General features: G+C 43.5%; 4 protein-coding genes across 8 annotated transcripts; 3 read left to right on the forward strand and 1 right to left on the reverse strand.

Moving 5' to 3' along the window:
• The first annotated feature begins 23,813 nt into the window (after positions 1–23,813).
• LOC100276691 (uncharacterized) lies at positions 23,814–26,599 on the forward strand. 2 transcript variants are annotated; one of them, NR_176268.1, is made up of 2 exons: positions 23,814–24,682; positions 26,216–26,599. NR_176268.1 is itself a non-coding variant. In NM_001150418.2 (1 exon), the coding sequence occupies exon 1, from the start codon at positions 24,078–24,080 to the stop codon at positions 24,627–24,629; it is 552 nt and encodes a 183-aa protein (NP_001143890.1). In that variant the 5' UTR covers positions 23,815–24,077; the 3' UTR covers positions 24,630–25,004. The 2 variants fall into 2 exon arrangements, 1 of the variants encoding a protein (NP_001143890.1); NM_001150418.2 differs by lacking the exon at positions 26,216–26,599 and having other exon boundaries at positions 23,815–25,004.
• A 15,167-nt stretch (positions 26,600–41,766) lies between these two features.
• On the forward strand, positions 41,767–45,285 carry LOC103647377 (sulfite exporter TauE/SafE family protein 3). 4 transcript variants are annotated; one of them, XR_002267305.2, is made up of 12 exons: positions 41,767–42,101; positions 42,274–42,433; positions 42,551–42,751; positions 42,985–43,049; positions 43,211–43,241; positions 43,379–43,485; positions 43,604–43,693; positions 43,805–43,858; positions 44,013–44,246; positions 44,351–44,464; positions 44,561–44,701; positions 44,839–45,285. XR_002267305.2 is itself a non-coding variant. In XM_008671920.3 (12 exons), the coding sequence occupies exons 1-12, from the start codon at positions 41,904–41,906 to the stop codon at positions 44,916–44,918; spliced, it is 1,455 nt and encodes a 484-aa protein (XP_008670142.2). In that variant the 5' UTR covers positions 41,767–41,903; the 3' UTR covers positions 44,919–45,285. The 4 variants fall into 4 exon arrangements, 2 of the variants coding, with proteins under 2 accessions (XP_008670142.2, XP_020404083.1); XR_004856384.1 differs by having other exon boundaries at positions 43,382–43,485; XM_008671920.3 differs by having other exon boundaries at positions 44,371–44,464.
• A 549-nt stretch (positions 45,286–45,834) lies between these two features.
• LOC103647376 (RING finger protein 165) lies at positions 45,835–46,950 on the forward strand. Its single transcript, NM_001301555.1, has 3 exons — positions 45,835–46,002; positions 46,120–46,184; positions 46,306–46,950. Exons 1-3 carry the CDS (start codon positions 45,856–45,858, stop codon positions 46,793–46,795), a joined length of 702 nt encoding a protein of 233 aa, NP_001288484.1. The 5' UTR covers positions 45,835–45,855; the 3' UTR covers positions 46,796–46,950.
• Positions 46,869–50,518, reverse strand: LOC100286222 (uncharacterized). Its single transcript, NM_001159110.2, has 4 exons — positions 50,359–50,518; positions 47,714–47,845; positions 47,423–47,542; positions 46,869–47,332 (listed from the first exon to the last, which is right to left on the reverse strand). The coding sequence occupies exons 1-4, from the start codon at positions 50,408–50,410 to the stop codon at positions 47,268–47,270; spliced, it is 369 nt and encodes a 122-aa protein (NP_001152582.1). The 5' UTR covers positions 50,411–50,518; the 3' UTR covers positions 46,869–47,267.
• Between the last annotated feature and the right edge of the window lie 21,051 nt (positions 50,519–71,569).

The raw sequence follows: 71,569 nt of genomic DNA on the forward strand, positions 1-71,569 counted from the left end.
GGCACCGAGAACTCATGTTTGATTCCCTCTTCTCCTAAGAATTCTTCGACACCTGTGTTCTTGAATTCCATCCCATTATCACTTCTCACTTTCTTGATTTTGAGCTCAAATTCATTTTGAGCTCTCCTCATGAATTTCTTCAATATTTCTTGAGTTTCACCTTTATCACTCAAAAATAAAACCCAGGTGAATCGAGAAAAATCATCAACAATGACTAAACCATACTTACTACCACCAATGCTAATGTAGGCCACAGGTCCGAAGAGGTCCATGTGAAGAAGCTCCAATGGCCTCTTTGTTGTGACCACATTCTTTGATTGATGTGGGACTCCATGTTGCTTTCCTGCTTGGCATGCGCCACAAACCCTATCTTTCTCAAATACAACATTTGTTAGTCCAATGATGTGATTATCCTTTTGAAGTTTCGCCAAATTCCTCATACCGACATGGGCTAGCCGGCGATGCCATAGCCAACCCTTGTCGGACTTTGCCACTAAACAAGTCTCAGGCGTCACTTTACTTGTTGTGAAATCAACAAGATAAAGCTTGCCCTTCAAGCGACCGGTAAAGGCAACTGAGGAGTCTTCCCTTCTAAGGATCTTCACATCCACATCAGAAAATAAACAATTATAACCCATTCCACAAAGTTGTGAAACGGACAACAAATTATAGCTTAAAGAATCTACCAATAAAACATTTGAAAGTGATTGTTGGTCAGAGATAGGAATTTTACCAATACCAATCACCTTACTTTTGCCACTATCTCCAAACACAATTTCTTGTGCTTCTTGAGTTAGTTGCAATGAATGAAACATGTCTTTCTCCCCGGTCATGTGATTTGTACATCCACTGTCAAGCACCCAACTTGACCCACCAGAGGAGTAGACCAGCAAAACAAGTTTAGGCTATGCTTTTAGGTACCCAAATTGAATTGGGTCCTACAGTGTTAGTTATAGCCTTGGGTACCCACACACTTCTTTTCATGACTTTTCGTTTAGTGTAGGCACCCACATATTTCACAACCAATTTCCCTAAGTCCCAAGTCAACATATAATCACAAAGATATGAGTGGGAAATGGGAGCATTAGATTTTTGTCCACTTGAGGATCCCACTTCCTTCATCTTACTCTTTGTGGAACTCAAGTTAACCTTTACCTGAGGTGACTTGTCATTTGAGGAGTGAATCCTCCCCAAGGCATCATATAGGGTAGTTCCCTCTATGAACTTGGGGGATCTCCACCCCTTATGCACTGTGCTAGGGTTTTCCTTGGATGAGTTGAACCCAAGCCCCCTTCTTCCATTGTTGGGCTTAAGGGACTTGTACTTGGGTTCAACTTTCTTTAACCCATCATTGCTAGAGCATCTTTTCAAAATTTCTTTGACCTTCACCTGTGGGCTAATCTTCCTTGCATGGTTAGTTAGACAACAAGAAGCATGATATTTGGCACAATGTTTGCAAGAATTATCATTTAAGCTAGACTTAGATTCAAATACTAAAGATGAGGCATTGACGTTCTTGCAATTTTCAAGTTGCACTTGAAGTTCTTGATTTTGAACATTCAAGCTTAACATGCTTGATTCAAGTGCATTCTTTTCATTTGCAAGATTAGCTATAGAGTTTTTCATGTTAATTACTTCTTTATCTTTATTCTCTATAGTTATCTTGACTAAAGAGACTTCCTTAGTCAAGACATCTAGCATTTCATCTTTATTGTGAATCAACTCTTGAAGCTCTAGGTTTCTTTCCTTTTCAAGGATAAGCAAGTCTTCTTGAGCATCAAGAGTTGCTTTTCTTTTATCTAGCTTCTCCATTAATTTGGTGATAACATTGTATCCATTCAAGCCAAATTCTTTAATCATTTTATTTTTCATGGCAATTTGATCATCATCATCATTTGAAAAATCATTACTAAATAAGGTTACCTTATCTCCCTTTGCCATGAGGCAAGTTGGAGTGTAGGAGTCGTCTTGTAGGTTGGTGAAGAGTTGCGCGCTTGATGTAGATTGGATGGCCACATTTGCCACCACTTCCTCTTCCTCGGAGCTAGAACTCTCTTCATCGGAGTTCCATTCTTCACCAATATGGGCTTGACCATACTTCTTCTTCTTGAAGTATCCCTTGGTCTTGCCTCCCTTTTTAAACTTGTCCTTCTTGTATTCCTTCTTGGCTTCTTGTTCCTTCTTGTTAGGACAATCTGCTATGAAATGATCGGTTTGGCCACATTCATAGCATGCCATCTTCTTTCCTTTCCTTTGGAACTTGTCATTCTTCCTTACAAATTTCTTGAATGTTTTGATGAACATAGCTGTGTCTTCATCACTTGAGCTATCTTCATCACTTGAGGTCTCGACCACTTTCTTTGCTTTGTGGTCTTTGTTCTTCTTGAGGTTGTCTTGTTCATTTGTGATCAAGGCATGAGAGTCTCTTGTCTTGATGGGGGCTTCTTCGGACTCGTGTTGTTGAATTTTTGCAAATAATTGATGAGGCGTCATATCCTCATAGTCATCACGATCCCTTATCATCCTTGCAAGACTCTTATCCTTTTCTTTATAAGCTCTCATGAACAATCTTGTGACCTTGGAGTCACTCCAATCTTCACTCCCAAGTACTCTTATTTTGTTGACCAACACCATCAACCGATCAAAGAGTGATTGAAGCGACTCACCCTTTGTCCAATCATATCTTGCAAGCTCACTTTCCAAAGCTTCAACTCTATGTCTTTTGGCTTTAGGATCTCCTTCATGTGACATTTTAAGAATATTCCAAATGTCATGGGCATCTTCTCTTCCTTGAACTTTCCGGTATTCTTCCGGACAAAGACTTCCTTTAATTATGCTCACTGCTTGAGCATTTCGATGAACCTCTTGCATCATTTCCGGAGTCATCTCTTCTCCTTGGGCGGGCTTATACATACCTACATTAACAATCTCCCAAAGACTAGGATGCACACCGATTAAATGCGACTTCATCTTGTCCGCCCACTCATCATAATTCAACTCACTAAGAGTTGGTAACTTTCCAAGTGGGGCGGAAGAGAAGTTGGGAATATAATTTCTAGAGTAATCCAATTGAACTTTGCTAAATTCGTTACCTTTGCTTTTGGTAGATGATCCTTCGGTGTTGTAAGGCCCAAAATCTGTATATATATATATAATTAATAATAATAAAATAAATATATGAGTAATTAAAATAGTAAACTCAGATATCTCAAAATATACTTGAGTGTTGAAAATTGAGAACTGAATTTTGGAAATCAAGAATTATTTTAGAAAAGAAGTAATAGAAAGGTTTTCCGTTCAACTAAATGATTAGTCATTTCATTAAATGATGCACTATAGGTATTTTATACCTAAGAATGAGTGGGGATATATCTTAATAAAGAGTCATAATTTGAACTTGGGACCTCAAAATATATAAAAATAATAATAATAAGAAGGGGGGGGGGATTTAATGGAATTACTTATTTCTTCCATAAATAAATAACAAGGAAAATAGCAAATAATAATATTGTAAACCATAGATGTTATAATCACACTAGTGATAAACTTTGACACTTGGGAATTTGAAGTTCAAAATGAGAGTTTGGAATTTGGAATGTGATTTGAAGGGAGAAAAGAGAATAAAGAGAGAGAAACATTATAAAATACAAGTTAAATTTGTAAATAAATAAATTTATTCCATGATGGTATGACTCAAAATATATATTCAAATTTAGCGCAAATTTGCCACAAAACTTGAATTCAAATCTGGAATAGAAATGAAATAAAAAAATGAATTAGAAAAGAAAAAGAAAAGGTTACCTGCGCACCTGGCCTGAAACCCCAGCTTTTCGGCCCATTAACATTTCATCTCCCGTCGGCCCACTACCCTGCCGTTCCTTTCCATTTTCGGATCACAGGTTTGGGTCACCGCCTGGTGGGGCCCGCTCGCCAGGAGCTTCTTCCTCACCGTGGTGTGCGCGCAGGGGAAATCGGACCTCCGTAACAAAACTCTCGAGATTTCCGGGCTCGGTTCTGTCTTCGTTCCACCGTGAAGCTCGGCCCACTCAGCATCGCGCGCGCAGCGCCAACCTCACCCATGGCCTCTGCTGGTGGGACCCTGTTGTCTGCTGACCCAGTCCGAGTTTGCGGAATGCGGTAGCTGTTGCGAATCGATCGCGGTAGTTGGGATTTGGTAGCCTCGACCTGCCTCTACGTGCCTATATTTACGTCAGTGGAGGTACCGTCGACCTGAGTGTCCCAGAATCTTTCGCGACGGTGGACAATAGAGTGAAATTGAGCGTCCGCAGAGGAAGAAGGTGGGAGTGCGAGCAATCGGTGGTTGCGCCATCAATTGAGCTAAGGAAAAGGGACCTTGGGCTTCGGTTGTTGACGTGGGGCGTGTCCTCGGGCGGATGCGTGAGGGTTTGTGGCGGAATCGGAGTGAATTGCTCGCCGGACCCCCTTCATCGCCTCTGTGTCGCTGCTCGTCGCGGGCAGTGCTGTTAAGCACACAGAATCACGGTAAGAAACCTCTGTTGTCTTCGCTCCCTTCCTTGATACGTTTAGGACCGTATTAATCGGGAGTTCGTGTGCCGGGTCACCACTGATTTCTCGTCGAAGATCATCTCCGCCGCGGATCCGCATTCCGCCGTGGCCAACGATCTGTGCTACGTAACCACCAGTGAGTTCTAGACGATCGCGTTCGCCTCTTCCTCCTCTTTCGATCGCGCTAGGTAACTGCTCGCATCCTTCGTTGTTCCGTGATTTGGTTGATCACCGGCGAGGGCACCGCCGTCTGTGTAGGGCGCGCCGCCGGGTGTGTCTCTCGGCTGGGGAAGAGGGCCATCGATCTAGAAACGAGGGGCCAGGATTGAATGTGAGTACTCTTCGGGCGAGATGTAACCCAGGCGGTTGGATGGAGATCGTGTGGTCGGATCTACATACTGGTTCAGTGATCGATTTAGGGCCGTAGATCGCTGATCCTGTGGCTCTGGTGCCTACCGGGGCTCGGATCTAATCTGAGCCACAGAACCGGAATCCAACGGCTGAGATCCAAGAATACCCCTTCGCGACGCATTTTTATTAAAGAGCCCTTATATTTCCCCGAAAACAACCCGCAGTCCACGTAGTAGTAGTCTGTGTCTTAGGATTAATTGCGCCGAGCCCCCTGGCTTTTGATTAAATTCTGTGCGCAGTACAGAGTGAAATAAAAATAAAGGAATAATTAGGGAAATTGATTTTTAGTATATAAATAATTGCATAAACTTGTTTAAACCCTAGAAAATTCATATGAACTCCAAATTGATCCATTCCAATTCCTATAATTTTGTAATAATGTTGTTTATCACCCCGTGTCTCTGTTTTAACATGAAAATGGTATTAAAAATTTATCTCTTAATTAATCTCGTACCAAATACATAAACCCTAGGAAATTCGTATCTCCTCCGTTTTAACTCCGATTTGATCCGTTCAAGTTTCGTTAGTCTCGTAGCAACGCATAGATTATTTTTACGCAGTGTATTATTATGTTTGTTGTGATGTTAATTTATGCTATACTATGTATATATTGTGTTGATGCGAGTAGACGAGCAAACCACTGTGGAATCTGAGGATCAGCAAGTAGAGATAGCTGAGCAGGAGCTCATTGAAGGCAAGTTGTGCCCTTGATCACTTCTTTTACCTATTCATGTTCTTATTAATCATAATGATCTGCATAGGTTAATTTTGCTGGGACCCAATAGGATACCCTAGATTTTGTCTATCTTTATACCTTGTATCACCACTGGTTTTACTACAAACTTTTTGGGTAGTATATGCTATTGCTTTATGTGGCTTTGGGTATAAAGATATTCATCACTCATTGTTATACTTTTTATTATCTGTTTATTATTATTATTCATGATAAGATCATTATGTTAATGGGAACATGGAGAACCACCCGGGAAAACAGTGCTACCACAAGGGTTTAATGGGACGCCCTTGGCTGATTAACTAGGAAAGCTAGTGGAGGGCTACCTTACCCGAAAGGGGCAAGGGCAGTAGGGGAGTGGTCAGTGTAGGGAGGTCCTTGGGTTGATTTTGCTGCGATGGCGGTCAGGCAAGAACCCTGCACTGGAGCTTCCTATAAACTGTAGCGGGTAGTCTGAAGCTAGTGGAACTTTGTAAAGGCCTCGTAGTGGTACCCTGCCTCGCTTCCTTGGTAGAGGTGTATGGAGTCTGATCAACTCCGTGGCAAATGGGTAACACGACTTGTGGGTAAAGATGCGCAACCTCTGCAGAGTGTAAAACTGGTATACTAGTCGTGCTCACGGTCATGAGCGGCTCGGACACTCACATGATTAATTTATGGAACTTAAACTCAATTTGTCATATGCATTGCATCGCAGGTGAGGTTGTTACTTTTATTCTACTACTTAATTGGGTTGGTATTTACTTATACTTAGTAATTGCTAATAAAATTTTGACCAACTTTAAAAGCAATGCTCAGCTCTAACCATCCTCTTTGGTAAGCCTTACACTTCACGTGAGCTCCCACCTTTGGCGAGTTCATGCACATTATTCCCCACAACTTGTTGAGCAATGAACATATGTGAGCTCACTCTTGCTGTCTCACACCCCCCCCCCCCCCACAGGTCAAGAACAGGTACCACCGGATGAGGCGCGTGGAGGATGCTGCGATGTGTTCGTGAGAGGTCTAGGTCGTCGTCTCCCAGTCAACTTTGGGTGCTGGACCGTTGTCTCCTTATAATGTAATTATTTATTTTACAAAACTCCTATTATATAGTAAAGATGTGACATTCGATCCTGTGCCATGATTCATCATATGTGTGAGACTTGGTCCCAGCACACCTGGTGATTATGTTCGCGCCCGGGTCTTGGTGCCCCGAAATCCGGGTGTGACAGAAGTGGTATCAGAGGAATGTTGACTGTAGGACGAAACCTAGATAGAACTGGACAACCAATACTTACTTACCTTTGCTACTCTGATTCTTTCTAAACTTCTCTTAATCTTTTCTCATCTATTTCCGCTTTACTCTGATTACTCTTATTTTTTTCCTTCTAAATACAAATGTGGATTTCACACTTTGAAATCCTGTGCCTAAAGTGACCTTTAGGAATAGGAGACCTATTCCTAGGAACAAAAACAAAACTATTTTTATAGGTATCTATAGGCTTGAGTGTTTGTTCTTATGATATTTGTCTGATTTGGATCTTTGATTGAGTGTGATGAGTTGTGGAGTAATGTCCACAATTACATCTGCATATACGTATAGGCATAAATAGAATTCATAAGATAACTAAACAACTTAGATTATCCTCCATTACAATTTATCTATTTCATAGAGATCCCTCTAATCTTCACAGACTCTCTCTTATCTTAATAGATCTATCTTATCTTATAAGATTCTCTCTTATCTTACTAGATCCACCTCATCTTAAAAAGATTCTTCTTACCTTAATAAATTCATCTTATCTTGAAAAGATTATATTTTATCCTAACAGATCTAACTAATCTCAAAAGATTATATCTTATTCTTCATGACTCGTCTTGACCTAACAAGCATGCTTATCCCCACCACTTTGCTTATCTCATAACAACATAACAAACATGATCTATTCTAAAATAAAATAAGTAGATCTTATCTGATTACACCAATTTAATTCTGATCCCATCTAATTTGATCAGACCTAACCTAATGGACAAAAATGTTAGATAATACTGGTAAAATAAGATTGGATCCTACTCTTATAAATATGTTTTAATCCAAGTTAAACTAAGGTTCCAATTAAGACTAGACCACATACAACAACCTGACCTTATGCAACCACCTTAACCATTCGATGGTTGCATAACCCCTCCATTTAACTCATCAGAGATTTTGATCTACCTACACCATATAGTTACCCAAAGCTTGATATAAAACAACAGATTAAGCTATGTCAAAGAATCTTCAGATCATAACCAGTTACTGGCCTATGTATTCTTCTTACCAAATACGTTTCCTTGCAAAACTATATTCCCATATGCTTCTAACTTTCATGGTCAATACCAGGAAAGGAAAGATTATCACGCAACAGCAAACAGAAATGAATCCTCCAAATCCTCCACCTGTTGAAATCGATCAAGTGATTGCTACCCAAAGACTGGTAATACAACAATTAACAGACCTGGTGACAGAGATGCAAAATCAGATAAGACAAGAACGCGAGGAAATACGTCAGGTCCGCCAAGAAATAAGGCAAGCGCGGTTGGAGAGACAACAACAACAACCTCCACCACCACCACTAGCTCCACCAAGTTATATAAACATATATATAAATTACTACTATTTGTAAGATCTAAATGTTACTTTAGTTAGTGGTTGGTATGATACTATTTTAGGAGGAATAATAAGGTCTAATTGACCGCATGTGTTGCTAATAAAATTATGCATCATACTGAGATTTTGTCTGTGCATATGTTTGAGATAACATGATTATGCACCCTCTTACAAATCTCGAGGACGAGATTTCTGTTAAGGGGGTAGGATTTGTATGGCCCAAAATCTGTATATATATATATATAATTAATAATAATAAAATAAATATATGAGTAATTAAAATAGTAAACTCAGATATCTCAAAATATACTTGAGTGTTGAAAATTGAGAACTGAATTTTGGAAATCAAGAATTATTTTAGAAAAGAAGTAATAGAAAGGTTTTCCGTTCAACTAAATGATTAGTCATTTCATTAAACGATGCACTATAGGTATTTTATACCTAAGAATGAGTGGGGATATATCTTAATAAAGAGTCATAATTTGAACTTGGGACCTCAAAATATATAAAAAAATAATAATAAGAAGGGGGGGATTTAATGGAATTACTTATTTCTTCCATAAATAAATAACAAGGAAAATAGCAAATAATAATATTGTAAACCATAGATGTTATAATCACACTAGTGATAAACTTTGACACTTGGGAATTTGAAGTTCAAAATGAGAGTTTGGAATTTGGAATGTGATTTGAAGGGAGAAAAGAGAATAAAGAGAGAGAAACATTATAAAATACAAGTTAAATTTGTAAATAAATAAATTTATTCCATGATGGTATGACTCAAAATATATATTCAAATTTAGCGCAAATTTGCCACAAAACTTGAATTCAAATCTGGAATAGAAATGAAATAAAAAAATGAATTAGAAAAGAAAAAGAAAAGGTTACCTGCGCACCTGGCCTGAAACCCCAGCTTTTCGGCCCATTAACATTTCATCTCCCGCCGGCCCACTACCCTGCCGTTCCTTTCCATTTTCGGATCACAGGTTTGGGTCACCGCCTGGTGGGGCCCGCTCGCCAGGAGCTTCTTCCTCACCGTGGTGTGCGCGCAGGGGAAATCGGACCTCCGTAACAAAACTCTCGAGATTTCCGGGCTCGGTTCCGTCTTCGTTCCACCGTGAAGCTCGGCCCACTCAGCATCGCGCGCGCAGCGCCAACCTCACCCATGGCCTCTGCTGGTGGGACCCTGTTGTCTGCTGACCCAGTCCGAGTTTGCGCGAAACGCGGTAGCTGTTGCGAATCGATCGCGGTAGTTGGGATTTGGTAGCCTCGACCTGCCTCTACGTGCCTATATTTACGTCAGTGGAGGTACCGTCGACCTGAGTGTCCCAGAATCTTTCGCGACGGTGGACAATAGAGTGAAATTGAGCATCCGCGAAGGAAGAAGGTGGGAGTGCGAGCAATCGGTGGTTGCGCCATCAATTGAGCTAAGGAAAAGGGACCTGGGGCTTCGGTTGTTGACGTGGGGCGTGTCCTCGGGCGGCTGCGTGGGGGTTTGTGGCGGAATCGGAGTGAATTGCTCGCCGGACCCCCTTCATCGCCTCTGTGTCGCTGCTCGTCGCGGGCAGTGCTGTTAAGCACACGGAATCACGGTAAGAAACCTCTGTTGTCTTCGCTCCCTTCCTTGATACGTTTAGGACCGTATTAATCGGGAGTTCGTGTGCCGGGTCACCACTGATTTCTCGCCGAAGATCATCTCCGCCACGGATCCGCATTCCGCCGTGGCCAACGATCTGTGCTACGTAACCACCAGTGAGTTCTAGACGATCGCGTTCACCTCTTCCTCCTCTTTCGATCGCGCTAGGTAACTACTCGCATCCTTCGTTGTTCCGTGATTTGGTTGATCACCGGCGAGGGCACCGCCGTCTGTGTAGGGCGCGCCGCCGGGTGTGTCTCTCGGCTGGGGAAGAGGGCCATCGATCTAGAAACGAGGGGCCAGGATTGAATGTGAGTACTCTTCGGGCGAGATGTAACCCAGGCGGTTGGATGGAGATCGTGTGGTCGGATCTACATACCGGTTCAGTGATCGATTTAGGGCCGTAGATCGCTGATCCTGTGGCTCTGGTGCCTACCGGGGCTCGGATCTAATCTGGGCCACAGAACCGGAATCCAACGGCTGAGATCCAAGAATACCCCTTCGCGACGCATTTTTATTAAAGAGCCCTTATGTTTCCCCGAAAACAACCCGCAGTCCACGTAGTAGTAGTCTGTGTCTTAGGATTAATTGCGCCGAGCCCCCTGGCTTTTGATTAAATTCTGTGCGCAGTACAGAGTGAAATAAAAATAAAGGAATAATTAGGGAAATTGATTTTTAGTATATAAATAATTGCAGAAACTTGTTTAAACCCTAGAAAATTCATATGAACTCCAAATTGATCCATTCCAATTCCTATAATTTTGCAATAATGTTGTTTATCACCCTGTGTCTCTGTTTTAACATGAAAATGGTATTAAAAATTTATCTCTTAATTAATCTCGTACCAAATACATAAACCCTAGGAAATTCGTATCTCCTCCGTTTTAACTCCGATTTGATCCGTTCAAGTTTCGTTAGTCTCGTAGCAACACATAGATTATTTTTACGCAGTGTATTATTATGTTTGTTGTGATGTTAATTTATGCTATACTATGTATATATTGTGTTAATGTGAGTAGACGAGCAAACCACTGTGGAATCTGAGGATCAGCAAGTAGAGATAGCTGAGCAGGAGCTCATTGAAGGCAAGTTGTGCCCTTGATCACTTCTTTTACCTATTCATGTTCTTATTAATCATAATGATCTGCATAGGTTAATTTTGCTGGGACCCAATAGGATACCCTAGATTTTGACTATCTTTATACCTTGTATCACCACTGGTTTTACTACAAACTTTTTGGGTAGTATATGCTATTGCTTTATGTGGCTTTGGGTATAAAGATATTCATCACTCATTGTTATACTTTTTATTATCTGTTTATTATTATTATTCATGATAAGGTCATTATGTTAATGGGAACATGGAGAACCACCCGGGAAAACAGTGCTACCACAAGGGTTTAATGGGACGCCCTTGGCTGATTAACTAGGAAAGCTAGTGGAGGGCTACCTTACCCGAAAGGGGCAAGGGCAGTAGGGGAGTGGTCAGTGTAGGGAGGTCCTTGGGTTGATTTTGCTGCGATGGCGGTCAGGCAAGAACCCTGCACTGGAGCTTCCTATAAACTGTAGCGGGTAGTCTGAAGCTAGTGGAACTTTGTAAAGGCCTCGTAGTGGTATCCTGCCTCGCTTCCTTGGTAGAGGTGTATGGAGTCTGATCAACTCCGTGGCAAATGGGTAACACGACTTGTGGGTAAAGATGCGCAACCTCTGCAGAGTGTAAAACTGGTATACTAGCCGTGCTCACGGTCATGACTCATGAGCGGCTCGGACACTCACATGATTAATTTATGGAACTTAAACTCAATTTGTCATATGCATTGCATCGCAGGTGAGGTTGTTACTTTTATTCTACTACTTAATTGGGTTGGTATTTACTTATACTTAGTAATTGCTAATAAAATTTTGACCAACTTTAAAAGCAATGCTCAGCTCTAACCATCCTCTTTGGTAAGTGAGAGCACCTAGAGGGGGGGGGTGAATAGGTGATCCTGTGAAACTTAAACTTATAGCCACAAAAACTTGTTAAGTGTTAGCACAATAATCGCCAAGTGGCTAGAGAGGAGTCTCAACAAAATACAATACCACAAGAGATCAAACACAGAGATGACACAGTGGTTTATCCCGTGGTTCGGCCAAGACCAACGCTTGCCTACTCCACGTTGTGGTGTCCCAACGGACGAGGGTTGCAATCAACCCCTCTCAAGCGGTCCAAAGACCAACTTGAATACCACGGTGTTTTGCTTTGCCTTTCAATATCCCGTTTGCGAGGAATCTCCACAACTTGGAGCCTCTCGCCCTTACACTTGAGATTCACAAAGAAATACGGAGTAAGGGAGGAACTAGCAACGCACACAAGACTCAAAATCAGAGCAACAGCACGCACACAAGTCGCAACAAGAGCTCGCAACACCACTCAGTGAGTTCACAACTCAACAAGAGCTCTAGATGCTATCACAAAGAACCAAATGCGCGGAATCGATGTCTTGGTGCTTAGGAATGTTGTAGGAATACTTGGTGTACTCCTCCATGCGCCTAGGGGTCCCTTTTATAGCCCCAAGGCAGCTAGGAGCCGTTGAGAGCAATCTAGGAAGGCTGATCTTGCCTTCTGTCGACTGGTGCACCGGACAGTCCGGTGCACACCGGACACTGTCCGGTGCCCGATTTCTTTCCTTAAACGACACAGCCGACCGTTGGTCGCCAGAGAGCCGTTGGCGCACCGGACATGTCCGGTGCACACCGGACAGTCCGGTGCCCCTTTCTAGCCGTTGGCTCGGCCACGTGTCCCGCGCAGATCGCGCGGCCGACCGTTGGCCCGGCCGACCGTTGGCCCGGCCGACCGTTGGCCCGGCCGACCGTTGGCTCACCGGACAGTCCGGTGCACACCGGACAGTCCGGTGAATTATAGCCGTACGTCGCCGGTAAATTCCCGAGAGCGGCCAGTTCGCCCGAGTCAGTCTGGCGCACCGGACACTGTCCGGTGCACCACCGGACAGTCCGGTGCTCCAGACCGAACAGCCTTTTGGCTGTACACAGCCAACTTTTCTCTGACTCGATTTCTCCTGTTTCAAGCACTTAGACACAATACATTAGTCTTCAAAACAATGTACTAAGGCTTAGAAACATACCTTTACTCTTGATTTGCACTTTTTCCATCCATGGGTATAGATTCACATTTAAGCACTTGTGTTGGCACCCAATCACCAAAATACTTAGAAATGGCCCAAGGGCACATTTCCCTTTCAATCTCCCCCTTTTTGGTGATTTATGCCAACACAACATAAAGCAACTAGAACAAGTGCAATATCACTTCAAATAAAACTCAAATTTATTTTGATTCAATTTTGGCATATATGGATCATCCTTTGTCACCACTTGGTTTGTTTTTGCAAATCAAAACTCAAATTTCTATCTCTAAGTCAAACACACATGTTAAGTCATAAAGAGAGTCATTTCAGGAGTATTTGTTTCAGGATTCCAAAAACTCCCCCTTTTTCCCATAATCAACATTTCTCCCCACAAGAAACCAACTTTTGACAAGAGAGACAATAAAAGAGTTTTGACAAAACAAAAAACTCTATTCTACTATTTTCAAAATCTCTCAAGTGGTAGCTGATCCATTTATCACTCTGGCCTTTATTCTTTATTTTCTCCCCCTTTGGCATCAAGCACCAAAACGGGATCAATCTTGGCCCTTTAACCCCATTGCCTCACCAAAATCTTCAATTAAGAGCAAATAGGCAATAAGAGTTAAAAGATGAACCTGGAAAAGTTACTCTTTTCATCGGAGTGCAGTGGAAGTCTTGCATGGTCCAAGTCCACCTTTTCCCTTTTAATTCTCCTTCGAGACTAAAACAAGCAAACTCAAGCATATGGTTAGTCTCAAAGGGTCAAGTTGTAACACATCTCCCCCTAAAACTGTGCATCACTTTGCAACGGACTTGTGAGGTCCAGGGAGTGTTTGTACAACTTGAGCACCATACTAAACAACAAAATGCAAAAAGGAACATGATCAAAAGCATAAATACATGTATGCTACAATTCAATCCAAGTTCCGCGAATCTAAGACATTTAGCTCACTACGCAGCCTGCAAAAGGTCTTCTCATCTAGAGGCTTGGTAAAGATATCGGCTAGCTGGTTCTCGGTGCTAACATGAAACACTTCGATATCTTCCTTTTGCTGGTGGTCTCTCAAAAAGTGATGCCGGATGTCAATGTGCTTTGTGCGGCTGTGTTCAACAGGATTTTCCGCCATGCGGATAGCACTCTCATTATCACATAGGAGTGGGACTTTGCTCAGATTGTAGCCAAAGTCCCGAAGGGTTTGCCTCATCCAAAGTAGTTGCACGCAACACTGCCCTGCGGCAACATACTCGGCCTCAGCGGTGGATAGGGCAACGGAGGTTTGTTTCTTAGAGTTCCACGACACCAGGGACCTTCCTAAGAATTGGCACGTCCCTGATGTACTCTTCCTATCGACCTTACATCCAGCATAGTCGGAATCTGAGTATCCAACCAAGTCAAAGGTAGACCCCTTTGGATACCAGAGCCCGAAGCAAGACGTAGCAACCAAATATCTAAGAATTCGCTTCACCGCCACTAAGTGACACTCCTTAGGATCGGATTGAAATCTAGCACACATGTATACGCTAAGCATAATATCCGGTCTACTAGCACATAAATAAAGTAAAGACCCTATCATTGACCGGTATGCTTTTTGATCAACGGACTTACCTCCTTTGTTGAGGTCGGTGTGTCCGTCGGTCCCCATCGGAGTCTTTGCGGGCTTGGCGTCCTTCATCCCAAACCGCTTCAGCAAGTCTTGTGTGTACTTTGTTTGGGAGATGAAGGTGCCGTCCTTGAGTTGCTTCACTTGAAACCCAAGGAAGTAGTTCAACTCGCCCATCATCGACATCTCGAATTTCTGCATCATAGCCCTGCTAAACTCTTCACAAGACTTTTGGTTAGTAGAACCAAATATTATGTCATCGACATAAATTTGGCACACAAAAAGATCACCGTCGCAAGTCTTAGTAAAAAGAGTTGGATCGGCTTTCCCAACCTTGAAAGCATTAGCAATTAAGAAGTCTCTAAGGCATTCATACCATGCTCTTGGGGCTTGCTTAAGTCCATAGAGCGCCTTAGAGAGCTTACACACGTGGTCGGGGTACCGTTCATCCTCGAAGCCAGGGGGTTGCTCCACGTACACCTCCTCCTTGATTGGCCCATTGAGGAAAGCGCTCTTCACATCCATTTGGTACAACCTGAAAGAATGGTGAGCGGCATATGCTAGCAAGATACGAATTGATTCTAGCCTAGCCACAGGAGCAAACGTCTCCTCAAAGTCCAAACCTGCGACTTGGGCATAACCTTTTGCCACAAGTCGAGCCTTGTTCCTTGTCACCACCCCGTGCTCGTCCTGTTTGTTGCGGAACACCCACTTGGTTCCCACAACATTTTGCTTGGGACGAGGCACCAGTGTCCAAACTTCATTGCGCTTGAAGTTGTTGAGTTCCTCCTGCATGGCCAATACCCAATCCGGATCTAGCAAGGCCTCCTCTACCCTGAAAGGCTCAATAGAAGAGACAAAGGAGTAATACTCACAAAAATTAACTAATCGAGATCGAGTAGTTACTCCCTTGCTAATGTCACCCAAAATTTGGTCGACGGGATGATCCCTTTGAATCACCGCTCGAACTTGGGTTGGAGGTGCCGGTTGCGCTTCTTCCTCCATCACGTGATCATCTTGTGCTCCCCCTTGATCACACGCCTCCTTTTGATGAACCTGTTCATTGTCTTGAGTTGGGGGATGCACCGTTGTTGAGGAAGAAGGTTGATCTCGTTCATCTTGTTCCTGTGGCCGCACTTCTCCAATCGCCATGGTTCGTATAGCGGCCGTCGGAACATCTTCTTCATCTACATCATCACAATCAACAACTTGCTCTCTTGGAGAGCCATTAGTCTCATCAAATACAACGTTGCTAGAGACTTCAACCAAACCCGATGATTTGTTGAAGACTCTATACGCCTTTGTATTTGAGTCATAACCTAACAAAAACCCTTCTACAGCTTTGGGAGCAAATTTAGAATTTCTACCCTTCTTCACTAGAATGTAGCACCTGCTCCCAAATACACGAAAGTAAGATACATTGGGTTTGTTACCGGTTAGTAGCTCATACGAAGTCTTCTTGAGGAGGCGATGAAGGTAGACCCTGTTGATGGCGTGGCAAGCCGTGTTCACGGCTTCCGACCAAAAACGCTCGGGGGTCTTGAATTCTTCAAGCATCGTCCTCGCCATATCGATTAGCGTCCTGTTCTTCCTCTCTACCACACCATTTTGCTGTGGTGTGTAGGGAGCGGAGAACTCGTGCTTGATCCCTTCCTCCTCAAGGAACTCCTCCACTTGAAGGTTCTTGAACTCGGACCCGTTGTCGCTCCTTATCTTCTTCACCTTGAGCTCAAACTCATTTTGAGCTCTCCTGAGGAAGCGCTTGAGGGTCCCTTGGGTTTCAGACTTATCCTGCAAAAAGAACACCCAAGTGAAGCGGGAAAAGTCATCAACAATAACTAAACCATACTTACTTCCTCCTATGCTTAGATAGGCGACGGGTCCGAAGAGGTCCATATGTAGCAGCTCGAGGGGTCTTGATGTGGTCATCACATTCTTGCTGTGATGCGCTCCTCCCACCTGTTTACCTGCCTGACAAGCTGCACAAGGTCTATCTTTTTCGACTTGTACGTTAGTCAAACCTATCACGTGTTCTCCCTTTAGAAGCTTGTGAAGGTTCTTCATCCCCACATGTGCTAAGCGGCGATGCCACAACCAGCCCATGCTAGTCTTAGCAATTAAGCATGCATCTAGACCGGCCTCTTCTTTTGCAAAATCAACTAAGTAAAGCTTGCCGTCTAATACACCCTTAAAGGCTAGTGAACCATCACTTCTTCTAAAGACAGACACATCTACATTTGTAAAAAGACAATTATATCCCATATTGCATAGTTGACTAACAGATAGCAAATTGTAACCAAGAGACTCAACTAAAAACACATTGGAGATAGAGTGCTCATTAGAAATTGCAATTTTACCTAACCCTTTTACCTTGCCCTGATTCCCATCATCGAATATAATTGAATCTTGGGAATCCTTATTCTTGACGTAGGAGGTGAACATCTTCTTCTCCCCCGTCATATGGTTTGTGCATCCGCTGTCGATAATCCAGCTTGAACCCCCGGATGCATAAACCTGCAAGGCAAATTTAGGCTTGGGTCTTAGGTACCCAACTCATGTTGGGTCCTACAAGGTTAGTGCAAATATCCTTAGGGACCCAAATGCAAGTTTTATCTCCCTTGCATTTTGCCCCTAACTTCCTAGCAACTATTTTCCTATCTTTTCTACAAATAGCAAAGGAAGCATTTAAAGCATGATAAATTGTAGAGGGTTCATTCATTACCTTCCTAGGAACATTAACAACATTTCTCCTAGGCATATTATGAACAACATTTCTCCTACCAACATTTCTATCATGCACATAAGAAGAACTAGAAGCAAACATGTCATGAGAATCAAAAGCATCATATGCGTTACATCTCCTATAAGCATTTCTAGATTGTCTCCTATCATGGTACATAAAGGCATGGTTCTTTTGCACACTACTAGCCATAGGGGCCTTCCCTTTCTCCTTGGCGGAGATGGGAGCCTTATGGCTTGTCAAGTTCTTGGCTTCCTTCTTGTAGCCAAGTCCATCCTTAATTGAGGGGTGTCTACCAATTGTGTAGGCATCCCTTGCAAATTTTAGCTTATCAAAATTACTCTTGCTAGTCTTAAGTTGAGCATTAAGACTAGCCAATTCATCATTAAGTTTGGAAATTGAAACTAGGTGTTCACTACAAGCATCAATGTCAAAATCTTTACACCTATTGCAAGTTTCAACAATTTCTACACAAGATGTTGATTTACTAGCTATTTCTAACTTAGCATTCAAATCATCATTAACACTTTTTAATTTAGAGATGGATTTATGACAAGTAGATAATTCACTAGAGAGCATTTCATTCCTTTTAATTTCTAGAGCAAGAGAATTTTGTGCACTAACAAATTTATCATGCTCCTCATATAAAAGATCCTCTTGTTTTTCTAGTAATCTATTCTTGTCATTCAAAGCATTAATCAACTCATTAATCTTATTAATTTTAGATCTATCTAATCCCTTGAATAAGCATGAGTAATCTATCTCATCATCATCACTAGACTCATCCTCACTAGAAGAAGCATAAGTACTAGTATCATGAGTGCTTACTTTCTTCTCCCTTGCCATGAGGCAAGTGTGACGCTCGTTGGGGAAGAGGGATGACTTGTTGAAGGCGGTGGCGGCGAGTCCTTCATTGTCGGAGTCGGAGGAGGAGCAATCCGAATCCCACTCCTTTCCGATATGTGCCTCGCCCTTGGCCTTCTTGTAATGCTTCTTCTTCTCCCTTTTGTTCCCCTTTTCCTGGTCACTTTCATTATCGGGACAGTTAGCAATGAAATGACCAATCTTACCACATTTGAAGCACGAGCGCTTCTCCTTTGTCTTGGTCTTGCTTGGTTGTCCCTTGCGACCTTTAAGCGCCGTCTTGAAGCGCTTAATGATGAGGGCCATCTCCTCATTATTTAGCCCGGCCGCCTCAACTTGCGCCACCTTGCTCGGTAGCGCCTCCTTGCTCCTCGTTGCCTTGAGAGCAATGGGTTGAGGCTCATGAATAGGACCGTTCAACGCGTCGTCCACATATCTTGCCTCCTTGATCATCATTCGCCCGCTTACGAACTTCCCCAGAACTTCTTCGGGCGACATCTTGGTGTACCTAGGATTTTCACGAATATTGTTCACCAAATGAGGATCAAGAACGGTAAAGGACCTTAGCATTAGGCGGACGACGTCGTGATCCGTCCATCGCGTGCTTCCGTAGCTCCTTATTTTGTTGATAAGGGTCTTGAGCCGGTTGTATGTTTGAGTTGGCTCCTCGCCCCTTATCATTGCGAACCGTCCAAGCTCGCCCTCCACCAACTCCATCTTGGTGAGCAAGGTGACATCATTCCCCTCATGAGAGATCTTGAGGGTGTCCCAGATCTGCTTGGCATTGTCCAAGCCGCTCACCTTATGGTACTCGTCCCTGCACAAAGAGGCTAGCAACACAGTAGTAGCTTGTGCATTTTTATGAATCTGTTCATTAATAAACATGGGACTATCCGTACTATCAAAGTGCATTCCACTTTCTACAATCTCCCATATGCTAGGATGGAGAGAGAACAAGTGACTACGCATTTTGTGACTCCAAAATCCGTAGTCCTCTCCATCAAAATGAGGAGGTTTACCAAGTGGAATAGATAATAAATGAGCATTAGTACTTTGAGGAATACGAGAGTAATCAAAAGAAAAGTTCGAATTGACCGGTTTCTTTCTCTCGTATTCGTTGTGGTCGTCGTCCTTTTGGGAGGAAGTCGACTCATCGCTGTCGTAGTAGACGATCTCCTTGATGCGTCTTGTCTTCTTCTTCTTCCCATCTTTGCGTCTGTGGCCCGAGCCCGAGTCGTTTGACTTGTCATCCCTTGGCTCGTTGACGAAGGACTCCTTCTCCTTGTCGTTGATCACGATTCCCTTCCCTTTAGGATCCATCTCTTCGGGCGGTTAGTCCCTTTGTGAAGAGAACGGCTCCGATACCAATTGAGAGCACCTAGAGGGGGGTGAATAGGTGATCCTGTGAAACTTAAACTTATAGCCACAAAAACTTGTTAAGTGTTAGCACAATAATCGCCAAGTGGCTAGAGAGGAGTCTCAACAAAACACAATACCACAAGAGATCAAACACAGAGATGACACAGTGGTTTATCCCGTGGTTCGGCCAAGACCAACGCTTGCCTACTCCACGTTGTGGCGTCCCAACGGACGAGGGTTGCAATCAACCCCTCTCAAGCGGTCCAAAGACCAACTTGAATACCACGGTGTTTTGCTTTGCCTTTCAATATCCCGTTTGTGAGGAATCTCCACAACTTGGAGCCTCTCGCCCTTACACTTGAGATTCACAAAGAAATACGGAGTAAGGGAGGAACTAGCAACGCACACAAGACTCAAAATCAGAGCAACAGCACGCACACAAGTCGCAACAAGAGCTCGCAACACCACTCAATGAGTTCACAACTCAACAAGAGCTCTAGATGCTATCACAAAGAACCAAATGCGCGGAATCGATGTCTTGGTGCTTAGGAATGTTGTAGGAATACTTGGTGTACTCCTCCATGCGCCTAGGGGTCCCTTTTATAGCCCCAAGGCAGCTAGGAGCCGTTGAGAGCAATCTAGGAAGGCTGATCTTGCCTTCTGTCGACTGGTGCACCGGACAGTCCGGTGCACACCGGACACTGTCCGGTGCACACCGGACACTGTCCGGTGCCCGATTTCTTTCCTTAAACGGCACAGCCGACCGTTGGTCGCCAGAGAGCCGTTGGCGCACCGGACATGTCTGGTGCACACCGGACAGTCCGGTGCCCCTTTCTAGCCGTTGGCTCGGCCACGTGTCCCGCGCAGATCGCGCGGCCGACCGTTGGCCCGGCCGACCGTTGGCTCACCGGACAGTCCGGTGCACACCGGACAGTCCGGTGAATTATAGCCGTACGTCGCCGGTAAATTCCCGAGAGCGGCCAGTTCGCCCGAGTCAGTCTGGCGCACCGGACACTGTCCGGTGCACCACCGGACAGTCCAGTGCTCCAGACCGAACAGCCTTTTGGCTGTACACAGCCAACTTTTCTCTGACTCGATTTCTCCTGTTTCAAGCACTTAGACACAATACATTAGTCTTCAAAACAATGTACTAAGGCTTAGAAACATACCTTTACTCTTGATTTGCACTTTGTCCATCCATGGGTATAGATTCACATTTAAGCACTTGTGTTGGCACCCAATCACCAAAATACTTAGAAATGGCCCAAGGGCACATTTCCCTTTCAGTAAGCCTTACACTTCACGTGAGCTCCCACCTTTGGCGAGTTCATGCACATTATTCCCCACAACTTGTTGAGCGATGAACGTATGTGAGCTCACTCTTGCTGTCTCACACCCCCCCACAGGTCAAGAACAGGTACCACCGGATGAGGCGCGTGGAGGATGCTGCGATGTGTTCGTGAGAGGTCTAGGTCGTCGTCTCCCAGTCAACTTTGGGTGCTGGACCGTTGTCTCCTTATAATGTAATTATTTATTTTACAAAACTCCTATTATATAGTAAAGATGTGACATTCGATCCTGTGCCATGATTCATCATATGTGTGAGACTTGGTCCCATCACACCTGGTGATTATGTTCGCGCCCGGGTCTTGGTGCCCCAAAATCCGGGTGTGACAGGTGTTGAGACTTACCTTGCTCAATACCTTAGACACCAAAAGATCCACTAGATCGTCATTATAATCAAATGTTCCCTTACCTTTATCTTCTTCGGCCTTTCTTCTTGATTCTTCTTCTTCGGCCTTTTTCTTAGCATCTTCCTCTTTCATTTTGAGGAACATTCTCTCGGCAATCTTCATGGCGAGGTCGAGGACCTTGGGGTCCACTTCCTCACCGGAAGATGTGACAGGGATTTCCTCGAGGAGAGGATCCACATGGTCCCATTGTGTAGACATGATCGTTTCCTCATGCGGTTAAGCGTAAAACAAGGTACGATGCTTTGATACCAATTGAAAGTAGCCTAGAGGGGGGTGAATAGGCTACACCTGAAAATTTTCACTAAAAACTTCGAGATAGGTTAAATTAAAGTTGCACTGGTGCAAACCGGTTCAGTCGATTTTAATTACAACTGAACAAGTTTGAACCTGCTCAACTTAAATTAGATAATCTGTTGAACAAATACGAAGTAGTGAAGAATATAGCTAAAGACTTGCCCTACACAAAATCTACTCGAATGAATAATATGAACCAACACCCGAATATAAAGCGCTTGACAAGAACACACAAGAACACGCGATATAACCCGAGGTTCGGCAACCACCACAAAGGTGTCCTACTCCTCGTTGAGGAGCCCACAAAGGGCCGGGTCTTTTCCAACCCTAATCCTCCACAAGCCGACCACAAAGGTCAAGGCAATCTCTTCTTAAATCAGCTCAAAGAGCGGGTGATACAAACTTCTTGAGGTCGTCCACAAATTTGGAGACTCCCAAGCAACCTCTAACCATCAAGGAACACGAGGTTCCAAGAGTAACAAATCTGCACACGGTTAAGTTTGCAACGAGCTCAAGAACAAAGAGAATGGGAGAATCGAGATGAAATTGACAGCGAGTTCGATCGAGTTCACCTCACACCAAGGGTCCTTCAAATGATTGAAGGAGATGCGATTGCGGGTGTGAAAGGTGAAATGAATGCGCTTGTTTGAAGGTTGGTCAGCCAAGAATTCGTGGGAGAGGCAGGAGTAAATGAGAGAGAGAGTGTGTGAGAGGGTATATAAAGGATCCCCCAAAAGCTGGCAGCCGTTGGGAGAAAAAGAGCAAAAACCGGTTGAACCGGTTTTCAGACTGGTTGAACCGGTTTCCACCAGGGGGATCCCGGTCCACTGAGCTACTCAGCCGGAGACTCGACCAGTTTCAAAACCGGCTGAGTAAGGAAAAAATTTGGCTCAACCGGTTTTAGAAAAATATCTGCTGCGACTTTTCTGACAGCTCTGACTGTCAGACAGGTCAGAGCAGAGGTGGCAGGTGAACAGTACCGAAACCGGTTGAACCGGTTTCAGGACCGGTTGAACCGGTTTTGGGGACTGAAACCAAATTTTGAGTATTTTGAAGAGAACAAAAGCGGAATCTTTGTGGGAAGTAAAAATTTGTTTTTCTCAAGGGCATTCATGATCTAGAAAAATGATCTCCAAGATGTTTTCAAAAGATTTTGAACTTGGGCTCATTGCACAACTTACTTAACCGTTGCGGATCCCTCTTAATTGTACGGCGATTCCTATGACTCAAGAATTATAAATTTAGCACCGCCGTTGTTTCTTAGCACTTGGAGCACGCCATTTGATGTGGAATTTTAAATCCGCTGTGCTTTATACTTTTATGCTCGTAAGATCTGTGCTTCTTCTGTCTGTAGAATTTCTGTGTACATGCTAGGAGCAAACTTATTAGAATCTCAATTTGTTTTGTCATTAATCACCAAAACCCTCAATTAGGGTTGATTGCACTTACAATTAGTTGGTAACTAATGTATTTAGTAATCGTAGTAAGTAATATAGTTAGTTAGATTAGTAGTGAGTATTGTAGTTAGTAAGATTATTAGTGAGTATTGTAGTTAGTAAGATTATTAGTGAGTAATGTAGTTAGTAAGATTACTATTGATTTTGTTATTGTGAAATGACGACGTTGAATCGTGATTAACGTGATGTGAAAGTGATGTGAATTTGTTGGTTTTAGTAAACTCCTTGTGCAGGGTAGCTGCTACCGAATTTTTTTACTAGTATTATGTTTCATTCTTTGCAGAGAGGAGGCACCGACAACATCAGCCTTAGGATGGCTGCAGCGGTGGCCGGCTGGCCGCTGGGCAGCCCTCTCCCTTTGCATGGCGCCTGCAGGAGGCACTCCACGCCCGCAGCGCTGCCCCTGCAGGCCCCTTTCTCTCTCTTTCTAGATATAGCGTGTCACTGTTCACACCATATATCACTGTTCATTTCTGTAGCAGTGAGTCTACGAGTAATTGTTAGTAGATGAAAAATTGATAGTAGATGGAAATTAGGTATAGTAAATGATATTTTATAGTTGTAGTGGGTATATGAGGAAAATATAGAGGTAACCGCTGTTGAAGATGAAAAAATAGGGGTGAAATGTTAATGATGTGACATAAAAAATGATATAAAGAGAGATGAAACCGTTGCCTACTTGCCTATAGCCATCTCCACCGTAACATCAGGGTCCTCCTTTACACGACGGTCGTTCAGCAACACGCCTCATCCGTGGCAGCGGGCAGCGGCTCGGACAGCGCTCATTCAGTTCGTCACGGCCTCGCAGTCTTGCAGATCTGAGGACGGGCCGTAAGGGTACTAGAGCCGGCGCCGGCGGTTACCTGGGGCGGCCGCCCCACCTCGCTGTTACGGTAGGTCCGTCCCTAACCTCGAAGATTCGACGCAAGCGGGCGGTGAATCCAATGGCGGGCGAGGAAGAGCTCACTGTAGGCGGCGGCGTGCCCATCCGGCCGCCGCGGCTGGAAGACGCGGGGCTCGAGGACTGCGCGCTCCCGCCGGAGTCTATCGCTGAGGCATTCTCCCTCGCTGCCGCGGCCGTCTCCTCCCGCCTCGCCCGGCTGCCCTTCTCCGAAGACTCCGACGAGGAGGACTGCGTCTCGGCACCACGCGGAGGAGGCTGCGTGGATGACGCCGGACTCGACTGCGGGGCCGCCCCCGTCTCCCTTGTCGGCGGCGGCGTTGCGGGCGTCGGCAGCGTCGACGAAGTCGTGGTCGTCGGCGGAGGACGCGGAGGCGGATACGAGGACGCGGTAGTGGTCGGTGGGCGCGCAGAAGAGGAGGATACAGTCGTGGTGGTCGGGGAACAGCCTAGGGACAGGGAGAAGAAGCTGGGGAAGGATGATGGATGTGTCGAGGGGGTGCGAGAAGGGGTCAGTGAACCCAGACGGGCGCAAGGCGATGAAGACGGCGAGGAGGCGGCAGAGAAGGCGATCTTGGTGCCAGATTTCGACTGAACAGCTCAATTTCTGATCGCTGAATCTGGCATCTCGCTGTAGCTTGGGCCAAGGTGTGAATTTCAGTTTAGCTCTTTGTTCTTACTAGAGGTAACTCCGAGGGTGAGCAGATCTTTCGGTGCATGTTTTCTTGGCAGTAATGTAGTGTTGTTTTAAGACAAGATGATATTTTCTCATATGTTTAAACTTAGAGGACAGTTTCTCAGATGTTTAAGCTCAGGCGAGAGTGGATCATAGTTTTCCTGACTTCTATGTGCCTTCTTGACCTTGATGTGGTAAACTGGTAATGACTGGTGATTGATATGGAATGATGAAACAGCTACTGAGCTGGCACCTGTGTTGAAATAGATCTAAATAATTATAATGTTAAAAAGAGAAATGTCGGACTTTTTATTTCTATAGAAAGGAGAATTCCTGCAATTTACTCCTAAACTACTGTGCATCCTGAAACCATTTGTCACATTGTTTGCTATAGATGGGCAAAATGTCAGAAAAGTTACTGTATATTTGCTGGGTGAACTGATGGGAAGGCGAAATAGGATTAGCAGGGAATGTATTTGCTTGTGAACTCTAAACATATATCCGCAAGAAGGGAACTTGATTGAAATGACGCACCCCTTGCAGACAAGCAAACATCTTCGCCAACTCATTGTGTGTGGCACCATAAATGCCAGTGGAAATTTCTGGTCAAAGCCATACAATTTTCTAAACTTGATAGTGTTGCTGAATGCTGATAACCAAAAAAATCGTGGAACTGGATGAGATGGGAAAGATAACTTTCTTATCAAACAGGAGGTTGTCCATAATTCTAGTGTAACTTTAGACCCAAATGAGTATTCTTTAGGTATGGCATGGATCGTATAATTTATTTATTGCTTGGATGGCTCGTGTCACTGATGAATTTTTCAGACCACCGTGTCTGTTCCAAGCATAGAGCAATACTGAAACTTGGGCGGTTCTTGTGTTGTAAGATGATTATCGTAACCAGCTAGTTTAACCGGTAACTTGCGACCTGCTGAAAATTGCCAATGATAAGAGAAATGGTAGCAACGGCTCATTCAGCCTGGTGATCTGAACACTTGTGAGACTTTGTTCACTACTGAGTACCGACATATTATGCGTTTGCTGCAGTAGATCCAGGTAACCATGCTTGCTGGCACCTGGCAGAATTACTGCAAAAGAGGCCGTCACAGTAGTGTTATCAGTGTCGAGAAATCGTTTTTGGAGAACATGCGCAAGTCGTGTGTTTTTTATTTTATTTTGTTAAGATAAGCTTTTAGTAAATAAGCTATTTGGATGAGAAATCTACATAATTGTCAGTTTTGTATATATGAAAAGTTGGCATCAATCATCCGCTTCATCTTTTGCCTCTTTGCTAGGTTCAGCTCTGCATTTGTGAAACCTGATCCATTCTCATGTTATTTGACGTACCAGAAATACTAGAGTTCATTCTGTATATTTTTGGTTTTGGCTGTTTATACAGGATCAAATTAATAATGTTAAATTACTTGTCACCACAATTGAATGTTAGTAACTGCAAACCTGTCACTGGCCGTGAAACAGTTGCTAACCTTTTTACATAGCAGGTTGCTGGCATTGGACATTGGTAAAGTGCAGAGATGGCAATGGACGTTGATCCCCGATTTCCCGCGGAAAATTACTCCATTAGAGCATGGTGATGTAGAATTTTCTTCTCCCATGCAGATATAAGAGCGGAAAATTCTTTCCCCTACGGGTAAACAGGGATTAGGACGGGGAAGTATCCCCTCATTCTCGTGGGGACCTGTTAAACCTGCGTGTGACGATGTTTTCATGTACTAGTTAATTATAAAAATAAATAATTAGCTTGTCAAAAGATCAATCATTACAAATGTGTTCATTTTGATGAGCACATAATGATTTCTTACATCTAACAATATGTATAAGTGAAATTGTTTTGTATTAATAATAAAGGATGTATATTCTAATTATAATTTAAACGGAGACGGGGATCTCCTTTGGAATTTATCACCGTGAGGAACGGGGATAGGGAAGAAGTGTCCCCTGCAAGCGTTTATGAAGATTTTCGTCGCGGGGAATTTTTTGTTGTTGTGGAAATGGGTAGGAGGAGTTATTCAGCGACGAGGAATTCTCCATTGTCATCTATAATAAAGTGCAGGGGCTAATGAGAGTCATCAGCCACCACAGAAGTACAGTAGTAAAGTACAATATGTGATCGATGACCCACTGTGGCGCTGTGTTGGCACGCACCGTATCTGTTAGTTTTAAGAGGTTTTTTATCAACCATTTCACAAAAGAAGGATGTATAATAACGGACCTTTTTTTGTTAGTGCTAACACCAGGGGTAAAAAATATGGGCTGAGAATCTGAAAGCATTTGCAGTTTTGTAAAGTTCTATTCTTTCTTTAAACGGTACAGCGATCAATACCTAAGGAGTCGTCGTGTGTGTTTGTTAACTGTTGTGGACTCCAAACGTTCAGTTTTTTTTGCCTGTTTCTAAAAGAATCTTTGATGAAAACCACTTAAAATCAACGCAAACATATAATTGGCTGAGTCGTCGTAACGTCACTTAAATCCTATGGACTATTTGTGTGTCTTCCGTATGTAATTCTCACGATACTTAGATTCTCTCCGTTTTCGGAAAATCCTGCCAGCCCAATCAAACAGGTCCGTTGTTCTCGAGCTGAAGCAATAAATTTGAAGAGCTAACAGGAGTATTGTCCGAATTTCCAACAATATGGTGGAATGCGTTATGTGTGTGCCTCCTGATGCAAGAGCGAGCGGATCTCTGATGGGAGTGCGCAGCCACCTTGCCCCAGAAAGCGTCCGCCATTATCACGATCAGGCGGTGTCGCTGAACTCGGTCGGCTGCCACCGAAGCTCGCAGAATAAAAAGCATGCAAATGACACCCCTCATCCGTACCACCATTCCGGCTCTCTTGAGTCTCTTCGTCGCGTGCGCAGGGGATCGGGGTACACAGAACCCATGGTTTTGCCAGTCGCCGCCGCCCGTGCAGGAACCAAACCATTTCCTGCTCAGGTCCGATCTTTTTTTTTCGAACCGAGATCACTCCATTTCTATTACTTTTCATAACAGAAATACAATTGTTTTTATCCACATCTAGATAACCACCAAGGGCTAGGCCTAGAAGGGATACATCACCAGAAACTGACCTGATTCAGGTCACACCAACAAACAGCACATTGTTTTTAAACTGAAACAAACCAGAAACACACATAACAGCTAAGTTCCCAACCACTCCTCACTCAACTTCAGCAATAGAAAACACTAGACATCAGAAACCCCAAAAGAGATTCAAAGACCATCCAACTCGACAGCAACTCAGTGTCCACCTTCCTCGCTCGGCATATGTGGATTGATCTTTGCATTGGCAGCCTTCAACAGGAGCTTCGCGCCATCATGCAGCAAGTCCTGGAGTTCCCTCTTGCTTAAACCTGTCCATTTCATAATCAACGTACAAGCATGACAAACAATTTCCACAGATGAATTGATCACAATGTTTTCAAAGCAAACTTTATTCCTTGCTTTCCATAAGGCCCAGCAAATGGCGGCAGCCCCGACAATTCTAATTTCTTTGACATCATAGAGATTACAATTAAGCCACATCCAGCACTGCTCAATATTATTTGGAACATAATCAGAATTGAAACATTTAGCTACGCACCCCCACAAATCTAGCAGTGTGACATGTAAAAAATAAATGATTAGTCGACTCGAAATCTAGATAAAAACTGCAAGAATTATCACCTATCCAATTTCTACTAATCAACTTCTCTTTAGTCAACAACACATTGTTTTCAAGAAACCACATGAAAACTTTGATTTTTGGAGGGATTTTCCCTTTCCAAATATGATTGAAACAAGAACCATAGCAGTTACTATCAATGTTATCATAAAGATTTTTCACAGTAAATTCTTTCTTATTGCCCCATTTCCATTTAACATCATCACCCAACTCCTGGAATTCAAACATCTGAAATTTTTCAAGAATTTCAGCCCATTTTTCCTGTCATCATCACTTAACCATCTTCTGAAATCAAGTTGGGCATTTTTCTCAATGACATCAATCACAAGAATATTTTTGTCATTACAAATATCAAACAAGTATGGTTCAGATATAGCAAGAGTAGTTTCAAGAAGCCAAGAATCTTCCCAAAATCTAGTCTTATCACTAGACTGCGTAATAATGTGTCTCCCCTGCATGTAATAATCTCTAACTTTAAGCATATCTCCACACCTGAGATTCACCCACCCTGGGGCCAATATTAAGGATACTATTACCATGGATATATTTATTATTCACAATTTCTTGTCAAATCCCCTTCTCCTTTTCAAGTTTCCACCACCACTTGCACATTAAACATATATTTAGCAGTCTTAAGTTCTTAATTCCAAGCCCACCTTTTTTTGCTAGTACAGACTTTATCCCATCTAACAAGATGATATTTCTTTTTATCCCCTCCACCTTGCCAAAGGAACTTCTTCCTTTTTTATCCAGATTATCAATAGTTGTCTTTGGAAGCAAATACATTGACATATGGTAAATTGGGGAGTTGGATAAACATGCATTAATCAAGGTAATTCTCCCAGCAACAGATAAAGGACTACCCTTCCAACTAGCAAGTCTTTTTTCCAACTTTTCCTCAAGTTTCCTCCAATCAGCAATGCGCAAACAATTCGGACTGATAGGAACTCCAAGGTACATCATTGGAAAAGTTCCAATTTGACAGTTAAAGAGATTAGCATATTGCATAGCAATATCATCATCTCCATTAATCACAAAAATTTCGCTCTTCATAAAATTAATTTTCAGACCAGCCATCATTTCATAGATATACAATAACGTTTTCAAGTTTCTGGCTTTATTAACGTCATTTTCCAAACAGATGATGGTGTCATCAGCATACTGCAACAGAGAAACCCCATCGGGGATTAGGTGATTGCCCAAACCTTTTAAAACACCATTATCAATCGCATTATCCATCATTCTAGCAAGGCTATCAGCCACAAAATTGAAAAGAAGAGGGGGTCTCCCTGTCTCACACCTTTAGCACTTCTAATGTATTTCCCAGTTTGGTTATTGATTCTAGCACTGACAGTGCCACCCTCAACCACCATGTGCATCCACACTAACCATTTCTTACAAAAACCTCTATTATGGAGGCAAAGAAACAGAAAATCCCAATTAACTTTATCATACGCTTTTTTCAAAATCCAGTTTAAGGATAACCCCAACTTCTTTCCTTTTTTTAGTCTCACGAAGGATTTCATGAAGGATCATAACTCCAGTCATAATGTTTCTGCCTTTAATAAATGCAATTTGATGCTCACTGATCAACTTCTGAGCATAAGGTTCAATTCTTGAGGTTAAAACCTTAGTAATGAGCTTGTATAAGCCATTCAACAGACAAATGAGTATATATTGCTGAATTTTAGTGGCCTCTTTAATTTTTGGAAGCAGTGTAATAATACCATAATTAATTCTGCTAACATTCAAATTCCCACCATAGAAATCATGGAACATGTTGACAATATCTTTTTTAACAATGTCCCAACAAACTTGATAAAAATCAATTGGAATATTATCTGGACCAGTAGCTTTATTGCGTTCCATCTGAAATAAGGCATCTTTGATCTCTTTCTTACAGAATTGACCACAAAGAACTTGGTTGTCTATATCATCCAACCGTTCAATTCCATTCCATATTTCCATGTCAATTTGAAACAAATTACCCGGAGCAGGGCAAAAAAGCTCAGTATAAAACTGAGTAGCATGTTCCAAAATATTTTTATCCCAAAAAATCCTCTTATCTCCATCTTCCAGGAAGACAATATTATTTTTTCGTCTCCTACTATTAGCATGCGATGGAAATACTCATTATTTCCATCACCATGCATAAGCCAGTTTTCATGCGTCCTCTGTTTCCAAAACAGTTCATCTTCATCAGTCATCAGAAAATTCTCTTTCATAAGATAGCATCTTGCTTCAAGCTGCTGAATATTAAGAGGACCCCGCTCTTCATCCATTTCCAGCCTATTCAGATCATAAATAATTTGATCTATCTTCTTCTTTTTCTCCCCTTTTAAGTTCCAATCCCATCCTTTAAGAAACTGCTTGCATAACTTTAGTTTTTGTTGGATTTTATCCGGTGCACTTTTAGCTCGGCATGGTTTGTTCCAAATATCTTCAACTATTTTTTTAAAATTTGGATGAGATAACCAACCAATCTCAAAAAAGAAGAAAGAGTGGGATCTCTTACACTGTTTTTCAGACTCAATAATGAGAGGATTATGATCAAAAAGAATCTTAGGAAGCTTTTTAACTTTAACAAGAGGAAACATATCCTTCCATTTCTTGCTCATCAGAACTCTATCCAATTTAACTCATGCAACAGAGACGGCCGTCGGAGGTCGACGATGGACGGATGGAGAGGGTCCAAAATATAATAGATGGTAGGGGTAAGATCTAGGACGCCAGACGTCGCATTCGCATCGACCAGACGTCACGGGGCGCCGGCCGTAATCCGCCGCCACCGCCAGTCGTTCGAACTTCCATACTCGGGTCTTCGTCAATGCTCTGCGTCAGCGTCTTAGCGTTCAGCGATCGGGCGTCTCAGTGAGCCACTGTCTCCCGATCGGCAACGGCCAGCCGGCTAGGCCAGCGATCCATCGGCCAGGTGCGGAAGCATCCACCGCCCAGGCCCAGGTGATTTGATGAATCCGTGAATGGTGATTGGATTGGTGCCTGCTACTGCTAGCGTCTTAATCTCTTACATATTTTTTTTTAAAAAAATTAATTTCAGTGATGTGCACTTGATCATAACTATCCGTGTTCCACATCATACATATTGTTTAAAATTTTAACTTCTTTATTTATCTACCGTCTTAAATATTTAGTTGCAGCCGCGGAGACAGACCTATGGCTAGTAGGGTATGGGTATGGGTCCTACTCTTAGACCGAATAGCCTTTAAAGCTTCATATATCGGTCAATATGATTAGCCGTCGAAAGAGCTAGCTTTTGGTGTCTAAAGTTTCATACAATGTTTTTAGTGTTATATCCGGCTCTATATTTAGAGAGATCCTGGCTCCGCCACTGTTTAGTTGTAACATTTCAATTTTAGTGAAACAATTACTTGCTTTTTTGATTAGGTCTTAGATGCTGCCCAAGAAATCATTGTCAGGTTATTAAAAAAAAGAGAAAACATGAAGATCAATTGGTCGAATCCCAAAAGGGTGCTTACATAAATTCTTTGGCGTTTCAACTAATGTTGATGTCAACGAAGTTGAAGGATATCTTGGACACTTTTGATTTTAATATAGTCTTTGATGATCTTGCATCAAAAAATATCCCAAAAAGTATCTTTTTATGAGAAGCAATATATGTTATAGAGTTCAATTCTTCATTAAGTAATTATATTAGCTCCAAGGTAAATATATATAGTTATTTTGATCGATTTTATTTCTCGATAATTATTTGACATGTTACATTAAATATATTATTGTTTTTGTTTTTGTTTTTGTTTTTGTTTTACAACTAAAATTAGAGCATACATATTTACATATATCATAATTTTTTATATATTTTAGAGGGCCATCGAGATGACCGGTGTTGTTCCTGTCGTTCGGATCCCCATCCCACGAAGCCTCTCTCTCCACCTCGCCGACGAGGTCCAGGCACGTCGCCAGTAAAGGAAGTCGCATTGCGTTGTCGATAGCGGTTTGTTTCCTAGCTGCGGGATCCTGGGGCAATGAGGGCTGATTTGGTGACTCGAGGTTATAGAAGGATCGGAGGGGGATTGGAGAGGAAATTAGTTCATTTCCCCCTCAATCCCTTCAATTCCTCATGATTCCTTTTCACCAAATTAACCCGGAGTGGCATTGGCACGCCATTGTCGCCGGCGACATAGGGAAGTGCAAATGTCGTTGTTTTTTTTAGGAATGATTTTCTCTAACATTGTGCTCATTTTGTGAATGGTTTATTTGATTTGTGTTAATATACCCAAATGGAATTTGGTTGGTCGATCGTGCTGCGCTCACTAAAATCAGGTTCTTTGGCACCGCGTTTGGGAGCGTCGGCGGCGTCTGCCTGCCGAGGCTAATGTTGATCATCGGGTTTGATCCCAAGTCATCCGCTGCCATGTTCAAGTAATAATGCACTGTAAAAGGACCTAGTGCTTGTTCTTTTTCAATCTGCCATGATGAATTGCTTGCGACCGTGTACATTTCTCGAGCCGAATCATTCACGTCATCTTCGCTGATCACCATCAAATCATATAAATAATGGCATGATGCTAATCACCAAAAGTAATAAACACAAACTTTCACCTAACTCAGTGACTCTACGAAGACCAATGACAATAATGACTGCATATTAATCGCTCTTATTTGCAATAATGAGGCCTCTAATTTTGTAAAATTTGTCACTCAAGTTCCTCATTATGTAATAGCTTCTTATCTCACACTATATAATTTGTTTTGGCTATTAAATAGGACAAAACTAGTGTGTCGACCGGCCGTGGGGTATTTATAGCCCTCAATAAGCCAACTTATCGTTACTGCCAATTCATGTTGAGTTTGTGACTGTTGAACCGTCCGACAACCACAGCCAAACAATACAATAGGGTATCACTAGACATAATGATAACTCTTAGGTCCCGTTTGTTTCGTTGGAATTGAATTCCATTTTAATAATTATAATTTAGACAAAACTAATTAAGTTTATATATTTATATATATAATATATTTGTATATTATCTTAAATCATATGAGAGAGATAGTTATATACTACATTCATGTTATAACGAAGCAAGTAGAAGAGAGTGCTATAAGTTGTACATCGGAAAAATAACATGTAAATCTATAGAATTAATTTCCATCTATCACCCCATGAATTTGAAATAAGCTTATATGATAACTTTGGAAAGTGGTGGAATGTCACATTCTAAAAAAATAGCCTATTCTAATAGTAAGATTCCAATTCCTCAAAATGAAAGGAAACAAACGGGGCCTTATACTACTATGTCAGAAATAGTCGTTTTAAACTTGTCTTAGGTAGAGATAGCAATGGAGATTCGATCCTCGATTTTCTACAGGGAATTCCCCTATTAGGGCTAGTTTGGTGACCAGAGAGTTGGAGGGGATTATGGGGAGGAAATCACATCTTATTCACACTAGTATACGGAAGCTCTATAGAGACGGTTCTGAACTTATTTGCAATGGCTACACGACGAGTGGGATTTGAACCTGCAACCTCATCCTTGCGTGAAGCCTCCTCTACCACTCCACCTATAACATATCGTTTGTTCAATTGCAATTTCGTTACCCACATATTATAACCAATCAAGAGTAAATTGATTGTCTGGGGCTGTAAACGAATTTAAATAAAAAAATTTGTCAACTACAAAGTTAAATAACTTTTGAAGTTCAACAACTTTTATTTTGATACTTTTTTCATTCGAGATCGTTTGCAAAATTTGAATTTTAAATTTAACAAATTTAGATGCAATTTTTTAAGTCAAAATAATTTCAAATAAAAAAGTTATCAACTACAAAGTTTCATAACTTTTAGATATCTACAACTTTTATTTTGGTGGTTTTTTATACGAGGTCATTTGAAAAACTCAAAAAAGGATAAAAATGATTTCTATTGACGGTTTCTTAAAAAAAACCATATGTAGAAATCGATATCTACATGCAGTTTTATTAAAGAACCATATGTAGAAATATGATTTCTACTAGTGGTTTTCTTAAGGGACCTTCTATAGATATAGCACTGGCGCTTGATAACGGAATCCGCCTGTAAAAATTAGACCCCTCCATAGACTTAGAGTTTTTTCTACGAGTTTTAATATGGTAATTTAGTCCCCATAACCAGGGGATCAAAATAGAGAAATTTTAGTCTCTGTCGGGTTCACGGAGACGCGCATGACGGAGACACGCATGGGGGATCATCCCGCGTTGTCGTTCCCCACATATCCGCCTTACAAACTTCTCTTGATCTAAATTAGTTTATTAATATGTTAAAATTATACTAAAATCTCAAAACATGGGCTATTATAAAATAACAAACTAAACTATAAAATAGTTGTTTCTTGTAATTTTAAGCGTTGTTTGTTCAATTTATATTGATTTGATATAATCAATTTGAATTTGCCTCTAAATATTATATTTTTTAACGGGGTAAATTTCCTGACAAGGACGAGGATGGGAGAAAAAGCTTCATCGTGAGTGTTCACGGCGATGGGGATAGAAAATTTTTCTCCTCATGGGGACGTGGCTAGGGAGCCATTCCATGACAGAGAATTCACCATTGCCATCCAAACCTTACGTGTATGATCCGGTGTACTACTCTGACGCCCGCCAGAATTTTTGTGGTCAATATACACCACTCGTTGGACCCATCCACTGAGTTGATAAGGATACTATGCATAGGGTCTAATGACCGCCCTATAGACGAAACCCCATTCAGATGCACCCCTGAAACTCTTGGATCTAATTACATAGTCCATCAGACCCAACACGTTAGTCTCATGAGATGTTGTTCACAGGATCCAACGATCAAATGGTTTAGGGCTATATATATGTGGAGGCGTCGGACCGATCCACTATGGTTCGACGACCATAAAACATAGGATCCAATGCCTCAAAAAGCCTTCTAACTTGTCCAAATTTGAAATTTTGGAACTGAGTTTTGATCATTACTGGTTTTAGGCCTCTTCTAAACTATCCAGAGCTAAAGATAACTATTATGCACCATACTTATATAGGTCAAGCTATTAGTTCATACCCTCCTTTATAATATGGTTAAAGAAAAAAACAAAATTCTAAATTAGTCTAAGTGTCTCTTAACTCCAATTGATACTTAAAACTAGTCCATCCTTAACATTATCTTTTATCCTTTAAAAAATCACAACAAAATACATAATCAAGGGCAATGGACCATATATATTTCCCAAACCATTATTCATTCTATTATTACTGTGACCAAATTAAATTTACGTCTGCAAAAACACACATTAGTCACAATAATCATATATTGTCATTAATCAGCAAAACAGATGGCCTACATGCTTTCATTGTGGATACCGTGGAGAAATTTATACTGTTGTTGTGGTATTGATTATCAATGAACATGAGAAGCACGGGTACACATATCGTTGCTGGTACAACTATTTTTACTTCATCGTACAACTCTTTTTATTGTTGTTGTTGTGTATCTATTGGTACGTGTCCTATGATTCGCTTCTCACATGTTATCTTGGTTGAATGCGCACATCCATTTTTCATGTATCATTTTTTTTCTTATGTGCAAAACAACATGGATGCTTGTAAAGACCTTTCTATAGTAGTGCATTTAAATAGAAATGCATTTTTAGTGATTACTTCCAATAGCACTAAACCTAAAGAATCTATGGGATCAATGTAGGTTGGTCTTCATAGTGTTTAACATGATTTTTAGGCTATCTTCAGCGATATGTCTACATCGTTCTTTTATATATGTTCTTCACAGTCTTCTCTAAAAAAAGATGCCATATTGGGTTAATTAGTGATGACGATATGCAAACCGATAGATGTTTTACATATGCAAACAGATTAAGATAGATGTTTTATCCAGTAGCGGAGGTCAAAGAAAAAATGTGGTAGAAAAAATGTGGTATGGCTGAAAAAAAATAAAATTTGCAAGAATCATGAATCAAACTTAAGACTTGCTGCTAGAATCAAGGCAACACATCCACCACACCAGGCCTTATTTTGTGGTTATAGTGAAAGATATAAGAGCTTTTAAAAGTAAGGTATGGCTGATGCCACACTTAGCCATAATGGCTCCTCCATCACTGGTTTTATCATACATGATTTGAGCTGTTCATACGGGAACGCCGACAGTACTCTCCATGCTTCGCTCGCTGGCTCTTTCTTTTTGGTTGACACATATGCATGATGGTGCACAGCATGTGACTGTCATGAAACGTTCGTGTGTGGTGCAAGTGGATGCATGAACGTTTTTCTCGCTGTGGGAACTAGAAGGCCGCCTTTATTTGCGGTACATATGAAAACAATGTGCACCACCACTGCACGTTCTACCGTGCCTATACGCCGTCACAGGATCGGGATCAATATAATTAAAACAATTAATTAATATATATATATATGATCTCGGATCTCTGTCGCATCTTTTGCTGACGTGCAGTCAAGACAACGTGAGTGCTGCTGTTATTGTTATATATAATATACTCCGTGACGCGCGTGAGACTAGAGCAAGCAGTACCCGGCCGTTACTGGACTTCACGTTGATCTGCGTGCCTCCTTGATTTCTACTGTATTAAGTAATAACTCGCTCATCAACAGGAGGGCTATATTATGTAGTTGTTACATGATTATATTCGTCAAGATCCGCTGATCTGCTTGAGTTCTCTGGCATTTTACCAGTTTTATTGAACAAATCATTGGTTTCATAAACGAGAACCCAACTGGATCAATAATACTATACTAATAAGTGCCAAGGAGATTAGCTGCAAGCACTTGAATCAAACTCTTGGTAGAATTTCTCTATATGTGAGGTCTTCTACTTCTCATATTTTTTTATGTCAAACTCTTGATGAAATCACTATACAAAATTTGAAAACTCGGATATACTGCACAAAATCAAATGCAAATCCAATATCCACTTATAATGAGGTTCTGGCACAGAATCCAATACAAAATTAAATAGTTGTTTGGCTAGATTCTAAAAATGAGGCATGAGCCAAACGTGACATATAAGAAATTAAGAATCAAGCAACACCGTCATCTTGCTATGCCAAGGTCGTTCCTGAATTTAAGAGGTGCACCCCCTCATAGCATCTCCAACAACGTGATCTATAAAAATATCCTATAATTTAAAAATTAATATATTTTATAGAATTTAGGGCACCAACAAAACACTCCACTCCAACAGTAAAGCCCCAAATCTAGATTATAGGGCAGCCCACTACGGTGTAGTATATTTGAGGCACTTGAGAGAGTGCCCTATAATTTTTTGACAAAATTTTATGAAATAAGACACTGTTAGAGTGATTTTTCATGTGTAGGGCCCTAGTTTGAGCATTGTTGGAGATGCTCCCAGGACGGCCCTGAGCTATGCACTAAGCTAGTAATTAATCACAATTACTTCATCAAGATCCACGAACAATTAGCAACAAGGACAAGATGCCAGGAGTCATTAATGAGCACCTACAATAGAAAAATCAACAGTGTCATCTAGCTATGAACTGAGCTAGTAATTAATCACAATTACATCACATCATGGTCCACGCATAACTATCGATCCCCAAAAAAGATTAGATGCCAGATATCCTTAGTGAGAAGATACACAATATACAATAACTTAATGTGGCTAGAAAATGAGTCGGGGTGGGGCGCGAGCCGTGGCGAGGTGCGAGCCATGTGGGATAGAGCCGCACGGGGCGCGCGCCGTGTGGGAGGGGGTACGAGGTCGGTCGAGCGCGCGCGCACCAGGTGTTCCAGGTGATGGACTATTGGGTCCATCACCCTAGGTGATGAATAGAGTATATATATTGGTGGCATAAATATTGATAGTGGTAAGCATAAAAATATGCAATGTTATTACAATGGTCAGCGTGATATCATGTTTGATATCCATGTAACAAATGTGCGTCAATCCAGGTGGTTATCATAAAACATCGAAGCCACGTGAGAGACGTCGTGTTCATCATCACAAAAATACTTAACAGAATGCATAAATAGTGTAAGTAGTAGACATAAAACATAATCATGGAAGGCATAAACACGGATTGGTGGTAGGACGTCGTTGGAGGACGACCCTAAGGCCACCGGATCAATGAACGCCTCTGAAGCCACCAGATCGGAGGTGGTCTTCGTCGAAGGACGTCCGAGACGCGCCGGATCAGATATCATTGTTTTCGAATGTTGCCGCGGGCGGTCACCGCAACCATCGATGCTCGGTGTCGGGCGATTGCCGCCGCTCGTGCCTCATGCAGTCACGGCCGCCACGACGCTCACGTCTTGGTGTGCCGCTCGCCAACGTCGCCTTGGGCCGCCGCTCGCCGATGTCACTTGGAGCCGCCGTTCGTGCCTCACGCCGCGGCTCGCGGCTCGCGCCGCAGGAAGCCGTCGTCGATGTCCAGCCACCGCTCGCCCTCGCTCGCGCCTCAAGCAGTTGCACCCGCCGCCATGCCCCAAAACCCTAATTCCTAGGGGTCTGTGCTGTTTTTATAGACGCTTTGGCCTTGTTCGGCTCAACCAGATGACACCGTCTGACCTGAGCTTCTTTTAATTATTGGAAGCCTAGAACTTTAGATTTTATATGTATATATATAATATATTATATGTATGTATGTATGTATGTATGTATGTACTCGTTGTTGTTGAAAAACGGAGAAAATCTGACAGTTCACAAATAATTCATGTCTATAGAAAAAGAAACCAGCGTGTATATGCTTCAAGCGGTTGCTTGCCCAAAGCTGTTCAATGACGGCACGGCGCAACTGTGTGGTAGCGTGAACATACCATTGGGTTTTTATATGCATATATAAGCGCAAGAAAGAATGAAATTATGAGCCCATGACTATGAACCGACACTGTATTTTCATTTAAGTCTACGCCAGTAGAGACCATATATTTTCACTGTCAGTTCTCTTAATAAGATACCGTTTAGTTTGAGGTGACTAAACTTTAGTCACTTTTAGATTCTAAAAAAGCAAATATAGTGACTAAAATGGCCAGTGTAACTAAACATAAGTTCTTCAGTCACCAAAGAGGTGACTAAAAGGGAGTAAAGTAGGATTTTTACCTCGTTTGCCCTCTCCTCTTTCTTAATGTAGCCGACATCCACTAATTAATAAGGATAATGCAGTCATTATTTACACCAATTAATGTTTTTTAGTCAGGTTTAGTCACTAGAACCAAACGGGTTACTTTAGTGACTAAACTTTAGTCACTAAAATTTAGTCAGGTGACTAAAGGAACCAAACATGACCTAAGTACATTGTCACTACCAACTTAGGCCCTGTTTGGTTTCTCTAGTCACTAGACTAAATTTTAGTGACTAAAGTTTAGTTGCTAAAGTAACCCATTTGGTTCCAGTGACTAAACCGGACTAAAGAACATTAATTGCTGTGAATAATGACTGTTTTACCCCTATTAATTAATGGATGTTTTCTATAAGAAAAAAGTGGAGAGGGCAAATAAGGTAAAAATACTACTTTAGTCCCTTTTAGTTACCCCTTTGGTGACTAAAGAACTAAAGTTTAGTCACCCCAATTTAGTCACCATGTTTGCTTCTTTAGAGACTAAAAGTGACTAAATATTAGTCACTAAACTTTAGTCACCCCAAACCAAACGGGACCTTAATTTTGAACGACGTTTTTTTAGAACAACAGTCAGTATAAATACATAATTCTTAAAAAAATCGCTAGGAGTGGCGGTTTTCTTTAACCTAGCGCCACTATAAATAATTTAAAATTATTTTTTAAAATTTTCTAAATGGTATATTAATCAACATTTGTCAATAGCATTAATAAAAAGTGCTATTGCATTAAACTAAAAGCTAAGATGCTCTATTAATATTTAATCAACATAAATATTGTAGAAAATATTGGTGTGCGTGAATATCTTTAGCCATTGACTTGTTACCTACGAATGTGTCAAACAAGTACCTGAATTAATATCGTGTCCCAAACCGTACTGAAGGTTCTATATTAGTACCGGTTATTGTCCTGAATCGGTACTAAAGGTCTCTGTACGATCTCCACTATTTATAACTGATATTGATGACTTTGTCAATACTAAGTTTTTTGAGACAACCGATACAAAAGTTGATGGACGGAAGGCTTTCATCAGATGTTTGTACCGGTTTATAGAAAATCGGTATTTGTAACTGAGGGACGGAAGCCCCCCTTCTACTGTAGTGTGAGATCTGGAGCTGGTGGTGTTTGGATCGGCTTTTGGAGCCGATTCTGGTCAGAATAAGCGCTTTGAGCTTCTAAACGCGTCACTTTTGGACCGGCTTCTGTGCGGCGCGATTATGGTGGCCATGGCTGTTACACACGGAAGCGGAAACTAACGGTAGGAAGGCCGTGTTGCCAAGAAGCCTCCGGTTACATGCGACAGTTTCTTTTGCGTGGCCGTTACATTCTTTCGAATACAGTTGGTATAAAAAATCAATACAGAATACAGTAGTACTAAGAGAAAACAATTAATGTTGTTATGTATGACCTTAACCATAATAAATTTGTACATGTGTACATTGTACATTTGTAGCATTCCCCGTTAATGTCGTTATATATGACCTTAACCATAATAAATTTGTGTTGCAGGGAAATATCATGTTTAATTGTAATGAGGTGTTGATTATTGTGCCTTTCCCTGTTTTCTTTTTCACTTATAATCTATAATATCAAAATCTGTGTATCCAAACATTTAGATTCTAACCACTAGTTTCTCCCACAGCATTCCAACTAAACATTCAGATTCTTCTTACTCAGCTTTTATCCACAGCCAGCTTTTATCTACAGTTAGTTTTTCAGAAAAGTTCACAGAAAAAAAAGCCGAATCAAACAGGTCCATCGTCCTACCACCGACAGGCACTTGTGTTAGAGCTGAGGACACAAAGAAAGATACGTGAGCCGACGACCATGGCGCGCGAGAGCGTCCTTACCAGGTAGTTGCCGGGAGTGCCAGATCAGCCTCTCTATGGATACATAAATTATTAGACCTTAGGCGAACAGCTGAGATCGTCGAGATCAACGTGTCGTGCTGCGACATCTGCAATTATAATATACTCTTTTTCTGTCCTTTTCCATTATGCGATCGACGTTCTCTCTCTACTCTACAGCATGTCAAACATATTTAACTTTGATTAAATATATAGAATCATTAAAATTTATAATACATAATCAGTATCATTAGAAAGATCATTAATAAATTTATTTAGAGATGTATTGTATATTTGTATAATAAGTAATTAATAAAGCTGGGGAAGTTAATTCGGTCGTTCCCACGACAACGGCTGAGTGCGGGCGATACCTGGTGTGTGAAATGCCACAGGATGTGACCCACCCGGATGCATATATATCCCGCTCTCTATAAGTTGGGGCAGCACCGAGCTGAGAGCTCCACTCCAGCATCGTGGACGCTACTACTTTCCTGGGAGATTTATATTAAAAAGAGGGCCGGCGGCTAGCTTTCCCTGCATTGCATTGCATTGCATTGCATCTTTTGTTTGCTGGCAGGGATGGCGACGCAGCAGTGGCGCCGGCGGCACGCCGTCGCCACGCTCATCGCCGCGTGCGCCGCGGCGGCCGTCGTTGCTGTTGCTGCCGCCGCCCCCGACGTCCCGACGAGGAACTCGACAGCCTCCGCATCAGCAGGCGGGGCCCCGGCACGCCCCGGCGGGAACGACGACGGCAAGGCGTACCACCACGTTTGGCCGGTAATAACGCGCGCACAGCCCCGGCCCGGCCGATCGAATACACACTCACGCATATATATATATATACTTTGGTTACTGATTCAGTTGCCGTATCGCTCGGTTTCACGTACTGAACAGTTTGGTTATATATATAATAAATCGATGTGGTGTGTCCAATGTTTCTTTTTCCTAGCCAATGGGATTTGGATGGCGAGTGGTGGTGGGGTCGCTGATCGGCTTCTTCGGCGCGGCGTGCGGCAGCGTCGGCGGCGTAGGCGGCGGCGGCATCTTCGTGCCCATGCTGGCACTCATCGTCGGCTTCGATCCCAAGTCATCCACTGCCATATCCAAGTGTGCGTGAATGTATTGTATTGTATTGTTTCATCATATATATATACACACGCATGTGCTAGCCTAGCTCTACAAGTGTGTCCTTGTTGTCTCTTGATATTTTGATCTGGGATGTACAGGCATGATCATGGGAGGGTCCGTTTCGACTGTCTACTACAACCTGAAGCGGAAGCACCCGAGCCTGGACATGCCGCTGATCGACTACGACCTCGCCCTGCTCATGCAGCCTATGCTCATGCTTGGGGTCAGCATCGGCGTCATTTTCAACGTCATATTCCCCGACTGGCTCATCACGGCCCTCCTCATAACCATTTTCCTAGGTGCCTGTTGTTTCTATACATCCTCTCCCTCTCTTACAGGTTACAGCTAGCACACTACCAAAAAAACGCGTTCTTTGCCGCCTAGTTTTGCCGATCGAGTATCACTCTCGGGCGAACATATGGTATAGATACCGTCAGAAACTAGCAGACACGGTTATCTAGCTAGCTATATTGTTAATTGCAACTGACTTCCGTTGCATGCATCTCTCGATCGGTCGGGATTTGACTCACAGTCACGTCGACTAAGGCGTATCTCAAGGGCTTCGAGACCTGGAAGAAAGAGACAGTAAAGAAAAGGGTAAGCTAGCTTTGCCAATTTTCTCGGGTAAACTTTGGCTGAACTGCTGAAGTCCGCCTCAGACGTCGCCGCTTTACCTTTCCTTGTTTCTTATATATCGCCTGTCGTCGCGCGCTAATGGAGCTGCTTTGTTTATCGCTTCTCCTCGCTCTCGATCACAGCTGGAGGACGCAAAAGGACAAGAGCCGCCATGTAAGCGAGCAGCATCCAAAACAACACGGAGTCGATCGATCGATCGATCAATCTCTCTCAGTCTCTCGCAAATTAGTTTGTGGAACGCTCTTCCTGACAGAACTTGTCTCTCCCAATGCAAAAAAAAATGTCGTCAGCAGGTGGTCATGGTGGCACAGAGCATGAGACATCGATCCCTGTAGAAGCAGATGCTGCTCCGCCTCCACCGAGCAGCAAGGCAAGAAACCCGACAGATAATGAAGCGGTACGGTAATCTAGCATGCATTGCAGTACGTACCATTGCATATATCGTACGTATACGTACGTGTGTACATATATATATCGACGAATTAATGGAGACTGCTTGTCTTGCATTATTTCAGACATCATCGGTTCTGAAGAACATCTACTGGAAGGAGCTGGGTCTCCTTGCGTTCGTGTGGATAGCATTCCTTGGGCTTCAGCTCACAAGGGTACGCTGGCCGGCCTTATAGCTTATCATAACGATGCTGTGTATTGCACTACTTCTTTTATTTGATTTTAATAACAGCTTATTAATTAATAGTACGTCTTGTTGTTTTCAGACGAACTACGCCGCTTCCTGCTCCGTTTGGTACTGGGTGCTGAATTCTCTGCAGGTATATATATCTAAAAACAAATAATAATAATATTCTGTATATATAGCTAGGATTTTGAATAGGCATATATATATAGTCCAGAGCATTGGGGGTAAGTAGTAATAATAGATCTTTCCTCTTGCATATTAATTGCTGGTCACGTTTATGCGTGCAGGTCCCGGTGGCAGTGGGAGTGACAGTGTACGAAGCCTGTGGGCTAAGAACAGGGAGAAGGGCGCTGTCGTCTAATAAGGGAGGAAGCCAGCAGCAGCAAAGCGCCCTAAGGATTCGCCAGCTGCTGGTGTACTGCCTGTTCGGCGTCCTGGCAGGACTCGTGGGCGGCCTGCTAGGCATGGGCGGTGGCTTCATTATGGGGCCACTCTTCCTGGAGCTCGGAATCCCTCCACAGGTAGCTAGGTTTGTCGATCTGCGTTGGGCATCTTTGCCCTGGGATTGATTAATTATCGAGATCGATAGATGCAGGCGTCGGTCACCAACTTATTAGCTTGGCAGAGCAATCCTCGTGCGTGCAGGTGTCTAGTGCTACAGCCACGTTCACGATGATGTTCTCGTCGTCCATGTCGGTCGTGGAGTACTACCTGCTGCACCGCTTCCCAGTGCCTTATGGTACTAGTACCTACCACCATATGCATCCGCTATTAATTTCTTGGTTCCCTCGCTCTCTCGATCGATCGCCTTGCATTGGTTTTGATGATTCTGCAGCTGCTTACTTCACGGGCGTGGCGTTCGTGGCCGCCATCACGGGGCAGCACTGCGTGAGGAAGCTGATCGCGTGGCTGGGCCGCGCGTCGCTCATCATCTTCATCCTGGCGTCCATGATCTTCGTCAGCGCGCTTACGCTCGGTACGTACGTACGTACAGCATCGATCGATCGATCGATCGTCCATGCATGCCCTGCCTTCATCTGTTGAAGTCGATCACCAACAATAAGAGCTGCAGCTTTTGTTTGAAAACCATGCATCTCTGCTGGCTCTTTGCAGGAGGGGTAGGCATCTCAAACATAGTCCACAGGGTGGAGCGGCATCAGTACATGGGCTTCGAAAGCCTTTGCAAGGTCTAGTTAGGGTTAGGGACCCAACGCAAAATGCAAGCAAACCAAAGACGACGTACACTGTACAAGTGGTGAACATACACATGATTGAATTGAAGGAGAGATCGATGGGGTCGAAATTAAAGATATGCCAACAAATCGAATTCAGCGCACCGCAGCTGAACATACACATGCATATGATTGAAATATTTTTTTCCACATGTGGTTAATTGAGTAAAAATTGATTTGTTCTGGCGGTTCAGTTACGCCACCAACCGCGAGTGTAGAGAAATCGATTTGCGCTGGCCTTTGTAAGCGGTAAACGAATTCAAACAAAAAGGTTGTCGACTACAAAGTTTCGTAAACTTTTCTAAGTTCTGCAACTTTTATTTTGGCATATGTTTTCATCCGAGGTCGTTTGTAAAATTTGCGTTTTAGAATTTGTTTATATTCAGATGAATTTTGATAGCCCAAATGATTTGAAATGAAAAGGATGGATAACCCACAAGCTAAGCATGGCTGGCTTTGACCTTTGAACTTGCAATGGAGTATTCTGCAATGTGAGGACATGAGAAATAAATCCGTGGTTTTATGCTCACTCTAGGCACATCACAATATATCACATGATAAACATGAGTGACAGGAAGGGCAATCGGATGCTCACTTTCTGTGTGCATTCTAGTCGAAAATGCTCCCAAATTTGTCTGTGCTGCAATATATCATTTGGCTTCGCGCCAAAAGAAAAAAAAAGACGACGAGAACAATGCGTGATCAGATGAGATTTGAAGGAGAACCTGATGCTCAACCCCATCCTCTGTGGGCATCGGTTGCAAAGCACCTGATTCTCCATTCCACCTGGTGAGTGGTGAGCCTGAGCCCCAGTACATGGATCGATGGTTGGTTATACTACACATAGCGACACCCTCAAAGAACTCATCGGTCATCACCCTCCCCGGTGGTCACCACAATGGGAGATGAGATGAGTGACGGCCGGCGGGCAGACGGGAGCTACGGGCCGGAGTACGGCCCCGTCCCTCGTGAGTTTCAGCACGCCTGGTACCCTCAGTTGCCATCCAGGACCAGGAGGAGGTCCCCGTGGCCTCTGCATCATGGGGTACTCTTCTTCTTCCTCTTCTTCTCATCTTTGCACGTTTCGAGAGACATGCAAGTTCATTCATTTTTTTGCAAGTTCAAAGGTCAAAGGAAGCCATGCTCTTGGATTTGGTTGCAGGATTACCCTTGGAGGCTTTCGGAGCACAGGTTCAGAAGACCACCTTTCGAGCGCTCCAGTTCCTGGTACAGTTCACAAGACTCTTCCTGCGTTTTCAATCTGAGGAGCTTCAGTTGCACTGAACTTTTGGAAACTTGACGATATCATCACCCGTACCATCTGCCCGCCAACTGATGTTGTGCTCAGGCACCCGTTGCAGCCACCATTCCATATCCACCGTGTCCATGGCAGCAGCGGCAGTGGCGCGCCCCTAAACCCGAGACACAGGCGAGGAGACGCTGGACTGACCAACGAGGAGTTCAGAGAGGCCATGGATCAGCTGAGGAAGGACGAATACAGGCAGCAGCAGAAGCATGGCGGCGGCGGCAGAGGTAACCTCCGGACAGGGAAGGAAACCAGTGAAGAGGAGAAGGTCTGCACCATATGCCTGGAGACGTTCCTGCCTGGAGAGCAGGTTGCGGTCACGCCCTGCAACCACACGTTTCACCAGGGGTGCATCGCTCCCTGGGTGCAGGGGCACGGCAGCTGCCCGGTGTGCCGGTTCGCGCTCTGCGAGAGGAGCGTCGCCGACGAAGACGGAGGAGGGATGGATCTGGACCTGCTGGCGATGGTGATGGCGATGGAGGAGGCATTCAGCCGGTTCAGGTTCTCAGACTCCACGCAACACTACCACTAGATGAATCAGCATCATTCTCATGATAATAATGTAAAACTCCAGTATCATCGGATATGTTGCGATAATGTAAAAATTAGATTGCGATTTGCTCCTTATCATGCATTTCATTTCAAATGTCAGACCAGACCACATAATAATATAATTAGTTGCACGAGATGTGACAAGTTTCTAAAACGTATGCTCCAGCTTGTATCATGATAGTGGACGAGAACAATCTCAGCAGCATTCTCGCTCCAAAGAATTCTAAGCAGACTCATGTTTACAGTAGAACCAAGAACAATAGACGAGGGTACGCAAAAGTTTTTTTTTATCTGAACACTAGAACTGGAAAACCCTATTGCCGAAAGTTGCCAAAGCAAATCTGAAGGTTACTCGAGGCACTCCAGTTACCACAAGCAAGGGACCAATTTGGCGGCATCTGCAGTCATTTACAGTTTTTACATCGGTGGGTCTTCCTACGGCCGGCTGCCGTTCAGCTGTCTCGGATCAGGTTGGTTGGTTCACTCAAAACATACTTGGGCAATTCATACTTAGCACCTGGAATGTTAAAACGGAACTAAATTAAAACAAATGAACAAACGTGAAAGGATAACAGAAAGCCAAAGAATCAAGCAGAAAAAGCCGTACCCCTTTCATCGTAGCAGAGAGTCAGATCGGCATTAGAAACAATTATGCCTGCACTTTCCACAACAGCCTGTGCATGGGATACCTCAGACTCTGATGCAACTCGAAGGGCATCCCAGATTTCTGTACAAGGTTCAAAATGGTTAGTGCAAGGAGTAAGAATAGCGCCAACTAGAAATATAAGCATTTATGCATCCAAGCAGATAAAAGTAAGATGAATTAGCTCAACTTATACAAATCAAAACAAGATACCGGGGACAAGTAAACAAAACCAAAGATGAGAACTGAGAATACCTTTCTGACCACCGTAGTGAGGAGCGGTGTCCCAAAACTCCTCACGCATCTGCCTGAGCTGGGCCATGGTTATCGGTTGGGGATGCTTCCAAGCTTTGGGTTTCCTCACTCTCTTAGTGCCATGATTGACATCTGCATATAATAACATAAACATCACTAGATAAGGTGACAAACATCATCTTAGTTAAGCATGTAGAATCTTCAAAGTTTAATCAGTGTAGTAAATCAGTAAAAGTGCCATGACTGTGATAGTACAAGGATGCTGTGAAAGAACATGATACAAGGCAGGGACATGCTCATACATAAATAAAACTGAGAGTAAGCAAATCAGAGATTCCCTTGCACACATTTTGAAGGAACAAAAAAAATGCAAATCTTTAGATTTAACCTTTATAGTTCCTACCATTATTCTTTGTACTAGGTAACTGCTTTCTTACTATGTAGTCTAGTCAACACAGATATATGCATCTTCTAGGGCAACTAGCAAACTTATTCTTCCTATTCATGGTATCAATTGCATGACCAAACCAGCTGGTTGTCCAGAAACCAAGAGGGCACCTGGTGTAACTACTTCCTTACTGTGTAGTCTAGTCAACACAAATATATGCATCTTCTAGGGCAACTAGCAAGTTTATTCTTCCTGCCAATTCATAGTACCGATTGCGTGAGCAAACCAGCTGATTATCCAGAAACCAAGAGGGCAACTGTAGTATGGCTGAGAACCAGATGTAAATACAACTTCAACAATATTACTCAATAAACATTGACTATTATGATTCAGAAAATAAGCTACTGTGCTCAGCTGAACCCACAGAAGTATAATTCTATGTAATGTAAACAGAAAGAATATTATGTTTATATTCCTAATATTTAAATCTTCATGAAGTGCCATGTTACTTGAAATATGGAAATGGGCCACATCTAAACATATAATATTGCTCATTGCATTGCTGTAAGAAAAAATGCCAGAGAAAGAATGGCAATTGTAAATTTATTTGGTCATAACTGTATAGGCATCCAAAATCAGAACTATGAGTCGCTCTAAACAAATGCATAGGTTTAACACCCCGCGTCCAAAATCTGCTTACGGACTAGCTCCTAACGTCTCACGTGAAACAGGCTTGTATATGCATAGCACCTCCCTTACACTTTCATCATCGATTCGTGTAAAAGGGTTAGCCCAGAGGTGCTACGTTTGGAGCGACAATCACCCACCTAAGCATCAAAGGTATTATTAAACCCACCAACCACAACCACACATGGGCCCTATTGGCAAACTATTACAGGCTACTATGGGCGGGCGCTACATTTACATTCAACCCCCAAGGGTTGATGGTCAACGTACAACACAGCGTGAGCGCATGTAGAAAGGGTTGATGATGCTATGAATGTGCATATTATCAAATAGAGAAACAGACAGATCAAGCATAAAAGATTTTACCCAAGGATCACTCTGAAGGATAAGCATGCTTATTATCCATGCTTCTCCCTTCTACATTAATACAGGCCATGCATTTTCCTTTGGCAGTTTTGAAAAAAAAAATATCCATGCTTCATTTTGGCCACTTATTCATAGAATTCAACGGCACACACTATATTGTCATCAGTCGTCTTGAAGGTTCAGAGACAAGTATGTCACTACACAGTACACACTGCCAAGTTGACCATATATCTCTCACAGCAGCTCATCATATTACCGCACACAGCTATGGTACTAACAAATAGTGGTGAATCTAGGATTTAAGTTAGGGTGGTCCAATCTTATGAAAATCAAAATAAATAAATGAGTTTGCATTTTAAGTCATACGACATATGAGAATCAAAAGGAAAAATAAATTAAAACCATCTATATACTGACTACTGTAGCAAATCAAAATCAGAGGGTCCACCCTGTCCACCCTCTAGATACGACACTACCGACAAACAAGGACAACTCATCAAGACAATCCAATGCCTCCTCATGGAATCTAAGATCCTGCTCTTCTACCTAAATGTCAGAAATTTTTATAGCATGATGATCCACACAGTATTCAGAAATCTGATATTGAAAAGCAAAAGGCAGTTCCAATTCAGGCTCACGTCACATGGCACTAAGATATTTCAGAAGGAACACTCTGCTATTGGCCTATTGCCATTACAGGAGCAGTACAAGCCCAACCGCCCATCCCCCATTCACAGGAATGTTTCCTCACAAACTCAAATGTCTACAAAAGGCATACTAGAGAACAAAGGATTCCACAAATCACTACGGCTCCAAGAACGTCGACCGTCTGGCAATTCTTTCGAGCAGGAAACCAGGACATCAATTGCACGCGACTTGATCCTTAACGGCATCACTCTTATCGCCCACAAGACTTCACAAAATTACAAAGACCTCGAATTCATAATCTTACCCAACTGGAACTAAAGGAGTCCACCCAGGACCCCATCCCTTCCGAGCTCCGACCACATGATCGGTCGCAATTCCCTTCAACGCAACCAGTACCGCACTGCGCTGCACAAAGCCATCCCAAGATCGCCACCTCACAAGAGGCCTAGAAATCCTGAGACTGAGGAACCGTAGTTTCCCAAGAAAACCCCGATTCCATCCGCACGGATCGCCTAGCGAAGCAAAGAACTTGGGGATCGGGATCGTGAGCTCTTACCGCTACTTCCCCCGGCATCTTTGGTGGCCGGGGTGGATCCTACGCAGCCCATGGAACGGGAGGCAGTTTGCCGAGTCTCAGCGGCGGCGAGGGTGTAGTGTGTGGGAGCGGCGCGGCGAGGCCTTCGGCACGGCTTTGCCTTCGCAGTTAATTTGGAAGCAAAGAAAGCAAACCGACGAGAAAAACTCCGTAAACAACTATTTAAATAACATTCTATTAATTATTTATCTAAAAACGTTAGTGAACGGGGTGTTTGAATGCACTAGAGATAATAGTTAGTGGCTAAAATTAATTGAGACATCCAAATACCCTAGCTAATAGTTCAACTATTAGCTATTTTTGGTAAATTAGTTAATAGTTAAGTAGTTATTTGTTAGCTAGCTAATTGTACTAACAATTTTTAGCCAACTAACTATTAGTTCTAGTGCATTCAAACATCCTCAGAGCATCTCTACGAGACTCTTTATTTTTCTCTCTATTTGACTCTCTATTTAACTTTTTTTATAAATATTACACTCTATATATAGCATCTTAGTTTAACAGACTATCTATCTAGTTTGGTTAGTCAGATGGATAGCCAAATTTAACTAGCGAGAGAGCCAATTTAGAGAGTCGGATAGTTTGACAAGTTAGATAGCTAGTCTGTTGAAGAGTTATTTTATTGTTAAGTAGCCAAATTTGGCTTGACGAATCATTTGACTAGTTTGTTGGAGATGCTCTTCAGTCGGAACACTATATCACGTTAAATCTGTCTCATAGTAGACGGTCTTCTTAATTCGCTTATTTTTATCTTTCCTCATGTGTCGAGCCAGCGGGGCTTTCCTCCCTCCATGGGTTGTTTTCCAATGGCATCTTCTTGTTTTCTCCCTGCATCACTTCGAGTGGTTAGATTCAAACGAAGTGTCAGGCTCTGATAACAATTGATGAGTGATGACTACCTAGAGGGATGAATAAGTGACACCTGAAATTCACAACTTAAACAAAAACTTGAATCACACTATATGAGTTAGCTTAAAAACTCGATTCAAGAGTGAGGGAGAGAAGAGATTCTTGTACTTGATTGCTCACAAGATTGCAGAATTATAACTTGAGCAATATCACAAGTGAAGAATGAAGAAAGAACAAGAGAAATAGAGAGGAAGAGTAAATAGCAAAAATCAAGCAGACAAGACATCCATGTTGTGGTGTCCTAAAAGATGACGGTTGCAACCAACCCTTCTCAAGTGATCTAATGATCAACTTAAGGTCACAATTCTTCTTTATATTCTTCTCGTAAGGATCTCTACAGATTGGAGTATCTTGTAGCCATATTCAAGTTCGATGGGAGCACAATCCCCAAGAACAGCAAGAGGGAGGAGTAGAACACACAAGAGCAAAGAAACAACACCAAAAGACAAAAACACAAGCATGACAGCAACACGACTCAATCTCACTACAAAGGGCGCTCGAATCGCTTTGGCGTGGTTCACAAATGTGTAGGAATGAAGTACTTGCTCTTGGAGTGCTTGGTGTGTTGTGGAGGTCGAAATGAGGGTATATTTATAGCCACAAGCCTCACAAAGTCGTTGTAGTTTCCTCCAAAAACATGTAGAAAATATGCTTTCGGGTGGCGCACCGGTCTGGTGCACCACCGGACCAGGAACAGTAGTAGGTCCTTCAGGATCTTGAATGGCGACTTCCAAATCTGGCTAGCACTGGAACGGTCTGGTCCACCATTGGACCACCACGTGTCACTCGACCGTTGAAGTAGCCATTGCGTGCCAAAGAGCCATTGGAGCCGAGGACCAGTGCACCACCGAACCACTCATTATAAATGGTCCGGTGATTTAAAAATCATGAGACTAAGAAGTTCTTATAGCAGGGTCTCGTCTCATGCATCAAGACACCGAAGTCCTTGTTTTGGGCTCTCTGCGAACTCGGACCCCCACTAGACCAGTCTAGTGAAGCCTAGACAACAAAGCTAAAGTCCTTTTTAGCTAAGTTTTCTTCAATTCGACTTGGCTTTTGTTGGGAGCTTCTCTATGACTTAGACAAACATTATTGGAGTATAATCAATTGAATTAAGTCATGGAAACTCACCTCTTTCTTATCTTTTCACCATGTGTCGGCGTTTCGGACCCGGGGGACCCTCAACCGAACCGACTATTGAATTTTGTGCCGCGTGTCCCTGCCCAGATTGGTTGATGCAAGATGAAACACTAGAGGGGGGATGAGGCTAATATTATCTTGCACCGAGGTGCTTGCAGTAGGGGCTACAAGCTTCGCGAGAGAGGGAACGGGTCCCAGGTCTCTTGAGAAGTCTAGTGTTGCGGAGTGGAGTTCGATGTTTGAGTGAGTTCATCTCTATCGTCCTTGACGCCTCCGCCTCTTCTTTTTCTTTTTTTCCCTCTGAGAAGGCCCTGGCATCCCCTTTTATAGATACAAGGGGATGGTCCAGCTGTACATATGTGTAAACCTAGTATAGAGTTCCCATGGCATATCATTGAGAATATTAAAGGAACCCTTTGGGTTGTGTGATTTAATCATAAGACATGTTTTCTTGCAAATAAATACTAAATACAAACATATGAACTCGTGCATCATGCTGGACTTCTTTTGTTTGCGCATTGAATGATAATAATAGTGTCTCTAATAAAAATATAATAATGATTTGAAATTTCAGATTTATCCCAAAGGCACAATTTAGGAAAAATTGGAAGTGGCATAAAAAAAGGGGAAAGAAGGAAATAATATAAAAATATAAAACAAAATTTATAAACAAATAAACTCAAACATACTGGTATGATTAGAATCTATATTTAAAACTGAGCACAAAACTCAAAGTCATACTTGAAATTCAAATTGGGAATTGAAAATAAGAGAAGAAGAAAATCAGAGAAAAAGAGAAAAGAATTCTAACCTAATTGGGCCGTGTACTCCCATTTCGGCCCAACTCGGAACTGCGCGCTGCACGCTGGGACCGCTCGGTGGGGCCCGTCCGTCAGGCGCGTCCCTATCCTCTGTTTGTTCCGCAAACGAAGTCGCGGAGCTCGCCGCGTTGACCGGATCGACCGCATGGATGAGCTTCCGCCCGAGATCCTCGCGTCGCGGCTAATGAAACCTGGCCCCGTACCCTGTCTCTCCACTGCACCTAGTCGTCGTCGCCCCGAACACAGAAAGAGAGAGCGCTCGGGAGAGAGAATTGGAGAGATCCGTGGCCGCCGCCATAGGACCGCTCCCCACTGTGAACCTGTGCCTGCAGCGCCGATTGGGGTCGTGAAGGGAGACAAAGAGCATCGCCTGGGAGCGTGGGAACTACTTCGGCCACCAATTCGACGGGGAGATACGGTGTGGCTGAGACAATCCATCGTCGGAGCGCCATTTTCGTCGTGGATCCGCCTTGCCTGTGGGCGAAACTCCCCTCCGCCGCAACACAACGTAAGTACTTTTCTATAGGATTCGCCATGGTCGTCTCATCGTAGTGCACCAGGGAGACTGGCGGTGGGTCGGGGTAGCCGCCAAGCGGTTTTCTCCGGCGTCAGCGCCGCCGTGGAGCTCTGCTCCTGACCGCTCAGATGACCGGAGGAAGAACGATGTGTTGTGGTGGCCATGAACCCTTGATCTGGGTACGAACTGCCCCGATTAGAGTATAGGTGTACCGTTTCGGGAGAGGAATTTTGGGGCGTCGATCTGTGATTAAACGGCTCTGATCGCTCCGCGTATCGATCGATGTGGACCACTGGTTAGCGATCCGATGGACCAGAATGTGTATAGCCTAGTTACCCTAGTAGTCTAATCCTGGCGTTCCGTTTGGGATCGAACGGTGGACATTGTTGCGTACCCCTTCGGCTGGTGATTTTATAAACGAGACCCCGCACAATATAGGAATCAACCCGCGGTCCGCGGGAGCAGTGCATTGAGTCATTGGGATTCTTACACGCTTGCCCCTGCACTTCTCTTTATTTGAGGCCCGATCCAGAGACTTGGGAAAATAGGAAATAATCACAGAAATAGATTTATAATGCATAAATAAATGTTAAAACTTGTTTAATTTGTAGAAAATTCATATGAACTCCAAATTGGTCCATTCCAGTTCCTAAATTTCTGTAATATTATTTTCTAGCCATTGGTGCCTCTGTTTTGGCATGAAAGACACATTAAAATTTATCTAGTACTTAATCTTGTATTAAACACATAAAACCTTTGAAAATCCATAACTTAAAATCTATAACTCCAAAAATTATGATTCCTGTTCCTAGGATTTTATTTTAATATGTAGAATATTGCTGTGTATTTTGTTCACATGATTGGTGTGATGTTAATTTTCCCTGTATATTGTGCTTGTTTGTATTGTGGCGAGTAGAAGAGACCGTGACTGAGGATCCTGGTGAGCAGCAGTGTTGGGGACTTGTTCTCAAGTGCTATGAGTTAAGAACAAGGCAACACAGAGAATGTTAAACGGTAAAGTCCTTCGTCTTTTAAAGCATTATTTCCCTTAGGATATAACGATCTTCGGACGAAGGTCATGAAGGACGAACCTTCATCATCACAATATACGATAATGAAAGACGAAGCATATAAAACATAAAAGATAACATGAATAATCATATAACATCATTCATTTAACTTTATTATATCATCATAGAGAAATAGAGACAATATCGAATTATAAATGTACCTTCGGCTTGGAAGGAGATGAAAATACAAGTGTGACGCAGGAGCAAATGCCAAGTCAACGTGAACAGTACGGGGATACTGTTCACCTATTTATAGACACGGGACACAGCCCTTACAAAATTACATTCATGCCCTTTACATTTGATAATAACTCTATAGTAGTCTATCGAGGTCTGAATAGCCTTTTCATCTTTAAGTCGGTTCCACTCTTTGCCGTTACACCGAAGCTTTCCTGCTCAACACCTTCGGCTCTGTATCAAGCTTCGTATTATTCCGGTCTACTGCAATGCCAACTTTTAGTCCGAGGGTACCTGTTCACACATTGTTCTACAGAAATACTGTTAAATCCTGTTTTTGAGGACCTTCGGACGCCGAAGGTCCCCAACAAGCAGATAGAAGTAGCTGAGCAGGAGCTCATTGAAGGCAAGTTGTGCCCTTGACCACTTTTTACCCAATAATGTTCTTTAATATCATTTATCCATGCATAGGTTAATTTTGATGGGACCCAATAGGACACCCTAGATTGTTTATCTCATTACCTTGTTTACCCCTGAATCACTTGGGTAGTTCGCTATTGCTTTACATGGTTTTGGGATAATCATTTATTATATCTATGTTCCAATTATTCTTGTTATTCTATTTATGTTCATGTTAAGATCATTAATGTTAATTGGAACATAGAGCTTAACTTGAGAAACACGTGCCACCACAAGGGTTTAATGGGACGCCCTTGGCTGACTAATTAGGAAAGCTAGTGGAAGACTACCTTACCCGAAAGGGGCAAGGGAAGTAGAGGAGTGGTCAGTGTAGGGAGGTCCTTGGTTGATTTTGCTGCGATGGCGGTCAGGCAAGAACCCTGCATTGGAGCTTCCTATAAACTGTAGCGGGTTTTCGGAAGCTAGTGGAACTTTGTAAAGGCCTCGTAGTGTTGCCCTGCCGCGCTTCCTAGGTAGAGGTGTATGGGAGTCGCGACCCCTTGGCAGATGGGTAACATGACTTGTGGGTAAAGGGTACAACCTCTGCAGAGTGTAAAACTGGTATACTAGCCGAGCTCACGGTCATGAGCAGCTCAGGACTCTCTGATGATTAAATTATGGAACTTAAATTCAATTTTGTCATTTGCATATGCATGGGTTTATTATTAATTTTGTTCTATTATTTATTAAGGTTTGGTATTTACTTACACTTAGTAATTGCTAATAAAATTTTGACCAACTACTTAAAAGCAATGCTCAGCTTTAACCATTCTCTTTGATAAGCCTTACACTCCATGAGCTCCCACCTTTGGTGAGTTCATGTCACATTATTCCCCACGACTTGTTGAGCGATGAACGTATGTGAGCTCACTCTTGCTGTCTCACACCCCCCACAGGAGAAGAGCAGGTGGTTCAGGAGGAGCCACAAGGTGAGGAGTATGATCTGATCTAGGTGGCGTTTCTCAGTTGACATTGGCGCCAACGATCCTTAGTTCGTTTCATGCTTATTCTTTTATTTTGTAATAAGTCTTCCGCTATGTAATAAATACTCTGATGTTTTATGACATTTATCTCTATACACTCTGTTATTATATATGTTGTCTTCTTGGCGCATGTATGAGATGCACCTGGCTTTGTTCCTTAAAGCCGGGTGTGACAATATGGGGGGTGTAGCTATGTGCTAACGTGGCCAGTGGAGAAATGCTTGAGCCTTGTAGAAGTGTAGCTGGCGGTGCGACCCTGGGTCCTGCTGACGTTTCTTTGCCTTCGTAGAGAGCTTGAGAACAATCGACATCATGGACGCATGCAGGGAACTATGGCGGAACTGCCCGAATTATTCCAACTTAAGTGCCTAAGCCCCGCCCTAGAGGCTAGACCACACTTAAATGGGAATAACCCGTCAATCCCTCGGATCTAGTCCGACACGGCCACTGACAGGATCAAGTACCACAATCTCACTCGATGGTGAGTCACAGAGCAAATACAATAAAGCATAAAACCATGCATGTAAGAGTATTAAAATTATTACATCACCATCGGAGTTTTGCAAAAGTAGTCATCATTGTTCGAAGTGCAGCGGAATAAAACTAACGGTAAATAAACAGAGAGATGGGGAAGCCTGTCCCATCACTCCTCATGCTCCTCCTCAGCCGAGGTAGGGTCCCACTCGACAGTCCAACCCGGTGGCAAGATGGACGGCCAAGTCACTCCAGCAACCATGTCCTCCAAAGAACCTGTAAAATTATGCCACAAGCAAGGCTGAGTATACTAATACTCAGCTAGACTTACCCGGTGTGAGGAGTCTACTCCTCTACCTCTAGACATGCAGTTGTTTGGCTGTGGGGTTTGGTTGCCAAAAGCACTAGCTGAGTTTCTAAGTCAAGATTTAACTTTGTCAATTTAAGTGTGACTCTCTTAAGGCTAACTGTGTACTATCTACTCATTCATAGTAGCAAACATTATTAGCAATCAACATCTTATATCAACTCATCATATTTCCACTTGTTACTCAATGTAGTATAATGAATCAAGCAGTCTCATTAGCTGCGAGAAGCAAACGATTCGAATCGAGTTTTTATCCTTGCAAGGTAAACCTAAACACACGACATGTAGGGGCACTCCGTCCCCACACACATCAACCGTCCCCATCGATTCCCTGGCAACAGATCAGGGCTCACCGCCTTGGCGTACAATGCCTCACTGACCCTGACTGCCGTCGTGCAATGACCGCACTTGTACCCACCATAACCGGAATGTGAGACCACGTCTCAGGTCGCGTGAGGGGATATGTCTGCGGGCAGGTTCACTCAGGTACTAGGCTTACCGATTTACCATATTTCTCGGTATGTGTTTAGTACGTTCAAACGCTTGACACAGGTATCCACACGTTAATCCTTATTCCAATTTTTCATCTCGTAGACAACCAATCCCCATGGATTGTTGTCCACAGACCAGCATCATTATGATATGAAAGTGGGTACAAACTAATTCCTGACCTCGCGCGAGTGCTAGAAAAATCACTCAACTTCTACCGAGATCCCTAATTATTAAAGCAACTACTCGACCTAGCATACTAGTATCCATCTCAAAAGAATCCTGAGTTCATGCAACTAAGGTTTCAGTCAACTCCTACACTTTAGTGCACAGTACAAGCCTACAAACATTAAGTGTAGTAAAATAGCATATATAAACGGTTATGCATAAACCGGGGCTTGCCTTCCAAGGCTGTGGCAGGTAGATCCTCTGGTGCAGGCTCGGGTGCTGGATCCGGGGCCACCTCCTGAGCAGCTCCTTGCTCCGGCACGAGGACGTACTCTCCGTCAGCAAGGTTACAGTCTATCGAAATGCAATGAACATGTATGTCATGATTATGCAGGATTTAATAACATTATGTTAAGAGAAGAAAAACTAAGTTAATGAGTAACTTAGGGTTTCTGGGTCATACGTGGCTTTTAATGGTTTATGCTTATCACTTCTAGGTTTAGGTTTTGCTAGTGATAGGCATAGGAATTGGTATTGCCTTTATATATTTCAGTGGACAAGTTATAAAGAGTTTTAGGATGACACTAATTTTCTATTATTTATATTTCCCTTTCTTTATTTTCTATTTATGGTTTCTAGTGTAGGTTTGAACTACGGCAGTGGTTTAATATTTTCCAAAAATTATGTAAAAATTACAGTGGGTTGCCATTGGTCATTATAGCCTGTTCTAGGAATTTGAGGTTTAAAATAAAAAGACTATGCTTTAGACAAAAATAACAAAAGTTGTGTAAAATGGGCCACTTTGCACTACATCTCTTAATTAGAGGTGAGTTCTGTCTTAAGGGTTATTTTTGTTCGCATCTAACAGTAATAATAGGCTTCTGTGCCAAAAATAACAGAAAGCTAAGGGATGGTCATTTAGTTATGATTTTCTAAAGTTAAATGTCAAAAAGGCACTTTCTACTACATTGTTATTTGAAAAATGTCAAACAGCAGATTTCATATTTTTCCTAAGTTCTTAATAACAAAACATTAATTATCCCAAGGGTTGGGGTGTTTTCACCTTGGGGTTATTTTTGTAGGGTTTCTCTAAGTTTTCCTTGTTTTCTTAAAATAAAAGGGATCCTACTTACTTTATACTAAACCAGGGTATGACAGATTTTTCTAGTGAATTACATTGAATAAGTACCCTAACAAAAATAGGGGTGCCCTCTGGTTCATCATTTTAATCACCTTTTCCATTTTTCTTTACCTTAAGCATATTGTAAAATAAATGGCAAAAACTAACTTAATGGGTTGGACAGAGAGGTTTAACATTTTGAAACAAATCAGTAGGTGGATATAAACTTCTCCAAATTTTTCTAACCCTAGTCAAATAGTGCAACTATTTTTATCCCTATTATTTAGCTTTTGGTCAAAACAACAATTAAATCAGAACCCTAAAGTTTTCTGTAGTACATAGGGGTTTTATATTTTTCCTAAGTAGTTTACATTATTTAGAGTCTGACAAAATTGGTTTGACTAAATTTGGATGAATAAAACATAAGTTATGAATTAGTAAAGTTCTGTTCAAATTTAAAATCAGATTTAATAAAGGTTTTCTGGAAAAGCAGTTTACACCGAGGACCCTGGGTTATTTCCAAACTAACTCTCTCAGTTATACCCCCGCGATACTATTCATTTGAGTCTCTGACATTTCACAAAACCCCCCCAGACTTCTTCTCTTCTCCCCCGTGGTCCTTCCCTAGGTTTAAACAGTGCCCGCAAGAAAGAAAAGGGTGGCGCGGCCTACCGGCGGCGAGATAGGTCCGGCGAAGGGCGGGGTTGGCTCAGGGAGGCTCTGGCGGTCACAGCGATGTACGGCTCGATGGCGGGGATGGCCGGAATCGCTCGGTCCACGTGCGCAGGCGGGTGTCCTCGTCGGCGGCGGGTGTGCCGGCCAAATCAAGGCGATCTGGTTCAATCCAATGGCACGGTGAGCTTCACAGGGTGACGTAGAGACTGTGTGCACAAGGAATCGGAAAATGGTTCAGTGGATTACCCGGTCCACGCACTCCGGCGGGGTTGTGAACTCCGGCGACCGTGGACTGGCCTCTCCGGCGAAGCAGACTTCGATTCCTCGCTCGGGGAGCTTCACCGAGGTGTGCTCACTCGTCTCCGAGGGTTGGACGGGGTTGGGAAAGGCTGGGTTGGCCGGTCTACGGCGGCAGGGGCTCGGGTGGCCGCGGACACGCCGTGTACGGGCAAACTGCGGTGAGTTGAGCTCCGGTGGGGTTTGAGCGTGCGCGGAAGAGTGTGGTCGACGCCCGAGCGGGCTTTATAGGCGCGGGCGCGGGCCATGGCGTCGGCTGGCCGTTGGCGCGACGCGGGGCGCGCGCGGGCGTGCTCTGGCATGCACAGAGCGCGTCGAACACGTGGAACTTTTCTTCTGCCCGTGTTCCACAGCTCACCCAAGTCGCAAACGTGCGAATCTTGGCAAAAATCCGGCGCGAGTCTTTTCCTGGCACCTAGGGCTGTCTCTCATCCGTGAGTTGCCATGGCAGATATGGCCTAGGTAGGGAGATCTTCGGTCACCAAATCAGGTATGTCACTCTGCCCACCTCGCGACAAAAACCATGCCAGGGCATGTCAAACGTCAAAGTCTCGGGCTCAACTTTTTCCAGTGGGTGCCCTAGGTGGTATGCCACATTTTTGGTATAGAACATAGGTGGTTTTGGTGCCATCTCCAAGGTGAACACGGTTGATCTTTAGTGTAGGTGTAGTTTTTGACTTAGAGAGAAATAGAGAGCTCTAGCTCTCTATCCACTTAAGGAATGGATTTGGGGTTTCTCCAGGGGTCTTTTTGCAACATTTCCCTCCACACTTGCTGGTTAAGAAGTTACTTAAAGTTTGGTTAAAGATTAACTCATGGTTTGCGCAATTGCTTATTCTCTCCCCCTCTTAACCATGGTTCTGGAAGATAGGGTTCAAGAGAGGTCTAGGGTTTCCCCCCCTCTTGCCCAAGGTAGTAAGTGCACAAAAGTTTGAGTGATGCTTCTTAGGTCATTAGCAATCTTGGTTAACACATGGTCTCCAAGGTTCTTATGTTCTCATTGAGTTTTTACCACATGTGATCACAGTCCTTAGTACCAAGGTGTGCTCTAGCCATGGTAACACCTGAGGTGTTACAGCCCTCCCCCCTTAAAGGAATCTCGTCCCGAGATTTTAGGCAGAGTCCTCTAGAGGGTGCTACGAAGGCACGTTGATGGCCTACTCCTTCTTATACTCAAGTTTCTCTTGTTAACTGCTCTTCGAATGTCATTCTCTTTGCAACTTCAGAAGGAAGCCCTTTTTAAGCTAAATCCACAACTTAGACTATCCTTGTCATCTAAATTTTTCTCATAATTGTATTCAAAGGGCAGGTGGGGGTGGGGTTTTTGGGGTTACGTACCGACTCCTTTGGGCAGAAAGTCGGGGAAGCGGGAGCGTAGAAAATCCTCAGTCTCCCATGTAGCTTCCTCTGCTGAATGGTGGCTCCACTGAACTTTATACATTCTAATTGACCTCACCCGTGTTGATCTCTCCTTCTGATCCAATACCTTAACTGGGTACTCTTGATAAGATAAGTCTGGTTCTATCTCAAGATCTGGTTCCGGTAGCACTTCAGTGGGTAGGCGAACACATTTCCGCAGCTGAGATACATGGAACACATTGTGAATTGCTGACATGTGAGGTGGCAATCCCAATTGATAGGCTACGGGTCCACAACTTGCTTTTATCTCATAGGGTCCAATGTAACGAGGAGTTAACTTGCCCTTAATTCCGAATCTCTAGACACCCTTGGTGGGTGATACCTTAAGATAAACATGATCTCCCACTTCAAACTGTAGAGGCTTCCGCCTCTTGTCATGATAGCTCTTTTGCCTGGCCTGAGCAGCTTCTAGGTTCTTTGTAATAACTCTGACCTTTTCCTCTGCCTCAAGTACCAAATCTGGCCCAAATATTTCCCTTTCTCCTGCTTGAGACCAATTCAGCGGGGTTCTACATCTTCTCCCATACAAAGCTTCAAAAGGTGCCATCTTTAGACTGGACTGATAGTTGTTATTGTAAGAAAATTCTGCCAAGAAAAGACACTTGTCCCAATCCTTTCCGTAGTGTAGTGCACATGCCCTTAACATATCTTCCAAAATCTGGTTTACCCTTTCTGTCTGGCCATCTGTTTGGGGATGGTATGCTGAGCTTCGTATGACATGGGTCCTAAGTGATTCTTGGAGCTGCTCCCAAAAGCGTGCCACAAACAGTGCTCCTCTGTCAGATATAATGGTCTTTGGAATACCATGCAATCGCACTATTTGATCAACATAAATTTCCGCATACTTCTCTGTCTTGTGGGTGGTATGCACTGGCAAGAAATGAGCAGTCTTGGTCAATCTGTCCACAATAACCCAAATGGAATCATGGTGCCTGGAGGTATTGGGCAATCCTACGATAAAGTCCATGCAAATGTCCTCCCACTTCCAAGATGGTATGGGAAGGGGTTGCAAAGGGCCTGCTGCCTTCAAATGACTGGCTTTGACTCTCTGGCAGGTGTCACACTCGGATATATACTTGGCAATTTCCCTCTTCATTCTGGTCCACCAATATAAAGATCTGAGATCATGATACATTTTGTTGCTACCAGGGTGCATGGAGAATTTGGAAAGGTGAGCTTCATCCAATATCTTCTTTCTGAGCTCAGGGTCCTTGGGAACAACCAATCGATCTCCAAACCATAGAATTCCCTTGCTGTCCTGGCGGAAGCATTTGTATTTCTCTGCCTTCTGCTTGATCATTTCCTTGATGACCTGAACACCCTTATCCTCAATCTGTGCACTGACTATTTGCTCTTGCAATGTGGGCTCTACCGAGATATAACCTAAGTCACCCGAAGAAACAACTTCCAGATTCAGCTTGCACAGTTCATCGCACAGAGTGGTAACTCTGGCATCCATGCTCATACAATTGCACTGAGCCTTTCTGCTCAAGGCATCTGCCACAACATTGGCTTTACCAAGATGGTAATGCACCTCTAAATCATAATCCTTGATTAACTCCAACCATCTCCTCTGCCTCATGTTCAGATCTGCCTGAGTGAAGATGTATTTGAGGCTCTTGTGATCAGTGTAAATGTTACGGTGGGCTCCCATCAAGTAGTGTCTCCATATCTTAAGAGCATGAACCACAACGGCCAATTCCAGATCATGTGTAGGGTAGTTCTGCTCATGGGGCCTGAGTGCTCGGGAAGCATAAGCAATGACTCTGTTCTCTTGCATCAAGACACATCCCAATCCCGTACCGGAAGCATCACAATAAACTTCAAATGGCTTGGTGTTGTCAGGTTGAGCCAGCACCGGGGCTGTTGTCAGATGCTGCCTCAAAGTATGAAAGGCATCTTCGCACTTTTGGCTCCAATCATACTTGACTCCTTTTTCAACAGTTCAGTCATTGGTTTGGCAATTCGGGAGAAATCCGGAATAAATCGTCGATAATACCCTGCCAATCCCAGAAAACTTCGAATTTGCTTCACTGTAGTCGGGGGTTTCCAATTCATCACCTCTTGTACCTTCTCAGGATCAACTGATATCCCATCCTGAGAAATTGTGTGACCCAAGAATTTAATCTCCTTCAGCCAAAATTCACATTTAGACAACTTGGCATACAACCGATGGTCACGCAGTCTCTGAAGTACAGTATGCAAATGTTTGGTGTGCTCGGCTTCATTCTTGGAATAAACCAGAATATCATCAATGAAAACGACCACGAACTTGTCCAATTCTGGCATAAATACTGAGTTCATCAGGTACATGAAATAAGCCGGGGCATTGGTCAGCCCAAAAGACATCACCAAAAACTCATAAAGCCCATATCTGGTTGAGAAGGCCGTCTTGGGAATATTGCTGGCATGGATCTTGATCTGATGGTAACCTGAGCGAAGATCTATCTTGGAGAATACCTTGGCTCCTACCAACTGATCGAACAGAACATAAATGCGGGGCAGTGGGTATTTGTTCTTGATAGTCACCGCATTGAGAGGGCGGTAGTCAACACACATTCTCAAGCTCTCATCCTTTTTCTTCACAAATAGGGCTGGACATCCCCATGGTGAAGTACTTGGGCGAATAAATCCCTTGTCCAACAACTCTTGCAATTGCTTTTTCAGTTCTGCCAGTTCCGCGGGAGGCATCCTATATGGTCTCTTGGAGATAGGAGCAGTCCCGGGTTGCAATTCGATTGCGAACTCAATGTCTTGGTCAGGTGGCATCCCTGGCAATTCATCTGGGAAAACATCTGGGTAGTCACAGACCACTGGGATCTTTTCTACCGGGGATTCTAGCATGACGAAGGCACAGGAACAGGTACAACCTTGGTCAGGCAAATATAGTGTGGTTTCACCACAAGTTGGTGAGTGCACCTCAATGGCCCTAGCTGCAATATCCATCACAGCCTGATTCCTGGTCAACCAGTCAGTTCCCAATATGATATCCACACTATCCAAGCCCAAAATGAGGAGGTTAGTTTTGATTATCAGACTACCAAACTTTAAAGGCACATTCTTGTTGATTTGGTAGGTGGCAACCCTGCCTCCTGGTGTTGAAATTGTGATACCCCCATTGGTGTGGTGAAAAGGCAACTGACACTTGGCACTAAATTTGGCACTGATAAAACTATGCGATGCACCAGAATCAAAAAGAACAATAGCAGGATAATTCAAAACTGTAAAGATACCAGTCATGACGGGTGCTCCCTCTGGAATATCAGCCATGGTGATGAAGTTTAGCCTGCCCTGCCTCACTTGCACCTTCTGTCTCTTGCCTTGATTCTGATTAACATTCTGCCCTTGCCTCTGCTAGTTCCTGGGGCAATTCTTGGCATAGTGTCCGGTGTTGCCGCATGTGAAACACCTATTGTCATTTGCCTGGCGATACTGCTGCTGCTGCTGATTGTTCCTCTGAGCCGGAAACTGGGTGCGGTTGGGTGCCTGCTGCTGCTGCTGCGGTCGGATCACCCATCTCCCTTGCTGCTGCTGGGGTCCCCTGTTCTGAGTGTCAGACACAATCCTGAAGCGCTGTGGCTGAGCTAAGGGTCCTGCCACAGGGGTCTTCCTCTTCTTTTCGGCCTGACGAGCTGTGATACAGTCCTCCTGGGAGATAGCCATGTTGACCAACTCATTGTAGCTGTTGGCCCTGACGGTGTTGAGACGGTCACGGAGCTTAGTGCTGAGCCCCCTCCTGAACCTGTCTCTCTTCTTCTCGTCCGTATCTGCATGATACCCAGCATACTGGCACAGGTCATTAAAAGCCTGAGCATACTGCAATACTGTCCTGTTGCCCTGAGTGAGTGCCAGAAACTCGTTGAGCTTTCGGTCCATAATCCTGGCTGGTATGTGGTGTCCCCGGAAAGCTGCCTTGAACTCTCTCCACTCCACCTCTCGATCCTCTGGCTGCATGGCAAGGAAATGGTCCCACCAAGTCCTTGCGGGTCCGCGAAGCTGCTGGGTGGCGAACCTGACTTTAGTGACCTCTAAACAGGCTCCATGGAGTAGCGGGAATTTGGATTCCACTACTCTTAACCACACATCTGCATCAAGTGGGTCCTCTGCCCTTGTGAACAATGGAGGCTGGGTACTGAGGAACTCCTGGTAGGTAGCTGCCGTGGGGTGACGCTGATGGTCCCCACCACCATAATGCTGAGGTGGTGGCTGACGCTGAGCTAGCTGCCTCAAGATCTCATTCTGCTGAGCCATTAGCTCCTGCAGAGTGGGAGGCGGTGGTGGCGGTGGAGGAGCGCGCTCATTCTGACCGCGACGCTGTCTCCCGGCCATCTGGAAAACCACATATATACTTAATACACATCTTCAAGTTCACGGTTTACTCGCGGCGAAAGAGTCAAAAAGGCGAAATGATAGATTCTGGACATAAATATAGAGGATTTAAAAAGGCATAAACTTTTCTTTCCAAATTTAAAACTAATAGCATCCACCAACCATGCTTCCAAAAGAGTTTAACATGATTACATCAATGGTCCCAAAAGACTCAACTCTACCTAGCCTAGTACCCTAAGGGTGCAAAAGCTAAGCTAGCTGCGAGGAGTCCTACCATCACCGACTTCTAACTCTATCCCGGACACCTAGTGAGCGAACGAGGCAACACTCGACTCGGGGGAAGGTGGTCTCCTTGAGCCAGCAGTGTCCACACTGGAGGCAGGCTCCTCTCCTCCCTCGATGTCGACGTTCTCGTTGGCCTCCATTTCCTGGATCTCCTGGTGATGCATATCCAGGTGCTCATTAGCCTCAGCTAGCTGCTGCTGAGTGTTAAGGAGCTGATCCTCGAGAACCTCGATGGTGTTCTCCCTGGTCCCCACTAATTCCTCCAACTCTTGGATCTCATTGGATAGCTGCTCCACCTGCAAATCCTTTTCCACCATCTCAGTGGACAAATCAACCACAAGCTCCTCTCTGTTGTCCAAAGTGATCTTTGTCGCCTCCAACAGTGCCATCAGATGGGACATCGCCTCACCGCGCATCACTTGCAGACGGTACAGAGCATTCATGCACCGTACGGTCAAGTGCGCGGTTTGACCTGGGTAGATGGCCCAGATGTCCTTGGCATGCTCCACCCGATCCTTCCACATTGGGTCGTCCTCCCTTTCCGCGGGGAACAAGCCAATGGGGTGGGTAGACAGCTCCAAGGGATGGAATCCGCAGAAAGTGGTCAACCCGTGCAGAGCAATTGCCTCGATCGTGTCCTCAGCCCAGTATCCAAAGGACTCAGAGTCCAGTGAACGCCAGCCTGGCTGCAGGGGATGAGGCTCCAGGGTCATCCTCACCCTACAGCGGGGCACCCGATGCTTCTCAAACTGCTGCACCGCGTACTGAGGAGACGTCGTGTATCTGGCCCCCTGAAGTACCTCCCACAAAATGCGGGGAAAGCCCTCTCGCGCAAGCCCGTCAGTGTGGGACAGTGCATTTCCGTCGTCTGAGGATCCGTGGGAAGTCATCTGTGTACGATTAAGCGTAAGTAAAAGAAAAAGAATTATAAAAAGAACAAGAAAAATAAGACTCAGCTGCTCTCCAACTATAAAAAATGGTATTGGGATACTTAGTTGGTTATCATTTTGTTTTTAAGTCTTTACTCAATTATCCATTTGTTTAATTTAAGAATGCATGCATGCTCGTCCTAAGCGACCTCACATCAATGTAAAGGGGATAGGGAAGAACTCCCATCCTTTAAGGTGGCCTGTAGGGCCTAATCACTTAGCCACCTTGCTACCCTTCTATCATCCTAAGGCTTCACGTCCTAGGTCTATCCTGCTCGTCCTACTATCTATCCAACATTGTTTCTATCAAGTTTTACTTCGGAAAAGGATGGTATTTATATTTTATTGATTCCTCTGTGGTGGTACAAGCTCCGATACCAGCTGTGGCGGAACTGCCCAAATTATTCCAACTTAAGTGCCTAAGCCCGCCCTAGAGGCTAGACCACACTTAAATGGGAATAACCCGTCAATCCCTCGGATCTAGTCCGACACGGCCACTGACAGGATCAAGTACCACAATCTCACTCGATGGTGAGTCACAGAGCAAATACAATAAAGCATAAAACCATGCATGTAAGAGTATTAAAATTATTACATCACCATCGGAGTTTTGCAAAAGTAGTCATCATTGTTCGAAGTGCAGCGGAATAAAACTAACGGTAAATAAACAGAGAGATGGGGAAGCCTGTCCCATCACTCCTCATGCTCCTCCTCAGCCGAGGTAGGGTCCCACTCGACAGTCCAACCCGGTGGCAAGATGGACGGCCAAGTCACTCCAGCAACCATGTCCTCCAAAGAACCTGTAAAATTATGCCACAAGCAAGGCTGAGTATACTAATACTCAGCTAGACTTACCCGGTGTGAGGAGTCTACTCCTCTACCTCTAGACATGCAGCTGTTTGGCTGTGGGGTTTGGTTGCCAAAAGCACTAGCTGAGTTTCTAAGTCAAGTTTTAACTTTGTCAATTTAAGTGTGACTCTCTTAAGGCTAACTGTGTACTATCTACTCATTCATAGTAGCAAACATTATTAGCAATCAACATCTTATATCAACTCATCATATTTCCACTTGTTACTCAATGCAGTACAATGGATCAAGCAGTCTCATTAGCTGCGAGAAGCAGACGATTCGAATCGAGTTTTTATCCTTGCAAGGTAAACCTAAACACACGACATGTAGGGGCACTCCGTCCCCACACACATCAACCGTCCCCATCGATTCCCTGGCAACAGATCAGGGCTCACCGCCTTGGCGTACAATGCCTCACTGACCCCGACTGCCGTCGTGCAGTGACCGCACTTGTACCCACCATAACCGGAATGGGAGACCACGTCTCAGGTCGCGTGAGGGGATATGTCTGCGGGCAGGTTCACTCAAGTACTAGGCTTACCGATTTACCATATTTCTCGGTATGTGTTTAGTACGTTCAAACGCTTGACACAAGTATCCGCACGTTAATCCTTATTCCAATTTTTCATCTCGTAGACAACCAATCCCCATGGATTGTTGTCCACAGACCAGCATCATTATGATATGAAAGTGGGTACAACCAATTCCTGACCTCGCGCGAGTGCTAGAAAAATCACTCGACTTCTACCGAGATCCCTAATTATTAAAGCAACTACTCGACCTAGCATACTAGTATCCATCTCAAAAGAATCCTGAGTTCATGCAACTAAGGTTTCAGTCAACTCCTACACTTAAAGTGCACAGTACAAGCCTACAAACATTAAGTGTAGTAAAATAGCATATATAAACGGTTATGCATAAACCGGGGCTTGCCTTCCAAGGCTGTGGCAGGCAGATCCTCTGGTGCAGGCTCGGGTGCTGGATCCGGGGCCACCTCCTGAGCAGCTCCTTGCTCCGGCACGAGGACGTACTCTCCGTCAGCAAGGTTACAGTCTATCGAAATGCAATGAACATGTATGTCATGATTATGCAGGATTTAATAACATTATGTTAAGAGAAGAAAAACTAAGTTAATGAGTAACTTAGGGTTTCTGGGTCATACGTGGCTTTTAATGGTTTATGCTTATCACTTCTAGGTTTAGGTTTTGCTAGGGATAGGCATAGGAATTGGTATTGCCTTTATATATTTCAGTGGACAAGTTATAAAGAGTTTTAGGATGACACTAATTTTCTGTTATTTATATTTCCCTTTCTTTATTTTCTATTTATGGTTTCTAGTGTAGGTTTCAACTACGACAGTGGTTTAATATTTTCCAAAAATTCTATAAAAATTACAGTGGGTTGCCATTGGTCATTATAGCCTGTTCTAGGAATTTGAGGTTTAAAATAAAAAGACTATGCTTTAGACAAAAATAACAAAAGTTGTGTAAAATGGGCCACTTTGCACTATATCTCTTAATTAGAGGTGAGTTCTGTCTTAAGGGTTATTTTTGTTGGCATCTAATAGTAATAATAGGATTTTGTGCCAAAAATCACAGAAAGCTAAGGGATGGTCATTTAGTTATAATTTTCTAAAGTTAAATGCCAAAAAAGGCACTTTCTACTACATTGTTATTTGAAAAATGTCAAACAGCAGATTTCATATTTTTCCTAATTTCTTAATAACAAAACATTAATTATCCCAAGGGTTGGGGTGTTTTCACCCTGGGGTTATTTTTGTAGGGTTTCTCTATGTTTTCCTTGTTTTCTTAAAATAAAAGGGATCCTACTTACTTTATACTAAACCAAGGTATGACAGATTTTTCTAGTGAATTACATTGAATAAGTACCCTAACAAAAATAGGGGTGCCCTCTGGTTCATCATTTTAATCACCTTTTCCATTTTTCTTTATCTTAAGCATATTGTAAAATAAATGGCAAAAACTAACTTAATGGGTTGGACAAAGAGGTTCAACATTTTTAAACAAATCAGTAGGTGGATATAAACTTCTCCAAATTTTTCTAACCCTAGTCAAATAGTGCAACTATTTTTATCCCTATTATTTAGCTTTTGGTCAAAACAACAATTAAATCAGAACCCTAAAGTTTTCTGTAGTACATAGGGGTTTTATATTTTTCCTAAGTAGTTTACATTATTTAGAGTCTGACAAAATTGGTTTGACTAAATTTGGATGAATAAAACAGAAGTTATGAATTAGTAAAGTTCTGTTCAAATTTAAAATCAGATTTAATAAAGGTTTTCTGGAAAAGCAGTTTACACCGAGGACCCTGGGTTATTTCCAAACTAACTCTCTCAGTTATACCCCCACGATACTATTCATTTGAGTCTCTGACATTTCACAAAACCCCCCAGACTTCTTCTCTTCTCCCCTGCGGTCCTTCCCTAGGTTTAAACAGTGCCCGCAAGAAAGAAAAGGGTGGCGCGGCCTACCGGCGGCGAGATAGGTCCGGCGAAGGGCGGGGTTGGCTCGGGGAGGCTCTGGCGGTCATAGCGATGTACGACTCGATGGCGGGGATGGCCGGAATCGCTCGGTCAACGTGCGCAGGCGGGTGTCCTCGTCGGCGGTGGGTGTGCCGGCCAAATCAAGGCGATCTGGTTCAATCCAATGGCACGGTGAGCTTCATGGGGTGACATAGAGACTGTGTGCACAATGAATCAGAAAATGGTTCAGTGGATTACCTGGTCCACGCACTCCGGCGGGGTTGTGAACTCCGGCGACCGTGGACTGGCCTCTCCGGCGAAGCAGACTTCGATTCCTCGCTCGGGGAGCTTCACCGAGGTGTGCTCACTCGTCTCCGAGGGTTGGACGGGGTTGGGAAAGGCTAGGCTGGCTGGTCTACGGCGGCAGGGGCTCGGGTGGCCGCGGACACGCCGCGTACGGGCAAACGGCGGTGAGTTGAGCTCCGATGGGGTTTGAGCGTGCGTGGAAGAGTGTGGTCGACGCCCGAGCGGGCTTTATAGGCGCGGGCGCGGGCCATGGCGTCGGCTGGCCGTTGGCGCGACGCGGGGCGCGCGCGGGCGTGCTCTGGCGTGCACAGAGCTCGTCGAACACGTGGAGCTTTTCTTCTGCCCGTGTTTCACAGCTCACCCAAGTCGCAAACGTGCGAATCTTGGCAAAAATCCGGCGCGAGTATTTTCCTGGCACCTAGGGCTGTCTCTCATTCGTGAGTTGCCATGGCAGATATGGCCTAGGTAGGGAGATCTTCGGTCGCCAAATCAGGTATGTCACTCTGCCCACCTCGCGACAAAAACCATGCCAGGGCATGTCAAACGTCAAAGTCTCGGGCTCAACTTTTTCCAGTGGGTGCCCTAGGTGGTATGCCACATTTTTGGTATAGAACATAGGTGGTTTTGGTGCCATCTCCAAGGTGAACACGGTTGATCTTTAGTGTAGGTGTAGTTTTTGACTTAGAGAGAAATAGAGAGCTCTAGCTCTCTATCCACTTAAGGAATGGATTTGGGGTTTCTCCAGGGGTCTTTTTGCAACATTTCCCTCCACACTTGCTGGTTAAGAAGTTACTTAAAGTTTGGTTAAAGATTAACTCATGGTTTGCACAATTGCTTATTCTCTCCCCCTCTTAACCATGGTTCTGGAAGATAGGGTTCAAGAGAGGTCTAGGGTTTTCCCCCCTCT

This window comes from Zea mays, chromosome 2 (assembly GCF_902167145.1).
Source record: "Zea mays cultivar B73 chromosome 2, Zm-B73-REFERENCE-NAM-5.0, whole genome shotgun sequence".
NCBI classification, from domain to species: Eukaryota; Viridiplantae; Streptophyta; class Magnoliopsida; order Poales; family Poaceae; genus Zea; species Zea mays.

Excerpts from the sequence above, each read along its gene's own strand:
- LOC100286222 (NM_001159110.2), bottom strand. The coding sequence starts at position 50,410 with ATGGGCTGCGTAGGATCCACCCCGGCCACCAAAGATGCCGGGGGAAGT. Across the intron at positions 47,846-50,358 it reads AGATGCCGGGGGAAGTAGCG|ATGTCAATCATGGCACTAAG; the intron begins GTAAGAGCTCAC and ends TATTATATGCAG. Across the intron at positions 47,333-47,422 it reads TCTCTGCTACGATGAAAGGG|GTGCTAAGTATGAATTGCCC; the intron begins GTACGGCTTTTT and ends TTAACATTCCAG.
- LOC103647377 (XM_008671920.3), top strand. The coding sequence starts at position 41,904 with ATGGCGACGCAGCAGTGGCGCCGGCGGCACGCCGTCGCCACGCTCATC. Across the intron at positions 43,050-43,210 it reads AAGAGACAGTAAAGAAAAGG|CTGGAGGACGCAAAAGGACA; the intron begins GTAAGCTAGCTT and ends TCTCGATCACAG. Across the intron at positions 43,242-43,378 it reads AAAAGGACAAGAGCCGCCAT|CAGGTGGTCATGGTGGCACA; the intron begins GTAAGCGAGCAG and ends AAATGTCGTCAG.
- LOC103647376 (NM_001301555.1), top strand. The coding sequence starts at position 45,856 with ATGGGAGATGAGATGAGTGACGGCCGGCGGGCAGACGGGAGCTACGGG. Across the intron at positions 46,003-46,119 it reads CGTGGCCTCTGCATCATGGG|GATTACCCTTGGAGGCTTTC; the intron begins GTACTCTTCTTC and ends ATTTGGTTGCAG. Across the intron at positions 46,185-46,305 it reads TTCGAGCGCTCCAGTTCCTG|GCACCCGTTGCAGCCACCAT; the intron begins GTACAGTTCACA and ends TGTTGTGCTCAG.
- LOC100276691 (NM_001150418.2), top strand. The coding sequence starts at position 24,078 with ATGGCGGGCGAGGAAGAGCTCACTGTAGGCGGCGGCGTGCCCATCCGG.